This window comes from Brachyhypopomus gauderio, chromosome 9 (assembly GCF_052324685.1).
Source record: "Brachyhypopomus gauderio isolate BG-103 chromosome 9, BGAUD_0.2, whole genome shotgun sequence".
NCBI lineage: Eukaryota > Metazoa > Chordata > Actinopteri > Gymnotiformes > Hypopomidae > Brachyhypopomus > Brachyhypopomus gauderio.
Window position 1 is genome coordinate 13,767,440 of NC_135219.1, and position 71,645 is coordinate 13,839,084.

At 47.3% G+C, this 71,645-nt stretch overlaps 5 protein-coding genes across 13 annotated transcripts in view; 4 read left to right on the forward strand and 1 right to left on the reverse strand.

Moving 5' to 3' along the window:
- The window catches only part of slc25a27 (solute carrier family 25 member 27), a 3,700-nt gene extending 2,049 nt beyond the window's left edge, over positions 1-1,651 (forward strand). For 2 of the 3 annotated variants that reach the window (XM_077017351.1, XM_077017348.1), the window contains exons 2-8: positions 1-14; positions 98-182; positions 263-385; positions 486-598; positions 740-824; positions 907-999; positions 1,319-1,651. The exon at positions 1-14 is cut by the window's left edge and continues 178 nt beyond it. In XM_077017351.1, the coding sequence (XP_076873466.1) occupies positions 1-14; positions 98-182; positions 263-385; positions 486-598; positions 740-824; positions 907-999; positions 1,319-1,577 (772 nt within the window). In that variant the 3' untranslated portion in view covers positions 1,578-1,651. The remainder of the gene's footprint in view (positions 15-97; positions 183-262; positions 386-485; positions 599-739; positions 825-906; positions 1,000-1,318) is intronic. The other variant, XM_077017349.1, reaches the window with a different exon arrangement.
- Positions 1,652-1,856: 205 nt separating this feature from the next.
- On the forward strand, positions 1,857-2,855 carry ptrhd1 (peptidyl-tRNA hydrolase domain containing 1). Its single transcript, XM_077017353.1, has 2 exons — positions 1,857-2,110; positions 2,346-2,855. Exons 1-2 carry the CDS (start codon positions 1,898-1,900, stop codon positions 2,514-2,516), a joined length of 384 nt encoding a protein of 127 aa, XP_076873468.1. The 5' UTR covers positions 1,857-1,897; the 3' UTR covers positions 2,517-2,855.
- Positions 2,856-8,133: 5,278 nt separating this feature from the next.
- Positions 8,134-56,685, reverse strand: ncoa1 (nuclear receptor coactivator 1). Of its 2 annotated transcripts, XM_077017332.1 has the most exons (21): positions 56,119-56,685; positions 47,455-47,635; positions 31,232-31,338; positions 27,256-27,416; positions 21,567-21,673; positions 21,152-21,329; positions 19,775-19,954; positions 18,532-18,630; positions 17,572-17,712; positions 17,089-17,236; positions 15,908-16,865; positions 15,401-15,563; positions 14,940-15,113; positions 13,850-13,979; positions 13,143-13,311; positions 12,750-13,052; positions 12,486-12,584; positions 11,892-12,303; positions 9,724-9,898; positions 9,344-9,530; positions 8,134-9,214 (listed from the first exon to the last, which is right to left on the reverse strand). In XM_077017332.1, the coding sequence occupies exons 3-21, from the start codon at positions 31,318-31,320 to the stop codon at positions 9,050-9,052; spliced, it is 4,038 nt and encodes a 1,345-aa protein (XP_076873447.1). In that variant the 5' UTR covers positions 31,321-31,338; positions 47,455-47,635; positions 56,119-56,685; the 3' UTR covers positions 8,134-9,049. The 2 variants fall into 2 exon arrangements, with proteins under 2 accessions (XP_076873447.1, XP_076873448.1); XM_077017333.1 differs by lacking the exons at positions 47,455-47,635; positions 56,119-56,685 and adding an exon at positions 46,596-46,599.
- Positions 56,686-58,551: 1,866 nt separating this feature from the next.
- Positions 58,552-61,736, forward strand: rpl7l1 (ribosomal protein L7-like 1). Its single transcript, XM_077017352.1, has 6 exons — positions 58,552-58,667; positions 59,490-59,598; positions 59,678-59,841; positions 59,979-60,116; positions 60,247-60,356; positions 60,986-61,736. The coding sequence occupies exons 1-6, from the start codon at positions 58,654-58,656 to the stop codon at positions 61,192-61,194; spliced, it is 744 nt and encodes a 247-aa protein (XP_076873467.1). The 5' UTR covers positions 58,552-58,653; the 3' UTR covers positions 61,195-61,736.
- Positions 61,737-62,074: 338 nt separating this feature from the next.
- slc5a6a (solute carrier family 5 member 6a) overlaps positions 62,075-71,645 on the forward strand; it is a 16,757-nt gene continuing 7,186 nt past the window's right edge. For 2 of the 6 annotated variants that reach the window (XM_077017338.1, XM_077017343.1), the window contains exons 1-5: positions 62,075-62,157; positions 67,914-68,027; positions 68,724-69,101; positions 70,082-70,147; positions 70,575-70,626. In XM_077017338.1, the coding sequence (XP_076873453.1) occupies positions 68,754-69,101; positions 70,082-70,147; positions 70,575-70,626 (466 nt within the window). In that variant the 5' untranslated portion in view covers positions 62,075-62,157; positions 67,914-68,027; positions 68,724-68,753. Of the gene's footprint in view, positions 62,158-63,241; positions 63,265-67,468; positions 67,492-67,913; positions 68,028-68,692; positions 69,102-70,081; positions 70,148-70,574; positions 70,627-71,645 lie in introns of those variants that run through there. The other 4 variants (XM_077017342.1, XM_077017339.1, XM_077017341.1 and 1 more) reach the window with 4 other exon arrangements.

Here is a 71,645-nt window from a genome sequence, read left to right on the forward strand (position 1 = left end):
CTACAGGCATATAGGTATACAAGTTACTCTTTCATTTGTAAATTGGACATCGTGTAGGGGGAGTTCGGCACAGTGTCAGACGTCTTTCTGGATTCAGTGTATTCAGGGGGCAGGATGCTGGCCTACGAACAGCTCAGGGAGTCCGTCCTGGGAAGGTCGAAAGACGGCAGCTTTCCAGTTTGGTAAGGGCGTCCGTGTAATACCCTACTTCACATGACATAACACACACAGCCGTGAGCATCACAGCCTTTGGCGTGTGCAGGAAGGCGGTGGTTGGAGGGCTGCTGTCCGGGGCCCTGGGGCAGTTCCTGGCCAGTCCTGCCGACCTGGTTAAAGTGCAGATGCAGATGGAAGGAAGACGACAGCTGGAGGGCAAGTCACCACGGTGAGCCATTTACACACACACACACACACACACACACAGTCCCTCATTACGCATATCTTGACCACGTTGTTGTATATTGGGTGTTGTTTTGGGTGAACAGGGTGCGTGGGGTTCACCATGCCTTTGTGAAGATTGCCTCGGAGGGAGGGGTCCGTGCACTCTGGGCTGGTTGGGTGCCCAACGTCCAGAGAGCCGCTCTGGTCAATCTGGGAGGTACAGCAGGGTAGACGCCCGAGGAATTCAACAAACTAACTGAAGCCATTTTTGACAGTCACACGCTCCGTAAAGGCTGTCTGACTGTATTCACACCGTAAAGTTAGTTTGATTGTTTTTTTTCCCCCATTGACAACATAGACCTCACAACGTACGACAGTGTGAAACACTTTCTGTTGAGGAATACAATGTTAAAGGACAACTGCCTTTGTCACGGACTAGCAAGGTGAACCCTTCTGTCTGAACACAACTTTTAAGGACCCAGAGGAATGCGTTGTGTAACGGACGATTCAAAAACGTTTTTACAGCACTTGTTCTGGGTTGGTGGCAGCTACAATGGGAACACCAGCAGATGTGGTTAAAACGAGAATAATGAATCAGCCTCGGGATTCAAATGGGAGGTGAGGGTAGAAATCATTTTGTTTAGAATAATATTACAACTAAAAGCATAAGTCTGCTCACAATGTGTCCCACTTGCTTTCCCTAATAGGAATGTTGGTATGGCGAATCCTTTAAGAATTCAGAAAATATAGACTGTAATCTGTGTCTGACTGGACACTGACATTATCTGTTTTTGTTCTGAACACGCACAGTATTTGAAATAAATGACTGATTAGTTCAAGTGGAGATGGTTTAAATCATATGCATTTATGTTTTTACTGAGGGAACCACATAGGAATCACATCTCTTTTTCACAGTAAGTTCCCTCCTTTTTTTAAGGGGTCTCCTGTACAAGTCGTCTGTAGACTGCCTCATACAGACTGTCAAGGGAGAGGGATTTTTATCACTTTACAAAGGCTTCCTACCAACTTGGTTAAGAATGGTACAGTCCCGAGCCTCAGTCCTTTTAGTCCTTTTAAACTCCATGGCATTGTGTGTGCAGCTGTGTGTGTTTCTGCCTTTACAGGCTCCGTGGTCTATGACCTTCTGGCTGAGTTTTGAACAGATCAGACGGGCTGTGGGCATCAACACATTCTGAACATCTGAATCAAAGAAGTTCTGAGAATAAACTGTCCGCTGTGAAGTCTTTTAACTTGGTGTCTTATTCTTGTCCTCAATAAAGTATTAAACCCAATACAGGTCTACATTAGATCAACAGTAGAATAACTGCATTCATACAGTTATTACCTTGAATAAAAATAAATATATAAATTCAACACCAATACCTACAGATTTTAGCCTAAATGGCCCCTAGGGGGCTTATAACGTTGACGTGTAGGAAGTGGGACCCGGAACATAAACAATGGTATACGCTCCTCGTCAGATCCTGCTTTGAACTTTTGTAGCAGGCTAACCAAAATGGCAGCTCCGAGTGGCAGTGGTGTTTCTAGACGTCTGGTTCAGTATGTTGTCGTTCGGTCAGATCTGATACATTCGTTATCCTGGCCGTTAGGGGCGGTCATCACGCAAGCCTGTCACGCTGCCACGGCCGTCATTCATTTACACTACGCCGATCCCGACACTCAGGAGTATTTGGCGGAGCTGGACAGCATGCACAAAGTAGTTCTGCAGGTTAGCGGCTCGCGCCTGTCATAATGACGTGTCTGTCAAGGGGAACATGTCACCTGTGCGTTATAGCTTATAATATACGGGGTTAGTAAGATGATCTAGTCAGCACAGCGCTTGGTTGAGCATGATCGAAGCAATGGTCAGATGAGTAACTGCAGACCAGAGGTTGCATTTCATTTATTGAACACGACACCAGACATTCTGCAAGATTTTAACGGTCCTTTTTGTGTATTCCTAGGCTCCAGATGAAACGTGCCTCTCCGAATTATCCGCGACGCTTACAGAAAAAGGCATAGAGCACAAATTATGGGTGGAGCAGCCGGAGAACATGCCCACATGTCTGGCCCTGAAGCCATACCCAAAGGACGCCGTGCAGCCTTTCCTTAAGAAACTGAAGCTTTTCAAGTGATGTAGCGCTCCTCTAAGCGCGAGCGTGCCTCACAAAGCTCGCGCTTAGCTCGCCTGAATGGGCTCGATACGCGGTTGCCTTGGAGACCACTGCTGCTGCGTGACGTAGCGCGGCAGGGACGGACATCACGGTCTCTCCGACCATAGTTTATGGATTCATATATAATGTTCCGTTAAAGGGATTAAAATGGATGTTTACTGTTGATTAAAACCGGTTTGTACTTGTCTTTCCATGTGTGAATGTGTGTTAATGGGAAAAAATCCTCTTGTTTATATTGGTGTGCACCAACGCCTACTAGTTTGTACAGTGGTCCACTACAGCTGAGGATAAAGTGATGATCTATAAGCAGGACTGTAACATTCCACCACACAGGACTGCAGTATGTTCATTTAATACCATAAGGCTTAAAAACCTGCGTAGGCATGTGATGGCCAGAGATCAGTGTGACCACAGAGTAGAAAGCCACATTAAAGAACTAGAGAGAGCATGTGAAAGTGGGACAGACCAATTTTAGCTAACTTTGGACTAAATTCTGTTAGTGGGGATTGTTGATACACCACTACGGAAGTTAGACAGTAGGACCCAGCAGATGGAGGGAACCCCAGTATAGCTTACACCACCCCTGACGTAGCACAGCGACAGCACAGACCGGGCATGAGAGGTGCTTTTTACATGGTGCTTTTATTGCAATGTGTTGCATTCTCACATTCATGGATGTTATAGAGATTTGTTAGTCAAAGCATCACTTCCTTCAAGGTCTGCATCTTCACCTTGGACAAGCAACAGGAGGCCCATACGCACGAGGTGTGGATGTTGTGTGTTTCTGTATGTTTGTGTGTGCATGTATGTTTTATGCATACGTGTGTAAACTTGAACTATTTCAGTTTAAGCAGCCACATATTTCCATGAAATGGACAAGAGAAATAAGAGTGATTAAGAAGATGTGAGGAGTCTGGCACTCCAGACGTCTGCAGGTGCTGGACCCAGCATGGAACTGATTGTCTACAACGTCCTAAGAAAGGCAGGACTGTCCAGACACGCCTGGACACAGAGAACCAAAACAAAAGAAATCAACCAACCAGAAATAAAAACATGACGATAACATACGTCTCCCAGACACACCCGAATCCATAATGTCTCAAAACAGCTGCAACGATGCCTCTCAAGGGAAAGAGCGGTTCACAAGTTTCATACAAAACTGGACAAAATGAGTAAAATGTATATATTCATATATATTTATATTTATTTATATTAATTTTACAGGTGAAAAGTGGAACCTTGTTTTGAGTGACCAGTACCGTTTCAGTAGAGGCACAACATCTTGCCTCCTGCCACAACAACATCCATATTTATAAGGCAGCGCTTACAATACTCAAAACACATCTCAGGCAAACAGTAGCGCCTACATAGTGATACAGTAGAGTAGTGAAACCTGAATACGACGGAAGCATGTGGTACATCACTAGAAGCTTCTAGAAGATTCACTGCTATACCGAGCAGCGTTGCCAGAATACAAAGTCCACAAGGAACTGCAGACTTCATGGAATTTACGAAAATGGTTATGAGCGCTTGCCACCGCATGGGCAAACTACGTAACAGCACATTACGGGACAGTACAGGACACCGCAAGCAGAGTTAGATGAGGAATGTCTAACAGTGAAAGCCAGTGGATGGTATGAGCGTGAGCACACTGGCTGTCAACAAAGGGCTGGGGTAGCCCTGAAGACCACAGGCATAGTTTCAAAGCGACCCACTGCAGCAGGACGAGGTGCAGGACAGAAGCCCGGACTACCCTGCACTTACACGGCCGCAAAGCCCAGGGGGGGCTACTACCAAGTTCTTCCTGAAGAACCTGAGAAAGTTTGACATTTTCCATCAGAAAGCAGAAGGACATTTTACTCTGATACATTCAGGGGACATTTCTGTAGTTCTCTGACCTTTGTCATGATTCTGTGTGTGATGGCCTCTTTCCTTTTAATTGAGATATAAAGTGCAAAACTAGATTGTATTTCTTGCAAATTCCTGGAATATTTTGCTTTGAGTAAAAAATCCATGTAAAATACAGCAAACATCTTAGAAAGGTCATAAAATCTTCATTATCAAGAAAAATGTCTTCAAACAGGAGGAGCAGTCCTCTATGCAGAAAATATATACAAGAGGCACCTCAAATTTGGTATAAAGAATTCAGCTAAATAAAGTCAAATATCTAAGAATACTTGCATCAGTGTATATTTTAGCCTAAGTAGCTCAAAACTGTGTTCTGAACTACAAATCAGGTATTTCCTTGAGCTGAAAGAAAAACCTGTCCAGGTAAGACAGCACAGGTACACACACGCAAACAGCAGTCTGAGAGTCGTGATCAAATGCCAGCGCCTCGGTTATGACCCTGGAAACAGAAGCGAGGAGGTCGTGATTTAAGGTGCATAGCTAGCTGTAGTACACTTCCTGAAAATAACAACTATGCTTCCTGCCTGACAGACATTGGCACAGTGGTTCCTCCTTTGAGTAGCAACAGGGATTCAACATTTGGTAATGATAGAAGTGCTAAGCTACTTAATGTTAGGAAAAACCAGTCTTAAAAAAGGGGCCCGAAGAAACATATAAGCACAAACGTGCGCTAAAGAATGATAGTGTTCTCAATAAATGTCTCAAAGGTCTGAGACGGCGTTACTAAATATGCGGAGAGATGGGAACTCTAATCAGAAAGAAACTGCTACATTTATTCCATCCAATGAGCCTTGTATACAATGAGCTCTTTGTTAATAACTTGAAGCTTTGGTCATTATTTCCTGGAGACAGAGAGTGAGAGTGAAAGAGAGAGAGAGAGAGAGAGAGAGAGAGAGAGAGAGAGAGTGAAAGAGAGAGAGAGAGAGAAGGGGGGGAAGCAGGTGGCAGATTATGTCTGAAATACCCAAGCACTGCTTCTCTCAAACCAAGGTTCCACTTCTTCAGAGCTGTTTCATCTTTTGACAACAGAGAAATTAAATAATATGGCCTTTTTTTTAAATTAACCCGTACAAAAGCCAGTCCACGTTGCTCCTCCCTCAGTACAGTCACATTCAGCAGTCGCTAACACCCAGCCCCTCACATATAGAGCAATCTGAACACCCACAGGAAAGGCGCAGGTATTTTTAAAAAGAAAGAAAATCAAATCAGGACATGTTTCTATTTTAAAACACCAGATATACAGTATTAATCACACACACACACACACACACACACACACACACACACACACACACACACACACACACACACACACACACACACACACACACACACACACACACACACACACACACACACACACACACACACACACACACACACTTTCAGACAGCCATACACATACCCAAAACAAACAACCAAAAAAAAAAAAAAAACTAACTAAGAAAACAAACTGGAAGCAAGTAGTTATTACCACACACTTGGAGCACTGCGTATTGTTGATTCTGAACAGATACATATTCACATTTGTCTGTTATATACACCATAACTTGCTGAACCAGGATTCAAATGTCCATTGTACCATGTAGCAGAACTGAGCCGTTTATTAAAGAATACCTCACTGCCCCTAGGCGCTCTTTAGTAGCTGTATATTTGGCATAAACATATGTCAGAAATTGTATGAGGAGGGGTTTGTTAAAAGTGTAAAACAAACAAACAAACAAACAAACAAACAAACAAACAAAAAACACTAACACAAAAGTACCTGATGAACTGCTGTGTAAAATGTAACCTTCCTGTCCAAAGGGATGATGAGGTAAGGCCCTCACAGTACGGAGAACAGCGTCATGGCGAGTGGGGTGGGCGGTCCTCTCGCAGTTATAGTTTTAGGTCATTTTAAAGGTGCGCCTGTTTCAGAAGAAACTTCAGAACTGTAAACCCATTCATGTGTCATGTGTGTTTATATGAAAACGTTGCTCAGAAAACCCTTGGATATATACCAGCATGTAAACGGCACCTGCTCCAGGACTGCAGACGGGCTGAACATGTCTCCTCCTCTGCCCAGACGAACTGTGTGTGTGCAACATATTCAACACCGCACCACCGCACCTACACACAGTCTCCCTAATCCCAGAGTGATGCTGTGTGTGCGCACGAAGGTCTGGACAGTCACGCGTGTACACGGAGGTCTGGACAGTCACGCGTGCGCACGGAGGTCTGGACAGTCACGCGTGTGCATGGAGGTCTGGACAGTCACGCGTGCGCACGGAGGTCTGGACAGTCACGCGTGTACACGGAGGTCTGGACAGTCACATGTGCGCACGGAGGTCTGGACAGTCACGCGTGTGCATGGAGGTCTGGACAGTCACGCGTGTGCACGGAGGTCTGGACAGTCACGCGTGTGCACGGAGGTCTGGACAGTCACGCGTGTGCACGGAGGTCTGGACAGTCACGCATGCGCACGGAGGTCTGGACAGTCACGCGTGTGCACGGAGGTCTGGACAGTCACATGTGCGCACGGAGGTCTGGACAGTCACGCGTGTGCACGGACGTCTGGACAGTCACGCATGTACACGGACGTCTGGACAGTCACGCATGTACACGGAGGTCTGGACAGTCACGCGTGCACCATTTCTAACATCATCTCCAGTGCTCATTGCTCAAACTCGGGTCTCGTCACATCTGTCAAACACCTGTGTGTACGCACTGAGACAAACGGGGACCTTTACGTTTCTCAGGAAGCTTTTTTCACCGGCTAATCCACGCAGAACCCTCCCACACGCCTGCCTACGTCACACGCCTGCCTACGTCACACGCCAGCCTACGTCACACGCCTGCCTACGTCACACGCCTGCCTACGTCACACGCCTGCCTACGTCACACGCCTGCCTACGTCACACGCCAGCCTACGTCACACGCCTGCCTACGTCACACGCCTGCCTACGTCACACGCCTGCCTACGTCACACGCCTGCCTACGTCAGTGATCTCTCGTTTCTCTCCTTGACGCCAACGAGGATGCCCATCTTCACCTCAACAGGCCTGGGAAACGCAGAAATGGGCAAAGGGGCAGGGCCAGGAGGCGGGGCAAATTGGAGGGAACAAATGAGGAAGGGACAATGCTAATGAACAGTGTCTGACCAAGCAACAGTAGTCACATGAGCAGTCAAGAACTGGAGCATGCAGCCAATGGCGCGAGAGAGACGAGGCCCATGACCACGCCCACCCTTCCAAAGCTGGAGGAGAGTAACTTGTGATTTCTAGACTGGCTTCGAAGATGAAAACAAACAAACAAACAAACAAAATATGACAACAACAACAACAACACAAACCTCCACTGAATCATCAAAATCAGTTTAGATCATCTAAGCTTCATCATGTTATCATGTACTGTACAACAGATCTGGGGGACTGCCGAACAGTTACTATGGCGCCATATCAATATCAATCAGAATAACAAACACAAACCAACAAATGTGACCAGGGTCACCTCGTCATCACCTCTCTACACACCTCCCCAGGAAATATTCATCAATGTTACTTAGTACACACGATTTCTTGATTTTGAACATTATTCTTAAAAAAAAAAAAAAACATAATACATATTCTCAAAGCTATAAAAGAAAAGAACCAGTTTGAAACCCATGACGATGATGCGTTTAAAACGACAGTTGCCTGTACAGTAATGAAACCTTTCTGTTTTATCTTTGTTTTTTTTTTTGTTTGTTTTTTAAAAGAAAATAGAGTGTGTGATCTCATCCTGGTCCGTTTTTGTGCTGTACAGTAACAACAGCGCACCCAGAGCACTGATCACTCACACGCACCCGTTAGCCCTGCGTCACTCGCATTCACAGCTGCAGGACCGGGGACACACGGAGGACATCTTTAAAAGCCCTGCGGTTCGCAAGGCAGTTCTCAGTTCTCAGGGGCGTCTGTGGTAGCACGGCAGCGTTGAAGCGTTTTGCCCGTCCTGACGGCAACAGACGTTCAAAATCGAAAAACAAAAGCAAAGGGAAAGAAAAACAGGACAAAGTTGGGAGTTTCCCGCCATCCTCAGGCATGAGGAGAGCCTGTCAGTCACAGATCCAGCTGAAACTGAGCCGGTTCATGCAGAGGAAACATACCACATCCCCACGTTTCTGCCCAAGTTTCCAATCCGTCCAATCAGAGCTCAGCTGCTGCCCTCCACCCACCCAGAAGCCCTGCGACAGCAGCCTGGCAGGACGTTAGCCCACGAGAAGCAGCAGGTCCTGGCAGGACGTTAGACCACGAGACGCAGCAGGTCCTGGCAGGACGTTAGACCACGAGACGCAGCAGGTCCTGTTAGATGATGACTTCTTCAGTTTTTTTTTTGTTTTTAGGTTGGTTTTATTTTTACAGACTTGGCAAATAACTGGAACTTTTCTGCCTTCAGGAAGCGAATGCTGAGCAGCAGGTGACCAGGAATGAGCACATGAGAACACTGTCTAACAGGCTGCGAAACGCCTCCAGCCTGGACACACTGACCCCAGTCACGACACAGACAACTGGAGACAAACCAAAGGTGACAGGACTCTTGTGTTGGAGATGTTGGCGTGGGCACAAGCGTCACTCCGTCAGGAGTTGCTGCAGGAGACTCTTCTGCTGGGACTGAGGGGCCGTCACACTCTGAGCCTTCTGGGGCCCCATGGGGCCTGGCTGGTTGAGATACGAGTCACTCCCCACCAGGTTCACCGTGCACTGGACATCAGCAAACACCTGAACCTGCTGTACCTAGAAGACACGACAGGGCAATGCACAATGATCCTCTGGTCTCTGTTTAATTAAAATCCAACTATTATCAAAAAGCCTTCAGTCACAGACAATAAGGTTTTGCTCTGAAGTAAGAAATGCTGCGCTGACCTGATCGTTACACATAGAGGTCACGCTGCCGAGGTTACTGTTGCCCATGCCAACTGGTGGTCCGATCGGAGGTAGTGAACCCACAGCCCCAGAGCTGCCGGCCATGGAGACGGTGATGCTCATGTTGTTGTACACCCCCTGCTGGCCAAAACCCTGCGTGGCAGCTTGTCCCGCCTGGTTGTACAGACTAACACACACAACGCACACAGCGCTTGAATAGGATTGGAAACGCACAGAAACACTGCAGCTAGTGGAAGTGAGACAGGAAGTGAGACAGGAAGTGGCGGTGAATGCTGGGAGCGCGCGACCCTCGACGAGACAAGCAGGAGACTCTTCATCACCACCACCGGAGGTCTTCATCACGACCCCCACTGCCTCACCTGCTGTTGGCCAGGCCACTCTGCTGCCAGGGCTTCGTATCAGATGACTGGTAACCAGGCGGGGCCTGTGCCTGCTGGAGCAGAGCACTCTGGGAAGTGGAGTTCTGCGGTGAGAGCAAGGGACTGGTGGGACCGAGCTCGGGCGGGAAAGACGGCTCTCCTTGCTGGACCAGGCCTGGAGGAAAAATCCCACGGATGTTACAGCTTAGGAATGTAACTCTAAAGTCTAACTGTTTTTTAGAATAGTTCCACATAGGGATGTCCCGATCCAGCTTTTTGAACTTCCGATCCGATACCGATATTTATTTGCACTTCCGATCTGATACCGATACCGGCCTATCCGAGCATGTATTAAAGTTTAAAGTTATTTAGCCAACTTACTTTGTTGTCAAACTCATGTTGAAAAGCGTTTTACTCTTGATAACAAGTAGCTAGCTGAATTAGGTGTGTTTGAATAATACACAATGGTTGGTAAGGAGAAACTGACCTGTTTATTTAGCAATTAATAAACTCAGACAAAATATTAAATAACAAACAGAAATAGCATCATTAAACAAAGGATTAAAAAGCCACAAGTGCAAATAATATTGTATTTAGGTGTGTTTGAATAATACACAATGGTTGGTAAGGAGAAACTGACCTGTTTATTTAGCAATGAATAAACTCAGACAAAATATAAAATAACAAACAGAAATAGCATCATTAAACAAAGGATTAAAAAGCCACAAGTGCAAATAATATTGTAAATTATATTATAAAAGCAAAACTGTCACGTAGGGCTACGCCCCCTCTCCTAGCTGTCACTCTGGGTTCCCTCATGTCTGTGTTTCTTGCCTGTTCATCTCTATGATTTCCTATTGTCTGCCACGCCCCTGTCATCATTGTTATCACCTGGTCCTTGTCTAGTTCTGTGTATATTAGTCCCTGTATCTCCCAGGTCTAGTCATCGGTTGTTTTGTGCTTCATGTATTCTCTGTTCACGTTCGCTGGCTCTTGTGTGTGTATTCGCGTTTCCCCATTTGTTTCAGCCTGTTCCGTTTTCCCTGTCTGGTTTCTGTGAGTACTCCTTGTGTTACAATGTCGTTGCTTGTTCAATGTTCGGACTCCCTCAATGATTTGACCCGTGCTATCCTCTTCGACCCTGATTTTGGAATTTCCCTTAATAAATCTCGCTCTCCTCAGCGTTTGTGTCCGCCTCCCTGTTCTGCCTCGCGCAGAACATTACAAAAACACACAACCTGCGTGGAAAATAGTCCAGAGCCGGAGTGGCTAATCGGGAGATTCGGGAGGATTCCCGATGGGCCGGCTCATGTCAATCTCTAGTTTGGGCCGATTGGGAGGGGAAAATAATTTTGGGCCGGATTTTGGCATGAAACTCCCGGGCTGAAAAAGTGTCCCCACTCCGGCCCTGAAATAGTCTATTAACATTAACATCCATCAGTGCTCTTGAACAAGTGTAAACCAAAGCTTTAAAAAAATCCGTACACATCATAAACTAATTAAAACAAAATGCCTTCTACTCCACACTTTGCTGCTCCATCCCCATCTATACACCCCCTTCAATTCAAACGTTTCTGCTATTGTTAGTTGTGTAGGACCTTTCTTTTTGTCTTCGGTTTTCTTTAGAAACTCGTCATGTTGTTTATGGTGGTATTTTGCTAAATCCTTGATTAGATTGGTTGTATTAAAAGTTCTTACAGCTTTACCACCACACTTGACTTTACTGTGGCATATGTTGCACTCTACCTCTTCGTCTTTGTCATCCTTTAAGGTAAAATAATCCCACACAACTAACATTTTTACCGATAACTTCAAATTTACACGGCGGTCCTAACGGTTAGGAGATGCCGCGGAGCTAAATTGGGAAGACGCTATGCTCGTGTGCTGAAAGTGTGCTGGAAAATGCGGACCGGATTTTACTCTCACTGGCAAAACCACAGCAAAAACTGGAATGGATTATCTAAATGGGTGCGCTGGAAAACCCGGACTTAAAAAAAACTGGATCGGGAGTCTGGATCGGCATTTTCTCTGCCAATCCGATACCGATACGCATTTTTTGCTAATATCGGCGGCCGATCCGATCCAAATATCGGATCGGGACAACCCTAGTTCCACACGCAGCTTATGTCGGTAGGAGGAAGTCATATTGAACAATATCGGTTACTTACCTGAAGCCCCAAACTGCTGGAAGAGCCCCTGCTGAACGGAAGGGTTCATGGGCCCCCCAAACTGCCCCTGCAAGGCCCCCATCATGCCTTGGGGCGCTATGCCGCTCCTTGCGGGCAGCTTGGTGTCCAGAGGCGCCCCCATGGGGCTGAAGTGGCTAGGAGAGGTGGGGGTGTTTCCAGGGCCTGCGGGGTATCCGGCGGGGTAGCTGAACTGCTGGGGCGGAGTCTGCTGCACAGGGGGGGGCGGCTGGGTGTGTTGGGGCCCCGTGGGTATGTGCGGAGGGCCCAGGGGCCCCGTGACCATCCCCTGTCTCATCAGCAACACCTTCTGCTGGAGCAGCTGACGCTGACGGTGCTGGAAGCTGTAGAGCTCACGCTGCCTTTGGGCCAGCATCTGAGCGTTGAGAGGAGGCTGCGGGACACACACACACACACACACACACACACACACACACACACACACACACACACACACACCAGAGCAGTTAGAGGATGCTGGAGGATGACAAGGGAAGACAGACCCTGATGCTTACAGTGCTGCACACACACACACACACACACGTTGGGCTTGAGGGTCCCTCCACACACACTGACCTGCGAGGGCATCTGCGGCTGCTGTATTCCTGACCTCATCGCCATGGCAATGGGCGCCCCCTGCGGAAACTGGCCCATGGCTGCCAGCCTGTTCTGCAGCTGATGGAGAGAAGGAGAGAGGGAGGAGGGGAGGACAAGGAGAGAGGGGAGGAGAAGAGGGGGAGGAGAGGTGGAGGAGAGGGGGAGGAGAGAGGCGTGAGCAGGTTGCCACTGCGTGTCCAGCGTGGCCCATCTTAAGGACGCGGTGTGTATGGGGGTCACTACCTGCTGAGGGCCCTGCAGACGCTGCTGCAGCTGGAGTCGAAGCTGATTGGGTGGCACGCGCAGGGGGCTGGGCATACCCGGCACCCGGGTCAACGGCGGCCGCACGGGGCCCACCGCCACCCCCGGGAAGGGCCCGCGCGGCCCCACGAAGCCCAAACCCTGCGTGGTGCCCATCTCGGGCGGGAACTGTGGGGGGGAGGTGGAGAACTGAGGTGGGTAGCCGGGCAGCTTGGAGTCCAGAGCCACCGGGGTGGGAGACTGAGGCTGAGGGAACCGCTGGGTCATCTGGTCCAAGCATCCACTCTGGAGAAGAGAGGAGGAGTGGAGAGGAGGTGAGGGGAGGATCTCCGCTTGTGGGAGGCCGGTCGGGGAGGCGAGGGGGCGTGGCCTCACCTGGACAAGCTTGTCGATGCCCAGCGCGCGGTCCAGCTCGGCCAGCTCGCTCTCGTCGGTGCCGCTGAGGAAGGACACCAGCTGCTCGAGGAGCGCCTTCTCATCGCTGCGGCCCTCCGGCGTGGTGGGCGCACACAACATCTCGTCCAGCGGACACGCCACACACTGCCTGCTCGCAGTGGGGAAGGAAGACACGGTGAGCTGAGAGGACTGGACTGACATTAACTGGCATGCGGTCATCCGACTGGCGTGTGTGCGTAGGTGTGCGTGGTTGTAAGTGTGATAGGACAGTCATGGCCTGGTGGTTAGGGAACTGGACTTGTGACCGGAGGGTCGTGGGTTCGATTCCCAGACAGGCCATGACTGAGGTGTCCTTGAGCAAGGCACCTAACCCCAACTGCTCCCCGGGCGCCGGGCTAGGGCTGCCCACCGCTCTGGGCACGTGTGATCCACAGCCCCCTAGTAATCACTAGTGTGTGTGTGTGTTCTGACTGCACAGATGGGTTAAAAGCGGAGGACAAATTTCGATTGGGGTGTAAAAATCACAATTAACAAAATATGGCACATTTCATTTCAAAGGGTGCACGACTATATGTGTGTAGTCATAACGGCATACAAAACCCAGCATGCCGCAGGCTGGTGTGTGGAGTGTTTGCGTGTGAGAGGGGCCCAGCTGGGTGGTCGGAGGCGGAGCCACAAACACTCACTCCTGAGGTGACGGGAGAGGGCCGGCATTCATAGTGCCCTCGAAAGCCATTGGGTCACTCAGGGTCATGGGGTCACTCAGGGTCATGGATGGGAACTGCTGTGACTCTGGTAACTCCGGCTTGGTTAGTCCTACAGTGTGAGCACAGAGCCAAGTGGTTACAACCCCTCACCCCACACACAGAGAAACAAGCATACCTCACTACTACACACTCACCACTACACACCACTACATACTCACTACTACACACTCACACTACACGCTCACCACTACATACATATCACTACTACACACTCACCACTACATACTCACTACACCACACCACTACATACTCACTACTACACACTGACCACTACATACTCACCACTACACGCTGACCACTACATGCTCACCACTACACTCATATCACCACTACACACTCACCACTACATACATATCACTACTACACACTCACCACTACACGCTCACTACTACACGCTCACCACTACACGCTCACTACTACACGCTCACCACTACATACTCACAACTACATCCATATAACTACTACACACTCACCACTACACACTCACCACTATATACATATCACTACTACACACTCACCACTACTACACATATCACTACTACACACTCACCATTACTACATACATATCACTACTACATACACATCACTACTACATACACATCACTACTACACACTCACCACTACTACATACATATCACTACTACACACTCACCACTACACACTCACCACTACACACTCACCACTATATACATATCACTACTACACACTCACCACTACTACACATATCACTACTACACACACACCACTACTACATACATATCACTACTACATACACATCACTACTACATACACATCACTACTACACACTCACCACTACTACATACATATCACTACTACACACTCACCATTACTACATACATATCACTACTATACACTCACCACTACTACATACACATCACTACTACACACTCACCACTACTACATACACATCACTACTACACACTCACCACTACTACATACATATCACTACTACACACTCACTCATGCTAGAATGTGTATGCTGCTGTACCTGTGCTAGCACTGAAGTTGCCAGTGTGGGCGGAGTCAGAGAAAGGGCTGGCTCTCTCTTTGGGCGGCTGGAAGGGGTCAGCTGGCCCCGCCCCAGGGGGCTGGGCCTGTGTCGGGGTGGGTGGGCTGCAGAATTCAAATGGAGACTGGGTCTGTAGCCTGGGGTCAGGAAACACTGCACAGAGGGAGAGATCCATGTTACACATACAGAACAGCCATGGCAGTCCAACACCAGCAACAACAACAAAGATGGAAACATGTTTGAAAGGTTCAGGCAGTCTAACCAAATAACGCCAGCAGGGCGATGGACACACAGGAGTGATACTGGTCTGCATGATGCCATCATCTCGTCACTGCTGCTTACACTATTAACTCTTAAACTATCCCTAGTGTGGAATGCAGTCAGGCTGCAAGTGTTTTAATGGTGTGTGTGTGTGTGTGTGTTGTGGGACCGGCCCTCACGGCGGCTGGGAGTTCCGGGCGGTTCGTGCTTCACGCTCACTCCGACGGGAATGTTGTCGTGGGCTGGCGGGGGCAGGGCCACGTCCTCCACTGGAGTCCCACACACTGGAGCCCTCAGAACAGGCAGGAGCTGGCTCAGTGTGTCCAGATCAGCAGCAGAGAACTACACACACACACACACACACACACACACACACAGGGCGGGGGGAGTGGCAGAGCAAAGGTTAGCCATCGTCCGAGTTAATGTGGCAACTATGAGCACCAACGAGGCAAAGTACAGGATAGGCAGACGAACACAGAGGCTGTGGGGGGAGGAGACAGGGGAGCGTGCCGGTGTAGCCACCGACCTCCAACAGGGGGCGCTAGTCCTCGCTGAGGACATTTACATAATGATTTACGTAACGCTTCTGTGAGGCACGATTCAATCTCGGCCTTCAAGGAGACAAGCATGTACTGAAGCTCTGCTGAGCAGAATAAAAGGCTGTGTGTGTGTGTGTGTGTGTGTACCGGACTGGGTCTGTCCGCGCTGTTGGGCGACAGGGCGTGGCCGGGCAGCGGGGACGTGTCGGCGTCACACGGCCCGTCTCCGCTCTCCTTCTTGGCCAGTTTGACGCGGATGGTGTGCAAGCTGAGGGCGGCGGGCGGCAGGTCCTCCAGCTCGTTCTCGTCCGTGTCCAGCAGGAAGCGAAGCAGCTGGTGGTCCTGGGCCAGGACGGGGGAGGGGCTGTTGCTGGGGGCGGAGCCCGTCTGTAGGGCGTGGCCGGGGGCGGAGCCCGTCTGCGGCTCCTTCTTCACCTCGGCGTCCTTGACCGGGTCGACGGGGCTGCCGTCCTGGAGGAGCCGGTGCAGGATCTTGTGTCGCTCCGTCAGCGTGCTGTGGGAGGCGGGGCACTGGGGCGGGGGGCGGGGCTGCGAGGTGGGGGAGGGGTCCAGGTCCAGGTCAGCGCCGTCCAGAAGCTGGCTGAGTTTGGGGTTGGTCGCCGTGGCGTTCTTGGGCTCCTCCCCCGCCAGTTCTGCGGGTTTAGCGTGCGGTGGGCGTGCCGGTGAGCCGCAGGGCGTGGCCGGGGGGCGGGCCGGCACAGGGGAGGCGTGAGACAAGGCGGCGCTCTCGCTGCTGGACGACTGCTGCCGGACCAGGGCGGGAGAGTGGACGCCTGCAGACGGAGAGAAGGGGTGTCCGGCCGGGCTGGCCCGCGGAGGCCGGGCCGACATGAATGAGGTAGGGGTTGCTGTGAGGGGGCTGCCCAGTGGCGTGGGGCTGCCAGCCTGCTGGGATGGTGCCACCCGGCCGGACGGAGGGTAGCCCGGGGCGGGGGTGGGGCCAGGGGCGGGGCAGGCTGCACTGCCATTGTTGAGATGCAGACTGAGGTCAGCGCAGGGAAGGGCAGGAGATCGGATGGGCGGAGCTGTAGGGGACAGAAGACTTGGGGCGGGGTTTTCCTGAGAGCTAGCAGTGTTGTGTTCCCTGTAACACACACATTGGTAACATATCAGCAAAGATAGATCATCTTACTACTCTATGCTAGTTTGTAAACAGTGACAATCATTATGGAAGTAAAACTGGCTTCAAGCATTTTGTGTGTGTGCGCGTGCATTTATGTACGTGTACAAGGGTGTGATTTATGGGTACGGTGTGTGGTTTATGTACATGTATATGTGTGTGTGTGTGTGTGTGTGTGTGTGTGTACCTGTCGATAGTGTGGATGCCCATGATGAAGGGCTGCACGTCGGGGTTGGGGGGGCAGCAGAACTTGCAGCGTGTCTGAGCACTGAGGGGAGTCCCGTCATTCAGGGTGAAACGGTACAGAGGGCTGATGGCCGTGCCATTGGTCATCACTGTGTGAGCAGACGCACGCGCGCACACACACACACACACACACACACACACACACACACACACACACACACACACACACACACACATATTCACACACACACACACATACACACACACACAAACACACACACACACACACACACACACACACACACACACACACACACACACACACACACACACACACACACACACACATATACACACATACACACACACACACAAACACACAAACACACACACACATATACACACACACAAGATGAAATCAGCATTAAATCACACCGACTCCTCCTCACAGCGCCCCCTAGAGGAGACAGCGAGCCCAGCGTACCCTCCTGTAGCAGCCTCTTGGCGTGGGAGGCCTCTTTGCCCTGCGGTTGGAAGAAGGCGTAGATACACTTCCTCACCAGATCCTCCCAGCCCGGCCGCCCACTGGCTCGTAGTGCACTCGTCTCTATAGAGATGATTTTCCCTGCAGGCCACACACACGCACACACACACACGCACACACACACGATTTAGTGCTTTCTCATGTTTTATCTCACAATAAATAAATATTGTCTGAAGGCCTCATGGTAATTTAAGTGATGTTCCTTTTCAGACCTTTTGATAATAAGTGGCAAATAGAAACTCCCCTGATCCCCTGACCCTGTGACCCCCTGACCTTGTGACCCATACCATGCACATTTGGCTGGTTAAATTTGCTGTACAGGGGCTCTGTGGGACAACTGAGTACGCTGTTCAGAGGGTGTGTGATTCAGCCCTTGTTCATACACAACTGAAGCACACCTGCACAGGTGACAGGCCAGACTCAGCAGAGACACCTGTGTGGTCTACCTGTGGGCTCTGTGTGGTCTACCTGTGGGCTCTGTGTGGTCTACCTGTGGGCTCTGTGTCTGTGTGGTCTACCTGTGGGCTCTGTGTATGTGTGGTCTACCTGTGGGGTCTGTGTATTTGTGGTCTACCTGTGGGGTCTGTGTATGTGCGGTCTACCTGTGGGCTCTGTGTGGTCTACCTGTGGGGTCTGTGTGGTCTACCTGTGGGCTCTGTGTGGTCTACCTGTGGGCTCTGTGTGGTCTACCTGTGGGCTCTGTGTGGTCTACCTGTGGGCTCTGTGTGGTCTACCTGTGGGGTCTGTGTATGTGTGGTCTACCTGTGGGCTCTGTGTGGTCTACCTGTGGGCTCTGAGTCTGTGTGGTCTACCTGTGGGGTCTGTGTGGTCTACCTGTGGGGTCTGTGTGGTCTACCTGTGGGGTCTGTGTGGTCTACCTGTGGGGTCTGTGTGGTCTACCTGTGGGGTCTTGCTTGGTGATGAAGGATTCCGTGCTAACAGGGATCTGTGTGGGACGGGGCGCACGGCATGCGATGCAGATCAGGCAGCTCTGAAGGTCTGCACACACACACACACACACGCACACACACACAACGAGAGAGAGAGAGAGAGCGAGGGGTCAAAGGTTAGCCTGTAGCACTGCAATGATTCAAAAGTACCTTGGAATACGGTGCAGTATGAAGTTGTGTCCCTGGGCAAACGCGACACAGACGCTGTACTAATGTCATCGCCCATCTGAACAGGTGGGACCGCCGACATTCAAGCCCTGCTGTGACACCAAACGACGCACTCGAGGAGGAAAGTCTTCCTCTCCCACACACACGTGCTGCTACACGCTCTGGAGTGAGAGCTCAGTCCAGACCACAGGCGCAGAGATGGTGAGGGAAGAACAGGGAAGTGTGAACACGCTACCAACAGCACAAGAGGTGATGATGAGAGGCCAACCACCACGCAATGACGTCTCACGGCTCGTTCCACCAGCAGGTCTGGTTTCTGAATGCTCTCCGTAAGCTCTTAATTGGTGAAGAAAACAGAGAAAGAGAATCTTCCAGGGGCGGAGAAGAGAAGAGAAGCCCACAAGCACAGACCTGCAGGACCCACACACACACACACACACACACACACACACACACACACACACACACACACACACACACACACACACACACACACACACACACACACACACACACACACACACACACACACACACACACACACACACACACACACACACACGCTGCTCTCGCAAGGGCTGCAGGTCAGGACTCTGAACACTGGGGTGAGTGCTCATCCTCATCCTCATCTTCATCACAGGCCTTGAACTCTAACCTTGAACTCTAACCTTGAACTCTAACCTTGAACTCGCTGTCAGATGCAGATCAGCTACAACTGCTGTGATCTTACAGATAAGAGAAGTGTTCAGCGCCTTCTTAAAGGTTAAATATCTGATTACCATTACAAACGTGACCCTTCTAGTGCTGGTATACCTGAAGGGGAGCTGCGTGTCTGCTGAGCACGAGTTCATAGAGGCGGCTGTGCTCACACTGGACGCACCTGTGAGCAGAGAACGTGAGGGTTCCCAGCACGGTGATTTCACTACGAGAGTAGTGGACATGGGAGTGGAGGACATGTGTGTGTGTGTGTGTGTGTGTGTGTGTGTGTGTGTGTGTGTGTGTGTGTGTGTGTGTGTGTGTCTCACCCTCTCCCTCCTCCTGCAGGGTTCTGGGCTGGGACACAGGGAAACACTGCATGTGTTCGTACTGCTGCCGGGCCTCCTGGTTCTCTGTGTCCACCTCGTCTGGTGGCCTCTTCAACAGACGGCAGTTAAACGTGTTACTGCTTCGCCAGCCTTGTTCCTGAGGCCAGGGCACGCCGTTCACTGTACACACACACACACACACACACACACACACACCATTACATTTGCACATATTCTCTCTCTCACACACCCATCATTAGACACACACACACACACAGCACATCTCACAAACACCACACACACACACCTCACAACCACCACACCATATCAACACACACACACCCATCATGTCACATGCACACTCCAACTAAGACAGAGAGTGTACCTGTGTGTGTATGAGAGGAGGGGAGACGGAGAGGAAAAATTATGTGTTTAAGTGTGAAGTGTGAAGGTTTGTCAGTGTCTGCGTGTAATCAGACTTGGGTGGCTGTGAGTCAGTCTGGGTGTAATCAGATTTGGGTGGCTGTGAGTCAGTGTGGGTGTAATCAGATTTGAGTGGCTATGAGTCAGTCTGGGTGTAATCAGATTTGGGTGGCTGTGAGTCAGTCTGGGAGTAATCAGATTTGAGGGGCTGTATAAGTGACAGTGTGGGTGTAATCAGATTTGAGGGGTTGTGTAAGTGACAGTGTGGGTGTAATCAGATTTGAGGGACTGTGTAAGTGACAGTGTGGGTGTAATCAGATTTAAGGGGCTGTGTAAGTGACAGTGTGGGTGTAATCAGATTTGAGGGGCTGTGTAAGTGACAGTGTGGGTGTAATCAGATTTGAGGGGCTGTGTAAGTGACAGTGTGGGTGTAATCAGATTTGGGTGGCTGTGAGTCAGTGTGGGTGTAATCAGATTTGAGGGGCTGTGTAAGTGACAGTGTGGGTGTAATCAGATTTGAGGGGCTGTGTAAGTGACAATGTGGGTGTAATCAGATTTGAGGGGCTGTGTAAGTGACAATGTGGGTGTAATCAGATTTGAGGGGCTGTGTAAGTGACAATGTGGTTGTAATCAAAGGGCCCAGTGTTGATTGTTGCTGCTTCTCTGGGTGCCTCCAGTGTAAAAAGGGAAGGAGAGAGAGAGAGAGAGAGAGAGAGAGAGAGAGAGAGAGAGAGAGAGAGAGAGAGAAAGAGAAAGAGGGAGAAAGGGAGAGAGAGAGGGAAGAAGAGAGAGAGAGAGGGAGGAAGAGAGAGAAAGGGAGAGAGAGAAAGGGGGAGGGAGGGGGGAGAGGTGGGAGAGGGGAAGAGAGAGTGGAAGAGAGAGAGAGGGAGAGAGTGGAAGAGAGAGAGGTAGAGAGAGAGTGAGCAAGCGAGTGAGATAGTGACAGTGGCTCACCCAAGCTCTTGGGCAGCAAGTTGCGCACAAACTCGTTGTGGTCGCCCACGTGCAGGATGCTGTAGACACTGGAGGTGATCAGCTCCACCTGGGTGTAGCCCAGATAGCTGGTGACGTTCTCAGACACGAACACGATCCGACCCTCACGGTTCACCACAAAGAAGAATCCATCCAGGGCCTTGAGGGGGTTGGAGGGGGGGCAACAACAAGAAAAGGAGTGAAACTTCTTCCTCTGGAGAAAAAACAGCACAAAAGGCCCAGGACCCTCCCCCCTCCCCCTCCACCCCAGAAGGTGATGCCTGCTGACGGAGGAGCTCCACCCAGCGGCCCCTACGAGCTGCCCGAACCTCAAGCTGCCCAAACGGGAACATCATGTGTTTCTGCAACACAGAGAGAAGGCGGCGACGACACTGACCTCCAGGAGGAGAGCCCCCAGAACCTCCTTCTCCAGCAGGCCTTGACTGCTCGATGACACGTCGCTCTTCTGCACCTCGTTGTCGGGGGACATCAGAGACACTTTCTCTGTGGACACACATGCGCCGCGCCTGTCAAAGGGACAACTCCACGACACACGGATGGCTAGCATGGCTAGCAAAGGGGGCTAATGTCTCAGCTAGCATGATGCTCTGCTAACCAACACTACCACAACTGAGGCACAGCAGAAGTGAGCAGCCCCTTTAAATCCATTTTTAATGGTAATTATACATTCCCCTGTCACTTTATTTAAGAAATGCACCTACACTCAGTGACCAGCTGATCAAGCACGGCAACACTATAGGCACATTTTTCTGAGGACCACTGAAGAAAGGGTCGATGAACTTGTGCGAGACAGCTGCAGGGTTCAGCTCCGCCCCTGGAAGATGTTTCTAGAAGGTGAGGAGCCTGTAGAAGTGTGTGGAACCTTCAGCCTTCATTCTTGTTCTGCAAGTGAGTTTCCCTCTAGAGTGTGGTGTGTGCACGCAGACGCATCTCCTGAACCAGAGCAGATGCTTCACCAGAACCCCAGCCAGGAGAGCACCACACCACACCACACCACAGCCCTGGGGCCCCCTCCGCACGGGGGATATGAGCTCACACAATGCCACAGGTTCCTTCCCGGGACGTCCCGACCACGCCACCAGAAACCCACCCCACCTCCTCCAGATCAAAGTGCCGTGTGGATAAGAGCGTCCGTGGGAACCCTGTCTAGAACCTGAGTGGAGGAACCCTGTCTAGAACCTGAGTGGACAGCCTGGAGACGTATAGCCCTATTGTATAGGGGACTATCCAACAGTCAAATCAGGATGCAGAAGGGCTGTGTGCCCCACCCCCTACAAAAACAAACCCCATCACCATGACGACAGTGTTACTGTGGCATCGCAGCAGCAGGCGATACCTTATTTCATTGTGTAGTGGGTTCCAGGCAGAATGATGCAGACGGAGAGGAAAAAAAAGGTCTCTCTCTCTCTTTCTGCCTCTCTCTTTCTTTCTCTATCTCTCTCTCTCTTTGCCTCTCTCTCTCTCTCTCATACCTTCACACAGCTCCTTTGCTATCTCACTGACACACTCCTACAGAACTGGCATATAGATCACAGAATGGCCAAGACAGGTTGGTGTCAGGCTCATCCCATTTGTGCTGAACCACACTCTTACACCAGCATGTAGGTCAAAGGTCACTACGCCCCAGTCACTAAAGGAGGCGGATGGGACAGGACTACACTGCCACCTCTGTGGGTAAAGGTCACTGCCGTTCTGCCATGGTGCTGACCCAGTGTGTAAAGGTCACCATGATGCTGACCTAGGGTGTAAAGGTCTCCATGGTGCTGACCCAGTGTGTAACGGTCTCCATGGTGCTGACCCAGTATGTAAAGGTCTCCATGACGCTGACCTAGGGTGTAAAGGTCTCCATGGTGCTGACCCAGTGTGTAAAGGTCTCCATGGTGCTGACCCAGTATGCAAAGGTCACCATGGCGTAGAGCCAGTGTGTAAAGGTCACCATGGCGCTGAGCCAGAGTGTAAAGGTCACCATGGCGCTGAGCCAGTGTGTAAAGGTCACCATGGCACTGAGCCAGTATGTAAAAGTCACCAAGGCACTAAGCCAGTATGTAAAGGTCATCATGGCACTGAGCCAGTATGTAAAGGTCATCATGGCGCTGAGCCAGTATGTAAAGGTCCCCACGGAGCTGAGCTAGTAAAGTTTGCTAGGGTGCTGCCCCTTGGGTAAAGGGAGCTGGCCCACACCTGGTGTGAGCAGGAAGGCTGTCCAACCACGCTGACACCATCCTGGGTTACAGACCATTGGGGGGGGGGGGGTGTTTCTCTCTCTCCCACTCACTCAGAGGGCAGTGAAGCAACACCCACCAGAGGCCCCTCACACACGAGGTCAGGGGGCAGAGGAGCACAGCCATTGGTAGCTCCCTCACACACCCCTCACACCCCCTCACGCCCCCTCACACGCCCCCTCACGCCCCCTCACGCCCCCACCCACTCCTCCACCACAGGGTAAGAGCTCCCAACGAAAACAGGGAAGATCTGAATAACACGGCATGCAGCAGAAAGATGGCTTGAGAGACGATCACACAGATCTCGTGCACACTAAATCCAGGTTTGACTGCTAAATACGGTTCTGCTCTGCCAGGACATGACCCGACCTCAGTGACCTACAAGTGACAAGGAAACAAAAAGGACTGAAGACTGAAGATCTACAAACACACGATACACGCCGTTATTGTGAGACTACGATACACGCCGTTATTGTGAGACTACGATACACGCCGTTATTGTGAGACTACGATATGCGCTGTTATTGTGAGACTACGATACATGCTGTTATTGTGAGACTACGATACACGCTGTTATTGTGAGACTACGATACACGCCGTTATTGTGAGACTACGATACACGCCGTTATTGTGAGACTACGATACACGCCGTTATTGTGAGACTACGATACACGCCGTTATTGTGAGACTACGATACACGCCGTTATTGTGAGACTACGATACACGCCGTTATTGTGAGACTACGATACATGCTGTTATTGTGAGACTACGATACATGCTGTTATTGTGAGACTACGATACATGCCGTTATTGTGAGACTACGATATGCGCTGTTATTGTGAGACTACGATACACGCCGTTATTGTGAGACTACGATACATGCTGTTATTGTGAGACTACGATATGCGCTGTTATTGTGAGACTACGATACACGCCGTTATTGTGAGACTACGATACACGCCGTTATTGTGAGACTATGATACACGCCGTTATTGTGAGACTACGATACATGCCGTTATTGTGAGACTACGATATGCGCTGTTATTGTGAGACTACGATACACGCCGTTATTGTGAGACTATGATACACGCCGTTATTGTGAGACTACGATACATGCCGTTATTGTGAGACTACGATATGCGCTGTTATTGTGAGACTACGATACATGCTGTTATTGTGAGACTACAATACACGCTGTTATTGTGAGACTACGATACATGCTGTTATTGTGAGACTACGATACACGCCGTTATTGTGAGACTACGATACATGCTGTTATTGTGAGACTACAATACACACTGTACAGGGAGACTACGATGCACACAGTTCCAGGGCGACTACGATACACACTGTGAGACGACATGGAGACTATTGTGAGACTACATGGTGACTACTATGAGACTACGTGGAGACTATTGCCTATTGGAGACTAAGCTTCTAAACCAGAGAGAGCGCCAAGCTTCCAGCAACTATCCTAGCCACGCTGCCTCAGCCACAACTAAAAATCAATTACACAACAGGCATATTATAAGGACATTTATCACGGACAAATATTAGTGTGTGCATGAAGTGTGCAGCCTTTAAAGGACACGTTTATGTCACTGTTGTCTCATGCCTTAAAGGACATGTTTATGTCACTGTTGTCTCGTGCCTTGAAGGACACGTTTATGTCGTTTATTTCACAAAGAGGGAAGGTGTTTGATGTTCCTCAGCACACAAAGTTCCTTGAATGTTCACTAGCTTCTAAATACATATTAACTTCCTTTATGCTTTCTACATTACAGTGTTTAAAGAACACGGTGTTGTGATGGCAAAGCTGTGCTAACAGATCTTCTATTGCCTGGTTTTCCTCAGGCACAGTATTTAATTCAGGTTTTCATAACTCAGTTAAAAGACTCTCCAAGCTCCCGAGAAGGAAAGGTGTGTTTCCAACCATCTGGCAGCTATAACCATGTAACCTGTCCATACCTAGGGTCATCCAAATACTACTGAATCACACAGTGGAATGTGCACGAGTCAGTACCTCCCTACTGGAGTCAGTACCTCCCTACTGGAGTCAGTACCTCCCTATTGGAGTCAGTACCTCCATATTGGAGTCAGTACCTCCATATTGGAGTCAGTACCTCCCTACTGGAGTCAGTACCTCCCTATTGGAGTCAGTACCTCCCTACTGGAGTCAGTACCTCCCTATTGGAGTCTCCTCACCCGCCGCCCGCCATGTCCACCCCTCCCTGCGGAGAGGAGCACGCGTAGCACCGGGGTGTGGAGGGTGTGAGGACTAAAGCCACCAGGGGGACCACCCAGTCAGCGTCCGCCATGTCTCCAGTACAGGAGAGCACTCGTAGCGCCGCCTGAGTCAGTACCTCCCTATTGGAGTCAGTACCTCCCTATTGGAGTCAGTACCTCCCTACTGGAGTCAGTACCTCCCTATTGGAGTCACTACCTTGAAAATGGCCAATGCATGCCACCTGCTCACATCCTCCTGTTCACACCCCATAGAAATGCATGCTGTGAGCCATCATTACACATCATGAAACCCATGTGTTAATACAGAACACGCAATGCTTTTTCCTGCATGAGGTCACAGCCCGTGTTAATTAAGTGGCTCTTACAGGAGGGAACTACAACTATTATACAGTTCAGACTGTTTAGTGCAGATGAATCACTCCAACCTATTCACCAAGTTAAGATCCCTGCACCTCCTCACGTAGCCTAGACATTCATCACCGCGCCTCCTCGTGATTCTGACACATTCATATACGCCTCTGACATGAACAGAATGCATTATTAATCAGCCTAATGAATGAGTAATTACACCAGAAACATCCCTGCAAATTCACCTCCATCCACATCACTCCATAATGTCGCACGTCATATAGTGTCTCCACAAAAGGTCTTTAAAAAGTCTTTAAATAAACCAACACCACACCCCCGTGTGCAAAATACTAACTATAGATGAAACATGACTGACTATTAAAAGAACTGAGTGGCCAGTAATACTGTTGTCAACTGTCAGGTATGATGATGTAGCTATGGATATAGCCATGGTATAGCTATGGCGTTAGCACTGGCATGTAGCTGCGGTTATAATTGAGTGTAGCCACAGTGTGTTGCTGTGTTACGTATCTGTGGTTGTAGTTGTAGCTGTGATGTACAGCTGTGGTGTGACTAAAGACCTTCCACTGCAGTCAAAACACTGCACTTCAGAGGATTCCAGTTTCATCGTATGTTTGGTGAGGTTTCATGTATTATATGCAACGTCTGCTGCTAGGCTAATGTCTGCTGCTAGGCCAGGTATCACCAAATGGCGGACCGCGGTCCGGATCCGGACCCGAACGCCGTCCTGTCCGGACCCAATCACATTCCTGATTAACTGGATACGGACCCAAATGCCAAAAAAATTTTAACGGGAGACTATATTTTAAACCGGAGAATTTATTTTCAGACGAGTGTTACGTTCACCACCCATTTGAGTGTTACGTTCGCCCCCCGCCCCCGCTCAACAACTTTCGTTCGCCACCCCCCCCCCACCCCCCCCCGCTCAACAACTTTCTTTCGTTCGCCACCGCGGACCCGGACCTAAGGTCTGAGCTATCTGCCAAAAATGGACCGCGGAAAGATTTAATTGATTACCCCTGTGCTAGGCCAATGTCTGCTGCTAGGCCAATGTCTGCTGCTAGGCATAAGGTCTGTTGGTGGTACCGCTTCTCTAGTGTTACTGGACACCCTCCATAATCGAGACCCTCTGTCCATTCTGAAGTTGCCCCTGGTGTCCAGGTACAACACTCCTAATTGCCCCTGGTGGGTGAGGAAGGTTAGGGTAGCCGTGGTTTCTGCACTCACCCTGCTCTCGGCGTTTGAGCCGTTGGATCTGCTCCACCGTGCTCTTCAGGATGACACACTTGTCTGGCCTCACGCTCAGGACGGAGAGATCACCCACCGCCAGCAACTCGGCCAGCTCGTCAATGTAGCGCAATTCCAGCTCCCGTCGACGTTTCTCCACGCTGACACACACACACACACACACACACACACACACACACACACACACACACACACACACACACACACACACACACACACACACACACACACACACACACACAGAAATGTATGGGTTCAATTAAGATGAACAAGAATCGAGCCAAGAAACAAATATTTCTACCCATATGACACTCCGTCCAATGGGAGGGCCGCCATGATGGCCGCTGAACGGGGAAAGAACGAGTTCTGAGCTACCAACCCAAAAGGACCGCAGGAAAGACAACAAACTCAATATCAACCGACAAACCAGGAGTTTAACATCACACCATGCACAAACAGACACAATAACACACGACGTAACAGTAACCTGTTCACACCCAGAACAAGCCACTAACACACACTTTGAGTGTTGCCTCATTAAACAATGACAAACTGGGGAGGCTGCTAGATCAGTTACTGAAACTTTAAAACAGCACCCAGCACAGCCAGTGTCCTACATGTGAGGGACACAACGACTGGGACCACCCAGCACAGCCAGTGTCCTACATGTGAGGGACACAACGACTGGGACCACCCAGCACAGCCAGTGTCCTACATGTGAGGGACACAACGACTGGGGGGTGCATGGAAGTTCAGTAGTCTGTAGAATCTATGTGTTATCAGTGGAGCTCTACACAGCCTCTCTGACAGCTGCACAAAAAGAACAAAAATGAAAGCTCTGCATAGGAAAATGAAAAAGTTTTCAGAAACAGCGCAGTAGACACTAGATCAGGCACAGGAAATAAGAATGCCATACTGTAAATGTTTAGGAAAGACAGGGGGGACTGTACTGGGGTAGATGTATTAGGACAGACATTAGGGGGACTGTATTGGGGTAGATGTATTAGGACAGACATTAGGGGGACTGTACTGGGGTAGATGTATTAGGACAGACATTAGGGGGACTGTACTGGGGTAGATGTATTAGGACAGACATTAGGGGGACTGTATTGGGGTAGATGTATTAGGACAGACATTAGGGGGACTGTACTGGGGTAGATGTATTAGGACAGACATTAGGGGGACTGTATTGGAGTAGATGTATTAGGACAGACATTAGGGGGACTGTACTGGGGTAGATGTATTAGGATAGACATTAGGGGGACTGTATTGGGGTAGATATATTAGGACAGACATTAGGGGGACTGTATTGGGGTAGATGTATTAGGACAGACATTAGGGGGACTGTATTGGGGTAGATGTATTAGGACAGACATTAGGGGGACTGTATTGGGGTAGATGTATTAGGACAGACATTAGGGGGACTGTACTGGGGTAGATGTATTAGGACAGACATTAGGGGGACTGTACTGGGGTAGATGTATTAGGACAGACATTAGGGGGACTGTACTGGAGTAGATGCATTAGGACAGACATTAGGGGGACTGTATTGGGGTAGATATATTAGGACAGACATTAGGGGGACTGTATTGGGGTAGATGTATTAGGACAGACATTAGGGGGACTGTATTGGGGTAGATGTATTAGGACAGACATTAGGGGGACTGTACTGGGGTAGATGTATTAGGACAGACATTAGGGGGACTGTACTGGGGTAGATGTATTAGGACAGACATTAGGGGGACTGTATTGGGGTAGATGTATTAGGACAGACATTAGGGGGACTGTACTGGGGTAGATGTATTAGGACAGACATTAGGGGGACTGTATTGGAGTAGATGTATTAGGACAGACATTAGGGGGACTGTACTGGGGTAGATGTATTAGGACAGACATTAGGGGGACTGTATTGGAGTAGATGTATTAGGACAGACATTAGGGGGACTGTATTGGGGTAGATGTATTAGGACAGACATTAGGGGGACTGTATTGGGGTAGATGTATTAGGACAGACATTAGGGGGACTGTATTGGGGTAGATATATTAGGACAGACATTAGGGGGACTGTATTGGGGTAGATGTATTAGGACAGACATTAGGGGGACTGTATTGGGGTAGATGTATTAGGACAGACATTAGGGGGACTGTATTGGGGTAGATGTATTAGGACAGACATTAGGGGGACTGTATTGGGGTAGATGTATTAGGACAGACATTAGGGGGACTGTATTGGGGTAGATGTATTAGGACAGACATTAGGGGGACTGTACTGGGGTAGATGTATTAGGACAGACATTAGGGGGACTGTATTGGGGTAGATGTATTAGGACAGACATTAGGGGGACTGTATTGGGGTAGATGTATTAGGATAGACATTAGGGGGACTGTATTGGGGTGCACGTTCATGTGCTCGTGTGCTGTGTGGGCTTGTGTGTGTGTGTGTGTGTGTGTGTGTGTGTGTGCCCGTGCACTGTGTGTGTGTGTGTGTGTGTGTGTGTGTGTGTGTGTGTGTGTGTGTGTGTGTGTGTGTGTGTGTGTGCCCGTGCACTGTGTGTGTGTGTGTGTGTGTGTGTGTGTGTGTGTGTGTGTGTGTCTAGCAGCAGTGGAGAAAGTAGGTCAGCACACAGCCACTGTGTGTAGGCCGGCTTCTGTGTGTGGTTGCTGTAGAAACAGGCGGTTACATCAGCCGCCCTGAGGACCCACGTTAGTGGCACCATCACCTGAACACAGCAGTCCCAGTGCTGCTCACACAGCACACACGCACCAGTAGTACCAGCACACAGCACACACGCACCAGTAACACAGCCTTAGCACCCTTACGCAGGACCCTGGTGGAATCTCACAGACCAGCGGTGAGAGGCACCAACAGTGGACCGGCACTCATCAACAGTGGACCGGCACTCACCAACTGTGGACCGGCACTCACCAACAGTGGACCGGTTCATCTCCACAGTAGCCCGTGGAGCCCCAGCACGCACACACGTCCTCTTACGCACAACTCTGGCGACTCAGCCATGACACGTCAGCAGCTCTGATTATTAAGAACTTCATAAGACAGGACATTGGTCAACACATCCAGGTCCCTCCGAGCCGTCGCACAACGGCCCTCTGCGTCCACAGCTTCCCCAGAGTGACCAGACACGCGGACGGCACGCTCGGCTGTGCGTGTGAAACCGTCCAGGTCTCTCAAATGAGTCTACAGGAGCCCCGTGCTCCCCCGAGCGGCCGCAGCGTGTCAGATCGCGGTGGCCCGACCCGAGCACCTTCTTTACGATCTCTCACACGACTAAACACAGAAACGTGCCGCGCGTCTAAGCACTCCCCGCCTTCGTGACTTTTCCTCTACGCGAGACATTTCTCACCGTCCTCGGTGACGTAGTTTAACGTGGGGACGGCCGTGGGGGCTGCGTCAGTGCGCCGAGCATTCGACCACAACCTTCATCAACACACATGAGCAGACGGGCCGGCTGCTGTAGGCCACGCCGTCCAAACCACCAACAGCAACTCTAATGGCTCAATTACCATTACAACCAATGGGGCAATTACCATCATCATCATCATTATAACCAATTTGGTGAATTAGGCAAATATCATACAGTTGCCACTAGACTACCGGGACCACTGAGTCACCCCAAATGACCAAGAATCCCAACGACTCCCACACACTCAGCAGCCACACACACGCCTCTCGGTCTGCTCGAATTCATCCACGCGGCACACACGGGGAAAACCGAGGACACACGACTCCGGTGTCGCCTGCCAGCTGTTGGATGATGACGGGACGAGAAAAAAATCCATACGTTGATGCATCAGAGTAAACAGAGTAAACAGAATAACAGTAAACAGAGTAACAGGGAAAAAAAACAAGAGGCAACAGTGTAACAGCACAGACGCAGGTAGAGTAACAGGGCCGCGGGAGAGCGGGATGGGTGCGGGACTCAGACGAGACTCTTACCTCGGGCCAGAGGTGTCGCAGGGCAAGGCTTTCCTCTTCCGGGACTCCGGGGTGGTGGGCTCATGACCACTCTCTCCTACTGCACTCATTCTGGAGCTTATGCAAAGCTGCGGGACGAAAAAAAACCATCAGTCAGCCAATAGGATCGGATTCAAAGGAGGCACTCAGCCAATCGCATGAACGCTCGCAAATTGAACAGCAGCAGGCCAGTGGGGTTACGTGATCCAACCCAGAGGGAGGAAACTGATGCACACAAGTGGAGAGAAGCCAGCCAACAGCATCCACACTTACAAACCAAATCAGATCAAAACACTCTCTGGAGTGAATTAAATTAAACTCAATTGCAAGGAAGAGAAAATATATTCAATTAAGAGATCAAATCTGACAGACAAATCAATTATCGTCGCAAAACCAGGATGCAAGAAAGCAGGTCATGTGACTTTCTGATCGTAAACCAACCAATGGTCAAGCAGCAAGGCCTGAGCGGCAGACCCTGTCTCCACAAGGGCCTAGGGACACAGCTCCACCCCACAGATGTGAGGTCAATGAGGCGGAGCCGAGCTCAGTACGGGCACCGGTTACGCCGCCTACCGGTCACGCTGCCCGCTCAGCCTCCCACGGTCTGGGTTCTGCAAATCAGGACAAATCCTCCCAAACCACAGGTGGAATGAGCTTCCCCACCACCTCTTTGAATAAAGACTCCCGTAAGATGGAACGCCTTGTACGTCTTGTCAAATAAAGTCCCTGAATGTTCTGATGACAAGCCCTGCACGCTTTTCTCCACAAGCATCTGGTGTCCTCGCTGTAACCGTGGAAACAGGACGTATGCAAGCTCCCTGTACGGGAATCCTTTGGCACGCACAGCAAACTTAAAAAGATACTGACGCACGCGTGCCTTTACATAACAGACCGGCGCAGGCGAAAACAGACCCGCCTACCAAGAACCAGAACCTCAGACAACCTCCAGAGCCCACTGAGGTGTGCCACCACAGCGTAAGGGCCCAACGCCAACCACACACGCACCGCCGCACACACACACCGCAAGGCAGCTCTGATCTGGAGAGTTCCGGCCTCAGCAAACACATTCGGCATCACCACCATCAGAAACGGGTTTATTGGCCAAGAATGTGGAATATGGTTCCGGCTGCTTGTAACTCTCAAACAATATATACACAATTCACAATATGCAATACATACAGATTTAGCCTCTAACCCCGCCCACAGCCCTCGTTCGAGCCTGCAAGCCCCTAACCCCACCCACAGCCCTCGTTCGAGCCTGCAAGCCCCTAACCCCGCCCACAGCCCTCGTTCGAGCCTGCAAGCCTCTAACCCCGCCCACAGCCCTCGTTCGAGCCTGCAAGCCCCTAACCCCGCCCACAGCCCTCGTTCGAGCCTGCAAGCCTCTAACCCCGCCCACAGCCCTCGTTCGAGCCTGCAAGCCCCTAACCCCGCCCACAGCCCTTCACATCAACCCGGCACACTCACAATAGGCCAAGAAACCACGAAAATCAAGCAGCGCTTAAACGTTACAATATGAGAACGAGTTGGTTCAGAGTGAGCGAGGCTGAGGTGAGCAGCAGGCTGGAGTTGGGACACACCGCTCCGGGTCGACCTCATGCACCTTCCCACGGAGCACCGGATTAACTCCACTCTTCAGCCACTGGCCGGCAGAGCCAGAAACGGGTGCCCCGCTGAAGGAGACCCAGCTGCTATGGGCTGCTAGCTTTAAATGGATCTCATACTGTGGTGTCCATCAGCAACGTGGAATTTGATCATATTTGGAACTGGAGCATTTGAGTTGGGAATGGGAGGGGAGACGAGGGGCATCACCACATGTTTTGCTGACGTGCTGATTTTGAGTTACTATGAGGCCTAAAGGTTTGGCTCTGAGCAGCACAACGTCATCCGTTCCACTAAACAGCTTCCTTGCTATCCAACTTACAAACGACAATAAATACATACCAGACTCGCGAGCTAATGCACGGGACACAGAGAGCGGCTCATGCGTTTGGGTTCCTGGAAGAGAATATCCTTACGCCACACACACAGCAGCTTCATAAGAGGCCGTTCACCATCTCTGCACACTTACTGGACTACCGTAGAGTTCCAAACACTAGCGCACACGTCAAGATGGCAAACTACAGTGATCAAGGAGTGCTTTCGTTCCAATACAAACATTTATTCACAATGTATGTACCAAATTATATAAATCCTGTTTAGTGAGGGCATGATGGCGTGAGAAGAGACAGCTGTTGTGTTCTCCTGTCCATAGACCTGAGGAGGACAATTTGTGCCTTTGGAACAAGCAGTTAAGCAAACTGTTGAATTGTTTTTCTAGGTTAACAAACAATGAACGCTGGGTACATCAATCTGTCATGAGAAACCGTTTGATTCAGTGTGAGACTCAAACGTAGGGAACAGTGCAGTCAAAGCCCAGCCAGTAGAAGCGAACATGCACATTTGACCAAAGACTCTGTTCATATTCCGTCACATAACTTTTCATATAGCATCCCTACAAGAAAATACATTTGGCTGGCTTCAGTTATCTGCAATCCAACCATGATTTGCCAATAGTCATTTTATAGATCAACTAAAAAGGGTAGTGAAGGCAGTGGGTAGAGGTAGAGTTAAGGGTAGGGGTAGAGTTAGGGGTAGGGTAGGGGTAGAGTTAGGGGTAGGGTTAGAGTTACGAGTAGGGGTAAAGTTAGGGTTAGGGTAGGGGTAAAGTTAAGGTTAGGGTAGGGGTAGAGTTAGGGGTAGGGATAGCGTTAGGGTTAGGGGTAGGGGTAAAGTTAGGGGTAGAGTTAGGGGTAGGGGTAAAGTTTGGGGTAGAGTTAGGGGTAGGGATAGCGTTAGGGTTAGGGGTAGAGTTAGGGGTAGGGGTAAAGTTAGGGGTAGAGTTACGGGTAGGGGTAAAGTTAGGGGTAGAGTTAGGGGTAGGGTAGGGTCTGAGCTTCTTTTTATGGGTCTTTATGATCAGTCCATCGTCCCAGGGCACAAATCACCCTTAATTAAAGATCCTTAGCCACTTCCACTTCAGCTCCCAGACGTGCAGTGGCTCAACTTCTAGGCCAACGTCTGCAGCTAGGCCAACGTCTGCTAGTACATCACTACTGCTTCACATCACTACTGCTCACACTTGTCACGACTCTCAAGGTAAGGGAAACATCACAACACAATAGAGTACAAGAGTGACATCATCAGATAAAAATAACACATCTAATGATGATAATGATCAGACTTCAAGGACAAAAGCCAGAGATTAAAAACCAAACCTGTGCAGATTACAGATCTGACATGTTACAAAACAAACTGAGTATGTCGATGTACAGGAAAAGTCAAATGCCACTGCACCTGCCCCAGAGCTGGGCAGCAATGGAGAGACCCTGCCACAGTGACAGCTGGGTAGAGCGCCACAGTAATACGGATGGTCAGGGATGGAGGGATGGTGTGGAACCCATCACGGTGACAGAGCCGGTTAGCTGCCGTAGCGACTGTTGTCATGGTTATGCCAGAGTCAAAAGCAGTCCTAGCATGGTTCTCGCCTCAGCCGTTTCACTCACCGTGTTGCCACTTCGCCAAAAAGTTCCTTATCCACGCTGAGAAGCTGAGGTCTAGATGAGGGTAGATAAGGAGGATAAGGGTGCTTAAACTCTATCAGGGCAACAGCTTATGTGCAGGTCTGGAAACAATGGCCTCATCACAAAAGCACTTGACAACGTTGATGGGAAAAAGATTCGCATGTGGGTCAATGCATGTCACTGCCGTAACACCAAAATGGCCCCCACAGAGCCCTTCGTCACTGTTCTAGACATGCACTCCAGACCACTTCTGTTCCATTGTTCTAGATACATTATCTAGAACACTTTTGTTTCACTCTTCTAGTTACGGGCTGCAGACAGCCAGTGGCGTCATGTTGTACCAACAGTCCTCCTCCGATATTCCACATGATTCGCACCGTGAAGTAAAAGTAAAGTTTGCTTTTAACAAGTGCCTGAGAGCAGAGTCACACGTTCACGATAAGCTGCAAGTTGTCCAATTTGCACATTTTTCTTCTGAACAGTCAGGAATTCAGTGTGTTGGGACATTTTTTTTGTCTTCTTCTGCATGCTCTAAAGTCCCACAACCTGAATATCATAACAAAAAGTTTGGGGTATTTCTTCAAACTACAGTTCTTCATGTTTCATCAGTATTAGCTCAATAGATGCTAGTCTCCCCATTCAGACCAGACATGGGAGTGGCCATAAATAGCTGAACTGAGTGAACAATGTAAACTGAATATATGTGGAACAAATGCCACACTACACACTGTAAAACAGCATGATGATATACATTTAAAATTCCTTCTAAATCCATTTAAGAAACTGTAAAAGGTGCAACAGGATAATTAATATTTGACTGAGGGTAAAAATAGCCCAATACTGCATTATTGATTTCTGACCTGTATCATTCAGCCTGACCTGGAGCAGCCGGTTCACCTCATACACACGAGAACTCCACGCACCAGACACAGGATGAGCAACACACGTAAAACAACACACTGGCAACACAACACACTCGCAACACACGTAAAACAACACACTGGCAACACAACACACTCGCAACACACGTAAAACAACACACTGGCAACGCAACACACTCGCAACACACGTAAAACAACACACTGGCAACACAACACACTCGCAACACACGTAAAACAACACACTGGCAACACAACACACTCGCAACACACGTAAAACAACACACTGGCAACACAACACACTCGCAACACACGTAAAACAACACACTGGCAACGCAACACACTCGCAACACACGTAAAACAACACACTGGCAACACACAACACACAGGCAACACATGTAAAACAACACACTGGCAACGCAACACACTCGCAACACATGTAAAACAACACACTGGCAACACAACACACTCGCAACACACGTAAAACAACACACTGGCAACGCAACACACTCGCAACACACGTAAAACAACACACTGGCAACGCAACACACTCGCAACACACGTAAAACAACACACTGGCAACACAACACACTCGCAACACACGTAAAACAACACACTGGCAACACAACACACTCGCAACACACGTAAAACAACACACTGGCAACGCAACACACTCGCAACACACGTAAAACAACACACTGGCAACACACAACACACAGGCAACACATGTAAAACAACACACTGGCAACGCAACACACTGGCAACACACGTAAAACAACACACTGGCAACAAACAACACACTGGCAACACACGTAAAACAACACACTGGCAACACAACACACTGGCAACACACGTAAAACAACACACTGGCAACAAACAACACACTGGCAACACACGTAAAACAACACACTCGCAACACAACACACTGGCAACACAACACACTCGCAACACATGTAAAACAACACACTGGCAACACAACACACAGGCAACACATGTAAAACAACACACTGGCAACACAACACACTCGCAACACATGTAAAACAACACACTGGCAACACACGACATACTGGCAACACACGTAAAACAACACACTGGCAACACACAACACACTGGCAACACACGTAAAACAATACACTGGCAACAAACAACACACTGGCAACACACGTAAAACAACACACAACACACTGGCAACACACGTAAAACAACACACTGGCAACACACAACACACTCGCAATACACATAAAACAACACACTGGCAACACACAACACACTGGCAACACACAACACACTGGGAACACACGTAAAACAACACACTGGCAACACACAACACACTCGCAACACACGTAAAACAACACACTGGCAACAAACTCGCAAAACAACACATACAGACAACACATGCAAAACAACAAACAACATATAGCACTCACAGACAACACATGCAAAACAACACACTCACAACATACAACACACACAGACAACACACGTAAAACACACTGGCAACACACAACACACATGCCAAACATCACAAAGTACACACAAACAACACAAAACAAACTCAAAACACACAACACACTCACATAGGAGCAAAGCACCAAGCTGTCTTCCCACACATAGCAACATTCTCAGGACTGACATTCCTGCATATGTTTAACCCCCTCTGTACCCCCTCGTTTGCTTATACAGTAACTATACAAGCTGCTTCAAATGTCTAAAATTGAAATGCAAAGATCCTATATAATGGAGTACTGACAAATGACTTTGGCCAGGAAGTGTCAAATGGTGGATGTCACTAGACATCAAGACAAAACACACCTCAGCTGAACCAAGAAACTACAAAGTAGATGAAAGAAAAACACCCATTAAGACTTTTACAGAGTAAGAACATGCTTTATACCAACAAGGACGGCTTAACGTGCCCCCTCTTTAACGGCCTTTGTGCATGTTTGGGATAGATGTTTTACATTTTTAAGAACAATGACCAATATGTTAAATGAAGAATGCATACTTAGTGTGACAAAGGAAACAACACCTTGGGAAAAAAATTCCAACGTGATAAAGAGAAATACACTGGTACACTTCAACGTGCCATTCTGGGAACACAACAAACCAGTCCTCTGCTTTGCTGGGTTCGGCTTCCTCCATACCACAACAGCATTTAAAATACACAACATGAGCCAGTCGCCTTCTGTTCTGGGCTGGAGTGCACTCACTCTGGGCTGCAGTGCACTCACTCTGGGCTGGAGTGCACTCAGTTCAGACTGTGCAGAACATGTGTGAGTCCTCAGGGGCAGCCAGGGTGTGAGGATTAGCTCACTTTTAAAGCCATGGGAGGCCTTCCAGCACATGCAAGTGTCGCCCAGGCTAAGAACCTTTATTTTAAGGTTAGTGCTCATTGTCCTAACATGCCGCCATGAAAATATACAACCTATCTTTATTGTATCATGCGTAACAGTGGTATTGTAGTTGGATGGTGCTATCAGCCCCCCTCCAATCCTGTTGGTCCACTGTGGCCAACAAGTCCCTCAAAAGTTGACCCCTAAGCAGAGCGACGACACAACCGTTCAACATTTCTTACACTTTTAAAAGAGATTCAAGAGGAAGATGCTGTATCATCAGGTGCTGTAAACTGACTGCTACTGGAGTAAAGCTGCAGTGAGCCGTAAACCAACTACTACTGCAGCAACGCTACACTACGGGAGACGCTAAAGCAGCTACTCGTGAAAACGTTTACCTGAAAAAGGAGATTGATGAGTTTCCCAGCTATCGTGAGTTGACACTAGGCTATGGTCTCCCAACTATCGGCATCCCGTCCATCTAATAACTGAGATGACGTCATTTATTCAGTGAAAGCAGCACAAACTGAGGACAGTACTCCCTTCAGATCCTTTAGCAAGCGAGGGACGTACAACACCACCTCCAAACGATGATGGTTAGGTACAAACAGACCTATTCTCAGGCAGGAAAAGGAAGAAGGAGTAAATAAGTACATGCAAAACTCAGACATCGCTCACCGAGAGACATTCTTCTGTTATCGATGTGGGGAAGATGGCCATGTAGCTAGAAGGTACAAAGCCCCAGAAGACTACCAAAGGTCGTGTCAAATTTGATCAGTTCATTGAAGAAACACAAACATAGTGAGCCTACACCAAATAAAGTTGAGTCCACTGAGACAGCGGTGCTGCGAGTGCCCCACAAATCCCCCGTCTTCCAGAACGGTTCTGAATGCTGAACGGTGCTGCTGTAAAGCACTGATGGACAGTGGTTCTACAGTACCCATAATCTGAGCAGTAGTTCAACAAGCACCTGAGACGTACTGCACACCCCCATTTCCGGTCTGTCCATCTGGTTGCTAGGAGACTCAAGCTATCCTTATAAAGGATATGTGGCTGTCACGGTACAGTTCTCCGAAGATGGGGACCGGCAGCAGGACAAGTCCATACCGGCTCTTGTGTGCCCAAATCCACTGGGTCCGATCAAGCTAGTCCTGACTAATGCCAGGTATTTTCAGAGTAGGCCTAGCGCAGATATGAACAGTGAAGGCTCTACAAAAAGAACACTAGAGGGTGCTATCCTGAGGCTCCACTGTGGATGAATGCACAGGGCATGCTAAATGGATGGGCCCAGGGCTACTGACCATCCCGGCTGGGGAATCCCGACAGACTCTTTGCCAAGTTACCGTCAACAAACTGGATAGACCCAGAGCCCAAATCATGGATGCCTTCGTTAGCAGATGGTGTGGCACAGTATCAGTATGGATGAAAAATGAAACCCTCAAAGCGAGAGCTATCACAACAGGCTGAATTATTGCACACATCTACCGAGCTAATGTAGTGGTTGAACTCAAGACAGAGGCAGGCTCTAGAGTCCAACTTGACCTCAATCTGTTCTGCTTTGACGGCTCGCTCATTCTCTCTTCCTAGAAGGAAGCAGCTAGCTGTTAGCCAGAAGATCCAAAGTGTTTTCTGTGAGTGAGTGGGACGTGGGGTTTGATGGCATCAGACGACACCTTCCAAACTTGTTGGCAGCTGGAATTATTAAAGCAATTATTTTCTTCTATTGTCATAGCCAGGACGAAAAGTGGCAAGATCAGAACATGCATCAGAATGGTGAATGCTCATGCCATTCCTGACCAGTTCACCATGCCTAGAGTGGATGATGCGTTTGACTGTCCATTGGGAAGCCAGAGGTTTTCTGTCCGTGATCTCAGAAGAGGGTATTACCAGATCGCCATGTATGACCAGGATAAACTGGAAGGCCCCATTCATCTGCCCTTTAGGTTTTCACCAGTTTGAGCAGATGCCGCATGGAATCACTGGTGCCCTCCGCTACATGATGGAGCAGCCGGTTGGGGACATGCACCTGTTACAGTGTTTAGTGTATTTAGATGATCTTGATAGTGTTTAGCAGAACACTGGAAGAGAATGAAGAACAGGTGTTTAAAGTCTTGGATTGCGGACTCAAGGTTTCTACTGACAGGCGTCAGTCCTGCCAGACTCAAGCAAAGACAAGATCAATGCTGTAGCACAGTGGAGGACATTTCCTTCCTGGGGGTCCTTGCAGGAGTTTTGTGGGTACTACTGGCAGATAGTCGCTAACTATTCTGCCACTGTACGTCCACTGACAGACCTAGAGGTTACCCCCAACTCAGAAAGAGAAAGGTCCCCAAAGGAACCCCAACACTTACAGTTGTGATCAAATTTATTCAACCCCCAATGCTGCGAAGGGTTTTATGGAATTCAGTGCACATTTGTAATTGTGTTCATAATGAAATCTTACAAGGACTTGTTAAAGAACTAAATGCAACTAAGATAGCATCAATTTTTTTTGTCATAAAGTATTAAATGGCCTTTTTGTGATTTCTTCATTGACACAATTATTCAACCCCTTTACGACTACCACTCCTAAGAACAGAGGTTCATTCCAGTGTTTTCCATCAGGTATTGAAAACATCTGTGGATGTCAACGAGCAGCAATCAAGCATGATAAGCACCAATTAGGCAGATTTAAAAGGACTGTGATACTCAGCTCCTTCTAGACATCTACTGGTGTGTTTCCAAGCATGGTGAAGGCAAGAGAATGGTCCCAGAAGACAAGAGAAGAGGTTATTGCTCTTCACAAGAATGGCAATGGATATAAAAAGATTGCGAAGTTGTTAAATATTCCAAGAGACACTATCGGAAGTATCATTCGCAAGTTCAAGTTAAAGGGCACAGTGGAAACGTTACCTGGTCGTGGCAGAAAGAAGATCCTGACCGCGACTGCTGTGCGCTACCTGAAGCGTAATGTGGAGAAAAATCCCTGCATGACTGCTAAGGAACTGAAAAAAGACCTGTCAGATGTGGGCACTGAAGTTTCAGCTCAGACAATAAGGCGCGCACTGCATAACGAAGACCTCCATGCCAGAACGCCCAGACGCACCCCCTTGCTGACTCCAAAGAACAAGAAAAGTCGACTGCAGTATGCCAAAAGTCATGTGGACAAGCCACAAAGGTTTTGGGACAGTGTACTGTGGTCAGATGAAACTAAATTAGAACTGTTTGGGACAATGGACCAGCGCTATGTTTGGAGAAGGAAGAACCAGGCTTATGAACAAAAGAACACCTTGCCTACTGTGAAGCATCGCGGGGGGTCAATTATGCTTTGGGGCTGTTTTGCTTCTAATGGTACAGGAAAGCTTCAACGTGTGCAGGGTACCATGAATTCCCTTCAGTACCAGGAGATCTTGGAGGAAAATGTGATGGAGTCAGTCACAAACCTGCGGCTTGGGAGACGTTGGACCTTCCAACAGGACAATGATCCGAAGCACACATCCAAGTCCACTAGAGCATGGTTGAACATGAAAGGCTGGAACATTCTAGAGTGGCCATCGCAATCACCAGACTTAAATCCAATTGAGAACCTCTGGTGGGACCTAAAGAAGGCAGTTGCAGTGCGCAAGCCTAAGAATGTGACTGAACTGGAGGCTTTTGCCCATGAAGAATGGGCTAAGATACCCATAGGTCGCTGCAAGACACTTGTGTCAAGCTATGCTTCACGCTTGAAAGCTGTCATAACTGGAAAAGGATGTTGTACTAAGTACTAAAAAATAATGTCACTAGGGGGTTGAATAAAACTGATAATGATGTGAGCACAGTAAAGACATTTGTGGTTATTCCATCATAAATATTATGTTATGTTTGTCTAATTTATAAGTGCCTCTTTGATATAATTGTAAATAAGATGACTGAAATGATCAAAATCAATGTCAAACTGGCCAAAACACTTTATTTCAGTGGGGGTTGAATAAATTTGATCACAACTGTACCTTCAAAGATCCAAGCCCTTCAATGAGAGGTGGACGCCTCAGTGTGACAAAGCTTTAAAAAAAGATCAAGCATTGTCTCACCCATGTTCCTGTGCTATCTTTCGCAGATCCCCACAAGATCCCAACTCCATATAGATGACCGTTTTGATGGGTTCGGCGCTACCTTGAGCCAGTAGAATCTAGAGGATTTACGCCATATTGCCAAGAACACACAGGGGCCACCATGAGGCTGCACAAGACTATTTTTATTGTATCATGCATAAAGGTGGTGCCGAGATTAGCTGTCGGGTGCTAGTGTAGCGTTTACCTGCTAGCCGCTAGTCACAATAAGTTGAAGTCCACACATGCACATCTTTTTTTCTACGCTAACTTACGTTCATCGGAATCACTCGAGGTTAGCCATGTTAGCCATCAGGAGAGGAACATAAACCCCTGTGAAAGTGATTCACCTGGATCGAGTGACATTCTTGGACAAAACAGACATAACTGTGAATCACTACCTGTGTGTATCCTCAAAAGAAGAGGATTAATCAGAACTAAGAAGAGGACTAATCAATATCAATAATAGGACTGCAACTTTTGTTAATTTTGGTTGTTTGCTGGCTTTTGTTGTTTTGTGAGTGACCAGTCAACTCAAGAGTGTTTAAGGAATGTAAACTGTAAATAAGGGGAGAATTAGTAGGAAATTATATCCTGTAAAGGGATTTTGTTCATTGCACTGAGAGGGTATTTCATGTGCGTATGTATTCCGTTATTATTTTTAGGACTTCTGAATATTTCTGCTATTATTACAATACAGAATAGATTTCAATATTTGTGGTTCTGTCCCCACTCACTGAGCACTTTACACACATACAAGCAGGGGTTAGTAGACATTAGGAAAATTAAATGTAAGTGTGACCACGAACTCCGGCTAACTAACGCCCCCTGGAGTGAAAAGAGGGCTACACGAGCGCACACACGCTAAAGCTAAACAACACAATGCAAGGACAGCGAGAGGGGGAGGAGAGAGGCAGGCAAGAGGGGAGTCACACACATCCACACACACACACACCTGAGGTCAGGGTCCTGGTGCTTGGCTTATAGAGGTAAGCAGCTCCGTGGTGGAGCACAGAAGCGGCTGGCGTGGTTGCAGGGCGGGCGGCGGGGGCGGTGCAGAACTCTCGGCTGGTACTTGCCCAGATCCCGGGGATCTCCATTCCACAGGCTACTAGTGCTCCCTCCTCTCCACCCGAGTTGGCCCTAATCACGTCACGCGCGGGAAGAACAGCGTATGTCGCCGAGGGAGAGGGATGGACCACCGTAAGCCAAGGGAGAGGGGAGGGGGAGCATTGTTTACACAGTCCTCTCTGAGACCACGCCGAGAGAAAGGAGAAGTCTGGAATAACAGAGCCAGAACAGGATATCTGAAAGGGGAAGAGGCCCTTGTAGAACAGCCCAGGGTGGGAAAGTATAACGGGGATGCAGCATGGGAGTGACCGAGCTTCAAAACAGACAACCCCCATGCTCAGCTGCACACAGCTCCCCCCCCCCCTGCCCTTGCAAGAATGGTTTGTTCCAGGAGAAGTCGCGCAGCACCACGGAGTGCCTCCCTCAGCCACATGGGAGAAATGCATACGGCACTTGCAAAAAGCGCAAGTTCTGCATGACAACAGAGGCTGCAGGACAGCAGTCGTGCTCTTCACTGACACGGCCGCAAGCACTGCACAGGTATTCCCCATCATACCCCTCACACCTTAATCCAAGCAGAATCCAGCAATCAAAACAAAATAATTTGTAAGTACAATTACTTCACACTGTACTTTCCTTGATGTTTCTCAGTATAAGCACTGCTGTGCAATCTCCACCATCTACACAGTCTCTCTCTCTCTCTCTCTCTATCTATCTCAGCAGTTAGTTCCTACTTCGTACTGTGACAGCACCCCAGAACTCAAATTGCCATCCTGACACGAGGTCTTCACTTCATCACCACCCATGTTCATTAGACAAGTGAGGCCTCCCTTAAACACCTTCACCGTCAGCCATTCTCCTGCAGTCTTTCTTTAGAAACAAGGCTTTGCGCAGGACACATAAGACTGGCCTAATCTGACCCTCACTGCACTCTCCTATAAATTACATGTCCAAATCTGCACCGAGTGAAAAGAGAGAAAACAGACAGGCTGTGATTTCACTCTTCAAATTTCAGAATGGTCGGAAGTCATACTTGAAGACATCAAACCATGTTTACTGTTAAAAGACTCAAAAGGATGACATTTAATAGACAAGAAAAAGTACTGGATGAAATTTTCCCAAATAGACAATACAGACAATTCTTGAAGTCAGACCTAATAATGATAAAACCAGCTTACAATAGCTTACAAAAGCAATTTGGGGAATGTTTAATATAGTAAGTCTAATTGCTTTGTTGTGTAATCACATTTTGCAAACTCATGATGGACAAAGATTACAACTGAGCTCTTGAGACATTTCAAACAAATTGAGAATAAATTTAAACACACACAATACAATACAATGAACAACTTATTGGTTTCTGTTTAAGAACAATCATTTTTATTGTTTAAATTGAATATAACTAAACCTAACTTAGTATATTTAAGTGCCATATTACATTCTGGGTTAAATAAAACATTTCCTGAAACGCAAAACTAACAAAAGAAATGTGTGTAACATCAATTTGTGGACAGAAGTGTCATTAAACAATATTTTGATGAAGCTGGCGTAGTCATAAGCGACTGCTGTTCACTCCTTATAATAATGGCAAACACAACATTTGTTTTACTTACATGAAAAACACAGACCAGGTAAAACAGTGATTTGCCATTAATCAGCTCGCCATAACTGAGTTAGTGAACAAAACTAGCCTCCCAGACAGCGTTCCATAAAACAGCAGGTTTTCTGACTGATGGATGTTTTGCACAAGGCATCATGGGGAAATGGAATATTGTGGATAGGACTAAATATGGAATATAAGAAATCTTTATTAAAAAATTGATTATTTTTAGTAATCAATTTCCTGAAGGAACCGTTTCAGGTCTACTAAATACTGTACTATACTCTACTATAGACTGTACTGTGTAGCATCACCATGGCAGTGCGGTCTGGGGGAGTGCTATACTACACTACGGGACACTGCCCTGCCCATACTACACTACAGGACACTGCCCTGCCCATACTACACTACAGGACACTGCCCTATTCCTGCACTACTCTAGGAAGGTCACAGACCTCTTCACCCTACACGGTAGGCGTCCGAATCTCAGCACGCCTGTTAATGTTCCTGCCTTTCAGTGCTTCATTCTTTTGCCCTCATGGGAACACAGAAACACACACACACACACACACACACACACACACACACACACACACACACACACACACACACACACACACAGTACACACAGTACACACCACTGAACCACCAGCAGGACTCTACTGGGAAATCATGTGCACTGCTTCATCAATACGTGGCCTACTATTGGGTCATCTTACATGTGTAGGAGGTGCTGAGAAATCAGGCCTCTTCAGTACACATGAAAGGTTCCTGGGAGACAGGGACAGCAGCAAATACACTGGGGCCTATTGAAACCCAACAGATACACTGGGGCCTATTGAAACCCAACAGATACACTGGGGCCTATTGAAACCCAACAGGAAGGAGACACTGTTGGGAATGGACGGAGCACCAATATCGGCAGGGACGAAGACGGCAAAGGACGAGAGACGTCTGGAGGAAACCGGAGGACTGTCTCAGCTTCATCAGCACAACAGCCCGAGGACGAAGCCCACATCCACCGGTGGAACCATCACATGGGCTAAACTAATTGGCTTTCTTTCAGACTGGATTGAGAGTCCATTAGAGATTTGATCAATCTGTGGAGGATGGAAACGATCCACCTGAACGTACAGGAGCCGAGCGGGGGAGGGGAGATGCGGCCCTGGCGGTTTCCTAGCGACTCAGACATGCTGTGATGTGTTAAGTAGGAATGTAAATGTGTATCCAAGTAACTGGATACTCGCTTAAAATGTGGTACCCGAACAGTGTGAGCGTTTGAACTATCCTCTAATGATGTGATTGAACCCCCCCTTGAACCGGCCTCATGGCAGTGATTTTATTTAGAAAACGCAGAGACATCACATTGCGTTCATATCAGACAAAACACTGCTACACACACTGCTCAAAATCAACCATCCAGATCACTATTACAGAGTAATAGAAGAACCACCCAACACACCAAAAGGTGACGTGAACTGAAAGCACCATCAGAATAATGAAATCACACAGTCACTGTTTCCTGCTCTTCAAGGAAGCTCAGGGTTGTGTTTACAGCTGTAGCTGTGATCTACACAGGCACAGGCAATACTGCTGTCTGTCTGATTAGGCTGTCAACAACTGCTACCGAATCACAATCTTTTGAACGTAAAAGAAATCATGGTCATTTTTAAGCCAATAACTCACACCCATGTACATTTCAACACGATCATCATCAGATATGCCTGCATGAGACAAAACTTCACGTCTGAATAAAACACACTCGTGCTTTTGCGGTAGACCGGTGAAGGTGTTTACTCCGGATTCTGATGATCAAATGAAGTGAAGGTTTTTGAGGAGACCCAGCAGTGATGTTCAGGTTCTCCTCACCCTCCGTACATCTCCCAGTGCCTCCTCAATTCTGACTACTCCAACTATTGTCAGCTGGCACACTGTAAAACGCACGTGTGTGTGAAATCAGTTTTCCATGTTGCTGTGCTGTCAATGGCTACGAGCAGGAGTTCAACACTACTGCCAGTGCGTAGTCAAAACAGAACTCGCATGTCTAACAGCTTGGGTTTCATTTAGAAAACGTCTGTTCAAACAGAGCAATAAAGGTTGACTCCACACTCGTATGTCTGAAGGAAACGATTCTGCATCGCTTAGCCCGCTCAAACATCTCTGAACATTCTCCTTCCATCGGTTATGTCCTTAAACGTAGATCAGTGGGAACAAACGCACAGGGTTAAACCAAAAAATTAAACAATCAAACCAAAGTGGAACATTGTCCTGGATGTATTGTTGCGTGTTTCACAACCATCTCTCAAAGTCACGTAGTGCATGTGCCCTTCCAGAAGGCTTGTGTGTTTAATCTAAACCAAACGTCACGTGGGGTGGCGGGGTCATTAGTAAACACCCACATAGGCTCCACTGCCACCTCTGACCCCCGCCGCCGTGCTGAACATCAGTATCATGATGTACATGGAACTTGTAGTGGTAGAACAAACACGGTCTTGGTTAGCTGGGCGGACTCAGAACAGCACGGGGTCGCGGGGGTCTCTGACAGCAGGAACCCGGCCAGGAGAGGGCAGCCTCGAGCGTTCGAGTGACGCCCAGCCATGGGCACCCTGCTTCCAAATCAGCTAGTGCACACCCCACACTCATAGCTTTGCCCCGAGCCAGGGGGCAACTGGGTGTCATGGAGGACTCACTTGAGGAGACTGTGCAGGGATGTGTGTTCATGGAGAGGAGCACAGCGGTGGTGTCGGGTCCGCCGTGCGGGGCTGGTGGGCGGGGCCGGTGGGCGGGGCAGAGGGGCTACGGGACCGAGCCCTCCCCGTCACGCTGCACCATCCCGCTCTGAGAAGCAGGACACTGGGCGCTGAACACGACCTGCCAACAAAACAAAGACTCTGTTACACAGCCTGACACGACAGATGGCGACAGACATGACAAACACGACAGACATGACAAACACGACAGACATGACAAACACGACAGACAGCAAGGTGACAACTGGTGATATTTTACATGCCTTTACCTACAGCAGTATCTGTATCATTTCAGCTTATTTGTGACGTCTTAGCTACTGAACAAGGCTGAAACCCTTTCATTCACAAACCAAAGGTCAAACTGAAAATGTCCAATAAAATAAAAGTCCAAGAACGTTTATTAAAGTTAATTTAACAAGTCAGTAGAGAGTTGGCTAACAGCTCCACGTCAACAGGAGAAGGTAAACGTCTGGGTGCTCAGTCCAGTGATGAATGGATTCAATCACAGAGGGAATTCAAAGCTCGGCAGAAACAAAGTTAATGAAAAGCACAGAGCAAGGGAGAGGCAGAATCCTCATCAGAGAATTAATTAGAGAGTTAGAGAACTGCCTGCGATCAAGAGAGCTTCTCCATTCAGACCCAGCAATGGTCACGTACTGTTAGACAACCCGGTAAGAGATGGCACAGAGACAAGAAGTCCGAAAGCCTTTGAGATGTGAAGTGCTGAGTGAGGAGTAGGTGTGTGTGTGTGTGTGTGTGTGTGTATGTGCTCCTACGAATGCCCAGTGTCCTGCACCAATCCCAGTGTCCTGCGCCAATCCCAGTGTCCTGCGCCAATCTCAGCATCCTGCGCCAATCCCACACTCACTCACTCACATTTAAGATAATTCACAAGGGGGGCACAAGGGGGGTCTGTTACCACTGAAACAGCTTTGGTGTTCATCATCGATGTCAACCGTCACTGTTAAAGTTTTAAATTCAAATCACAGGTGAGAATTCATTGCATCACCAATGCTTACACTGTCAAACACAGAAAAATCTCAAACACATATCCACTCTGAAGAAGATCATTCATTAACATCCCACTTCAAATACATCAGTCAGGCTTCAAATACAAAAACATGTTATAGAAGTCAGAGAAGCTTTAAACTCAAGAGTACAGTTTCATATCAGTATCACTTACTATAAACTGTACACAAGAAATAACTTTGTTCTTCTTCCTTACTACAATCTTTCATATAAGGTGTGTCTGAAAATTTAAGTAATCAAGCTGATAAGGTTCATTGACCACCAATGGACCACCAGCTAATTTATAACATATAATGGCTAGAATGGGATGGATTTGCACATTCGATTGAATTGTTATTGTTATATTATTATAATGTTATTATTGACATTATTGCCTTTCCCCGATTATGAACCGTCTCTGTCACTTTGAAGGAATCTGAGCACTTCACATAGTATCTTTTTCTGGGACAAAAAACTTAGACCCCTCCACGGCTGACATCTGTGCAGGCTCAAAATGAACCATAATAAACACCCCAGGGCACAGCCAGGGGGCATCAGAGCACAGCCAGGGGGCATCAGGGCACAGCCAGGGGGCATCCCAGAAAAAAGCAGTCTGATTTCCACTGTCTCAGGCTGGATATTGAGAGGGAAGATCATTTTATGAACTGGACCTTTTGACTAAATACCACTGCTGGTAAATAGAGGACATCCAGTAGGCTGCTTGGTTGTAAACAGAACAGTCATTCCCTCTTCTTCAACCAGTTCTACATTTAGCATTCAACTGCAATCTCTGAGGCAACTCATAAAGAGCTTGAAAACAGAGTGACAACACTTTTCCAGTTACCAAAATAAATGCACTAGATATCATTAAACATTAAAAATGACAACCTGATCTCCTGTCATTAGAAACGTTGTAACCATGAAAATAACAGGAACTCAACCCCTTGTGTGTACTGCTCTACTTAAGTGTACTTCTGATGTGTACTACTCTAGTTCTGTGTGCTTCTCATGTGTACTACTCTAATTGTGTGTACTTCTCATGTGTACTACTGTAGTTGTGTGTACTTCTCATGTGTACTACTGTAGTTGTGTGTACTTCTCATGTGTACTACTCTAGTTGTGTGTACTACTCTAGTTGTGTGTACTTCTCATGTGTACTAATCTAGTTGTGTGTACTAATCTACTTGGTATTTAAATTCTTGACAACAAAAATGCTGTGAAGATGCAGAAATTGCATAGCCTACATTGAGATGCAGCTTCATTTTTACATCAATTGCAACACTAACGGCCCACAATTAACCTGAAGATGTAAGACGAGATTCCTGATATTAATACCACCATTTAAGGAAAGGAAAATGCACAAATACTTAACTAGGCACAATTACTACAATATAACACACAAGTTTCAATCCCAAGTTAATTTAGAAAAGAACAAAACAATATCCAAGAAATCCACAAGAAGACCTGAAATGATGCAAAGTAGCTGTGGATACATCAGTGAAATAAAAACACAGAGTAGCTCTGGGTATGTCAGTGAAATAAAAACACAGAGTAGCTCTGGGTATGTCAGTGAGATAAAAACACAGAGTAGCTCTGGGTATGTCAGTGAGATAAAAACACAGAGTAGCTCTGGGTATGTCAGTGAGATAAAAACACAGAGTAGCTCTGGGTATGTCAGTGAGATAAAACACAAAGTATCTCTGGGTATGTCAGTGAGATAAAAACACAGAGTAGCTCTGGGTATGTCAGTGAGATAAAAACACAGAGTGGCTCTGGGTATGTCAGTGAGATAAAAACACAGAGTGGCTCTGGGTATGTCAGTGAGAAAAAAACAGAGTAGCTCTGGGTATGTCAGTGAGATATAACACAGAGTAGCTCTGGGTATGTCAGTGAGATAAAAACACAGAGTAGCTCTGGATATGTCAGTGAGATAAAAACACAGAGTGGCTCTGGGTATGTCAGTGAGATAAAAACACAGAGTGGCTCTGGATATGTCAGTGAGATAAAACACAGAGTATCTCAGGGTATGTCAGTGAGATAAAAACACAGAGTATCTCTGGGTATGTCAGTGAGATAAAACACAGAGTATCTCTGGGTATGTCAGTGAGATAAAACACAGAGTATCTCTGGGTATGTCAGTGAGATAAAACACAGAGTATCTCTGGGTATGTCAGTGAGATAAAACACAGAGTATCCCTGGGTATGTCAGTGAGATAAAAACACAGAGTGGCTCTGGGTATGTCAGTGAGATAAAACACAGAGTGGCTCTGGGTATGTCAGTGAGATAAAAACACAGAGTGGCTCTGGATATGTCAGTGAGATAAAACACAGAGTATCTCTGGATATATCAGTGAGATAAAACAGAGTATCTCTGGGTATGTCAGTGAGATAAAACACAGAGTATCTCTGGGTATGTCAGTGAGATAAAACACAGAGTATCTCTGGGTATGTCAGTGAGATAAAACACAGAGTATCTCTGGGTACGTCAGTGAGATAAAACACAGAGTATCTCTGGGTATGTCAGTGAGATAAAACACAGAGTATCTCTGGGTATGTCAGTGAGATAAAACACAGAGTATCTCTGGGTATGTCAGTGAGATAAAACACAGAGTATCTCTGGGTATGTCAGTGAGATAAAACACAGAGTATCTCTGGGTATGTCAGTGAGAGAGCTGCTTTGTTTGGTTTTCCTACTGGCATTCTGATGTAACCAAGTACGGTCAGTGTAATAGAACAAAGGTCCCTAACAAAGGGGTTTAGCCTAAGTATAGAAATCTCTTTATGTATAGAAATCTCTTTACGTATAGGCCCCTCGGGAACAGATTCCAGCAAAATGTTCAAAGCTCAACAACAAAGAGTCTTAATTTAACTCGCACTATAAGGTGAGGAGACGCATGGCTTTGTTCTCATGCTATACTCTTCCCAACACCCTGGAGTACGTTGCAACACAAGTGGGAGGTGCACTGCTTTGGTGGCTACAGTGTAACACACTGACGATCCTCTGTAGTTCAGCTCACAAAGGCACTCGGTGGCTTGCATTCGCTGCCCACCTAACCAGTGCATTTTAACAGTGGACCCAGGTGTGATCAGTAAGCAAACACTCTTGGCCTATTGGTTTGTCAGACAGCAGCAGGTTGTTAGCTAGCCAATGTACAAGTGACGTTGTGGACTTGGTGTGAGAGAGGCCTCAATAACCAACATTTCAACACCCAACCACATGGAGATACAAGATATTCACTGGAACAAGTAGTTAATGTTAAAAATGTTCACACTAGCCCACATGCTAAGAGCTGTCAACAATCAAAAAATCCAGTTCTTCATACCTTCATCCATATGGAGCCAGAGATAAATTATTTTCTGATAAAATGTCACGGCTGTTCCAAGTAACAGAAAGTCAACAGGGGTGATAAAATCACCGGTTATCAACAGCGATGTGTAGCAGGTGTAGTAAGAGGAAGCGATGCTGCTACACGATCCTGTATGTCTGAACTTTGGCGTGAGACTTTACCTCCTGCCTCTTCAATCTGTAAATAGGAGTCCTGAAGCAGAGGAGGCAGCAGGTGCTACATCGGTGGAGTCTGTCGCCTCTTCCCCTGACTACACAGAGATGTAGGAACAGTCCTGGACTTCTGCCGCGGTGGTTTGGAGACTGGCTCCATATTTCTCTCCCGGTTCTGCATGGTCCGGAAAGAAGGAAAGGAAACCAAGCGGTGGGTCTCTCCTCTGTCTCCACTGGGGAAGTGTATCCAAGGACTGGCCCGAGTAGGCTTGCTATCCCCGCCCCCCCACCTCTCTTTCTCTCTCTCCCTCCCCCTCTCTCTCTCTCTCTCTCACTCCCTCCCTCAGTCTCTCTCTCTCTCCCTCCCTATATCTCTCTCTCCCCCTCCCTCCCTCTCTCTCTTCCTCTGCTAGTCCTCTCCCTTGTGCGCTCTCAGCCCCCACACATTCTCACAGTCTGCTGCACAAGCCTTTTTTTCCAGGGAGATGAGAATGTAGGTCAGCTCTGACGGCTGGAAAGGCCTGGCTGAGCGACGCTCTCCAGACCACCACGGTGATCCGCTCACACCAGCACAGAGGGCGACGGGACGCGGCTCCACGCCGCGCCATCACAGCGCTGCCCACCCAGACTACATGCGCTCGGTCTTTGGTAACACCGGCCTCCAGACAAACACGTGAACGTCAGCAAACAGTAAACCCACCGTAGCCTTCCATAGCACAAAACCATCCGGAAAGAGCAAAATCCAGAAGTTCAGTAAGTAGAATTTCAATTGATAAAGGAATTCAAAAAGGCTTTATGAAGGAATTCTATAGTGGTTAGGTTTAATCACAGATGTATTGTAAATATTTAGAACAGAAACTGTATCCATCTTGGGAAATGATACACATACTGAGGAATAGTACCAAGCTACAAGCATCATGAAACGTACATTTGTCTTCTAGAGGTTTGATTTTGAAATAACCAATCAGGACTAAGTGTTAAGGATCAGGTGTTAAGTGTTTAGGTTATGGTCTGAATGTTTAGGTGATTCTCTTTTAATTTTGGTCCCTTCAGCCTTTTTTTAACCTTTCTGTATTGTTTCACCCATGGACATCTTCAGTTTGTGCAGCAACAGGTTTAAAATAAAATAATACATTTTTTTAATGAATATTATGATGTTACACATCGCAGATCTAAATATTATGTCCATGTGAATGCCATACATATATGTATGTTTACATATTAAATCAAATCAAATATATTTTATATACCAAGCCCTATATTTACACTATGAATGTGTTTACATATACTAGGCCCTATATATACACTATGAATGTTTACATATACTAAGCCCTATATATACACACACTATAAATGTTTACATATACTAGGTCCAATATATACACTATGAATGTGTTTACATATACTAAGCCCTAAATATACACTATGAATGTTTACATATACTAAGCCCTAAATATACACTATGAATGTTTACATATACTAAGCCCTATATATACACACACACTATAAATGTTTACATATACTAGGTCCAATATATACACTATGAATGTGTTTACATATACTAAGCCCTAAATATACACTATGAATGTTTACTAGTGCTGTCAATTCCAGGTGCCGCGATTAAAAGTCCTCACCAGGATTTTGCTCAAGCTTGCTAGATTTTCTAATTAGCAATCCAGGTAAAATGAGTGGAATCAACACAATCCAGGAAGCCTGAGCAAAATCCTGGTGAGGACTTTTAATCGCGGCACCTGGAATTGACAGCACTAATGTTTATATATACTAAGCCCTAAATATACACTATGAATGTTTACATATACTAAGCCCTATATATACACTATAAATATGTTTACACATACTAGGCCCTATATATACTCTATCTACATGTTTGAAAGCCATTGTATTTTCTGTTGTGTATATATATGTAATTACACTGCCCTCTGTGTTTAATAACAAAGAACGCAAAATAAGATTTTTCTGCATTCTGTAAAAATGCAAGATTAATATTAAGCATTTACTAGTGTTATTTTATTGTATTTTTGGACATATGTATTTTATTATTTTGGAACTAAAGCAGGACTCATTATGTATTGTGGCACTGGCCAGTCCAAACTTCTCAGTGCAAATTTAAATCAGTTCAAAGTACTTGTGATGGCTTTGACTGCTTTAGCACTGTACTGTCTGGACATTGTCTTCACACTGAGAGACACACTACTCACTACAACCGGGACATTCCGTCAGTAGAACGATAGAGAAGATGAACAACACTACCAAGTGGCTTTATATCCTGTTTGTTTTCACAGTTTTACACCTCTGGGGGCACAGAAAGTGAAAGAATACCAGTAGGATTCATCATTAAGTCCAGTATGATGATCAATCATTCACCATTAAACCCATTATGCTCATCAATCATTCAAGTATAAATGTTGTTACAACCTGTTTCTTTATTTTTAACTAGCAGGTATGTTTGTGCATGGTGATGTACACTCCACACATAACCAATCCATTCCCTGATTGGCTGAGCAGGTGCTAATTAATCATTGTTTATGCACTCTGGCCTATCCTGTTGTAAACACTGAATCTTTTCGACGGCAATACTTATGTTACAAATAAAACCAAGTTTTTATTCATGTCTTGTAACTCTTCCTGACATTATCTCTGTTTTGAAAGACTGGTACTGTACAAAATGCCACAAAGAACTTTTGCCCAAAAACCAAATCTTTATTCTGAGAACGGGGACAGCCATTCAATCTGTGCCCACAATGAAGTTACACCAGCCACACTTCTGTTTGGTCACCAATTCAAGACAGAAAAAAACAGAATTTGCGAGTGCAAAGGTCAGCACGGGGGCTCTGCCGAGGCACATGGAGTATGTGAGCGCATGTCCTCATCATCCAGCCATTCCCCCTGCTCAAGCACCTGTCTGTGCTCAGAAAACACTACACACTTTTAACTCTGCCATACAACCAGGCCACACAGGTACTGCTGGGAAAGTACTCCTGTTATAAGCATATATCTACACTGCTAACCATTACTTTACTCTGTATGACCTTGGGCATACAGCCAAAGAATTTTGTCAGAAGTCCACAACAAACGTTTTGATGGGCCCCCTATTTGAACTACCTTAAAACTGTGAATGGCTCCAGTCGAAACGTTCTCTAAAATGTTCGCAATACGCCTGAGCTCAAATTAATGTGCTACAGCGTCGAAATGTATTGGTACCGATAAATGTGAAATCTGGCTTCACTCAAATCCAAACTAAGGTTATAAGTAGAAGGCGTTCAGGAAGTTTTACCCTTCATACCTCCAAGGTGCAAGAAAACAACGCCACGGAATAAAGACAGGACTCATTACGAGAGGACGTAACCTCCCATGACAGATTTATTGCCACGCAGCGTGAGACAGGTCCTGGTTTCTGTGAGACAGGTCCTGGTATCAGTGAGACAGGTCCTGGTGTCAGTGAGACAGGCCCTGGTTTCAGTGAGACAGGTCCTGGTTTCAGTGAGACAGGTCCTGGTAATTTCCCAAAGTGTGTAAACGTGATGATGCGCTCAACTGCTCGGATACACGAATAAACAGTAATAAATGCGTCAAAACAACACGCAAACAGGTTCATGCACCTTATCGTTTCGATTCATATTTCGATTGGTTTTAAGTGTCATTAATGCAACACTATTAAATATGGTATCCCAACTATCTGTACATGTCGATCAGCCGAAAGAGCGAGGTGACATATACTGGTTTGACTGGTACGGCTGGTTAACCATTTTGGCTCCGTGTGAAAACATCACAATGTCAGCTAAGCTAACCTGCGACCGCCAACAACACTCCACACAGTACTGACCACAAGTGTTTATTAACTTCAACCGTAAAAGAAACCAAGTTGGCCCGCTAACAATTCCTGAGTAACATTATGAGAAAAAATAAACGTGTTAAGCAAAACAAATGGTGATTTGCAGTAAGCAAACTACATTGTTTGCTACTTGGCTAACTGGCTAGCTGCCGTTAGCTTAGCTCGTCCTGGCTAGCGCGAGCGGCGTCGTAGCCAGCGCGCGAGCGGAGTCACGGCACACGAACAATATCTGCGCTCCCGTTACCTGTTCGGTCTCTCCTCCGTCGTGGTCAACGATCCCCGAACTTCCCAGACGTTGGACGGTCGTGTGTGTTTGCTAATCTCGGCTAATCCCAGCCAGCGGGTTCTGCCAGATGGAGCGATTCGTTATGCTCAGACGCAAATGTTTTGACAAGACGACAGACGTCCAGAAGCGATCCCGATTTCCATAAAGTATTTACGAACGCGCGATCGATCCGACACCCCGCGCTTCCGCGTCGGTGATTCCTCGGCTGGCACGACAGCGCTCGGGTCCGTGGCGTTTCTCGGGCTAACCCAAACAAGGCTGTCGCGGTTCCGTCGAGCTAACGAGGCTAGCTGGCTAACTCCAAGAGCTATTTTAAAAATCCAGGACGTTGTTTTGTTTTCAGTTGCACGTCGGATATCCTCCGCTGAAGCCACGGACAACGACGCGTTTAACGTCGAAACACTTCTATGTCTGTTGACAGAGTTCTGCTGGAGCTGTCATCCACACCAAATCGTTATTTGCGTCTTTAATTCTCGCGTTGGTCTCTCCCCACCGCCATTTTCAACCTCAAGCTACACAAACAAACAGGGAACCCGTTCACGTCACCCAGACGCTGCGCCGAGTGCGGGATCTATATATCATAGCCTGGCGTAATAGTCAGTTCGTATAGTTTAGGAATCTGGCGACTTCCGCAGATCTGCGCAAAGTGCGCGCTTATCGACAGATTCCAGTTTGCGTGCACGGTGCCCATCAAAGCGGGGTCGGAAGCGCGTTCACGAGCGAGGGGCCACTGGGGCATCATGATGAACTTTCCCAAAGCACTCGCGAAATGGTGGCGATATCCGAAAACGGTCCGCCTAAAAGTTTTAATTTGCTTGAATGTAGCGACCCAAATCCCTCTGCTTTTTATTTAAACCAAAAAAACTGATCTCAGTAAAACATGTCACGAATATTTTTTTACTGAAACCTCTTCTATCCATGTAACCATCCACCAATCCAATGCAACAATGCAACTCATAATGCACGTCATGTTTCTGCACTGCAGCAGCATTTTACAGTTTACATGCAGCACAAAAGGCCAAGCAAGACGTCAAGCGACTACTGTGTATTCGGGCAATGATCACCTGTAGGACGCGAATTAGGCTCGAGGCAACATGGAGTGTTCTAAGCAGTAGGTCTGCATGGGTCTGTCTCTGTCTCGCGCTAAGGAGTATTCTGTCTTTACAGCAGACCCATTAGGGTTCCCTGTTGTCACTTGGTTTTTATTATAACGAGAGTCATAAAGAATTCATGGTGTGACACTAGACCAAGCAACTCCAATAACATAGTATTAATTTAAAAAAAAATTCTAAATTTCTGAAAAAAGAAATCAAATACTGTTGAGTCTTTTTATGGACATTTCATTACACACTCCGGCAATTTAGGTATCCAATTACTCCAATTAGGTATCCAATTATTTTCATTTGAAATGTATTAAATGTTTTCAGTTTCAGCATATACTCCGAAATTGATAGGAATAATGTAATAATATTAGTATTGGTGAACAGGTGTGGGCTTTTGTTTTATTTACTCTTTTAGCATCTACAGAAAGTGATTTATTTCACTCTAATTCTGCTCTCGGAGGGACATAGACAGCATCATATATTTACTCATAGTCTCCAAATCAGGACATAAGCCATGCAGAAATGAGAGACAGAAGCCACTATATGTGCTGGAGTCACCTGCACTAATCATAGTATGTTTGGGACTGTTGGGTGCCTTTTAGAGTTTGAGTATATAGGCCAGGGGTGGCCAACCCGCGGCTCGCGAGCCGCATGCGGCTCTTTGCCTGGTTTCATGCGGCTCCCCAGCCGGTCCGCGGGCTCACCTGCACTAACGGGGCGACACACTGCTAAATTTTCGTGGTGCGCGGTTAGTTTACAAGCCTAGCGAGCCGCTAATACTTTTAAAACCGGCGTAGTGGAAAACACGCATTTGACTGTCTTCACAGCTAATAATTTACACTCGCCGCCACCCCCCCCCCCCCCCCCCCCCCCCCGCTCAACAGATTACACTCGCCCATGTACGATGTGGCTCTTTGCCGTAACACAGTAAGAAAAGTGGCTCTTGACGGGTTGGCCACCCCTGATATAGGCTATAAGACAAGCATAGCATTAACAAACATTGACAATTGGATAAAAATCTTACACATATAACAGCAGTTATGAATCACTGTGCAAATACAAAGAGTCTCTCGGTTACCATTCATACACTGTGAACAGGACAGCTGGTTTTGTTATTTTAGTGGATTCATTCAAGTTCTGAATAAAAATTCTGAAAATGTATTATTTAATATCTTCTTCTGACATTAACGAACATTGTATTAAATATTTATCCTCAAACAGTCTAAAATGACTGTTACAGCTACTATAAGCCTAACACTACCCTTTATGAACGAAACAGGCGGCGACAGCAGGAAACAGCTCCGCGCCGGAGAGCGGCAGTAGTGCGCAGACGCGTCAAAACTAGACACACGTCATCCGTGTGCGACACGATATTGTTGTCGACGAAGCGATGGCAGAACCTGAGTATGTATCCGCCTTATTCTGATTTTTATCCGAATTAATCCATGTCAATATGTAAACAAACAATCTATGCTTTTTATCACGTCATGTATTGATTGTAAATGATTAACTGGAATACGTATTTTACAAATTTGAAAAATATGAACTAAAGTAAAAATCGAATGGATTTTCAATCACACATGGGTCAGGTAGAAGCTAGATCCCTGTGGCTATTGACGAATGTTTTTATTATTAAAAATCGACACGTCTTTCATATCAGTCAATCGAGACTGTTTTTCATACCCGATCATTAACAGCATTGCATTAGGTAGCTATGCAGCTAGTTAACTCTCGCTAGCTAGCAAAGCTGACTAGTCGTTATGTTTGAATAAAATTTTTAAAAGGTTTTCATATAGTAACAGCACAGAGTCGTTTTCTTTAGAGAATCCACGCACAAAAATGAGAGTTTATTTCCAACGTGTTACCCTACCTAGCTAAAGCGTGTAGAATTGAAAGAATAACATCCCTGAACATAGTTGTGTGATACAAAAACTACACCAACCTTCCTGCTCTGGTCAAATTGTTTGCTTCAAATCAATTAGACTGAGTATTCAGAATGACTCTAGAAGACATTGGTATTAAACATTGTAGACATTGCAGGATGTGGTTGCTTACATGAGCATGATACATTTTGTATTGTTAAGGCTCAAATATATAATTTATCTGTTAAATGGTTTATTGACAGTATTTCAAAGCTTTATGCTGTACTGAAACATTTAGCTGTAAATATATAAACTGGAAAAGGGATTTAACATGCTTTTTTATGACAAGGTCTCTCTCTTTCAGTGCTCCGAAAGTTATTAAGTTGGTTCCTGAGAACCTCCTTAAAAAGAGGAAAGTGTACCAAGCTGTGAAAGCAACTCAAGCCAAGCTAGCTTTACTTCAGAAGAGAAAGGTAACCACCTACACTTTACTAGACGCTCACTACACAAGCTGAGAATTGAGCTAAGAACAGATCCATATTTTTCCGACAGGTAAAGTCAGGAAGACCCTTAAAGTTCAAAAGGCTGGAAGAGTTTTGTAAAGAGAGCAAACGGAAACACCGAGATGACACCCGAATTAAGAGAAACCAGCGGAGGCCTCCGCCCCCCCTGCCGCCCGCCAAGAACAGACTGGCGTTCGCTGTTCGGATCAGAGAGTGAGCTCTGCGTGCAGCCTGCTGATCTGTTTATGCACGATACTCAGTACCTCTGCAGTTTGCACCTAATGCTGTAATCGCTCCATCTGAAGTCTTTCCTGAGGGTAACAGACATCTATGCTGGTGTGTTTCTAAAGGATCAGAGGTGTGAGTCCTCGAGTTAAGACGGTCATTCAGATGTTGAGGCTGCGGAAAATCTTCAGCGGCGTATTTCTCAAAGTCAGCAAGACGTCCATAAATATGCTGAAAACTGTTGAACCTTACGTTGCCTGGGGGTGAGTTCCTTCTTTTGATGTCCCTTGTATATGCTGAACTGCTATAACCGATTGATCAAGTATGAAGCTGCACAGATGTTCTAGTGTTGGTCTTATTCTCCCCCTTTTTTACTGATTTACTTTTGAACAGATTTCCTAATCTCAAGTCGGTGAGAGAGCTCATCTTAAAGAGAGGTCAGATGAAGATTGAGAAGAGAAGGATTCCTCTTACAGACAACACAGTCATCGAGGAGCATCTAGGTAAGCCCTGTAACACTGCCACCTGCAGGTTAAGTTTATGGTGCTCACCTGGACAAATGGTGCTATGATGACACACACATATGCAGTGTATGAGTAATAACCAGTAGGAGTGATTCCCAAAGAGTGTTGCTTGTAGCCCCAGTAGGTGAAAACACTCATGTGTTTCACTCCTGTAAGCAGTCAACTTTATACTGGAGGTGGTGGGAGGCTTTTTCCAAATTTCACCAAGTGTTGTCCTGGTAATGCCGTGTGGTGATAGGACGGGAGTGAACGGGCCACTCTTATTGGTGCAGGACATGTTGGCCTGCATGTTCTTTCTTCCTGTTAACGGTTGATTTGCCTGTGCTGTGAATTGTCTAAATTTCCATTCAAACATGCTTAAAGTAGTTTTCAGCAAATGTTGAAAAATTCTGTACATTCAGTAGTCCATAAGATTCGTTTCTAAGTTCAGTAGTCCCTAAGCAGTTTGGTTAGGGACTAACTGTTCAGAATTCTGTACTCTTTTTGTAATGTTATATGTTGTAATAGTGAGGAACAAGTCTATGAAGGGTTTCTCCTCGCCACTGTGCCACCACATTATTCTGTCTTTACCAGTGCTGCTCTTAACCCTGAGCACATCTTCACCACAGGGCACTGTGGGATCATTTGTCTGGAGGACCTGATCCATGAAATCTACTCTGCTGGAAAGAACTTCAGAATGGTGAACAGGTCCCTGTGGCCATTTGCTCTGTCTGTCCCGAGACACTCCGCCAGAGATAAAGCCGGTCTTCTGAAGGACATGGGTCAGCCCGGCCCGAGAGCTGAGGACATCAACAGAATCATCAGGAAATTCAACTGAGTGCCGAGCCTCCTGGAACTGCCCCCTGGTGCTGAAGTGCCCCGTGGTTTTGCCCTCCCTTTGCCTTTCCTTCTCAGCAGAACAACAGCGTGTTCTGCAGGCTCACACTGGCATGTCGTGGCTCTCCAAGGGTTGACACGCACTCCCACTGTTAACCACAGGAAAGAATCATCAGAACATAATAATGGTTGAACAGTTGAATGGTTTGAAAACTATTGAATGGTTTGAAAACTGTTTGTGTGTCGCGTGCAGGGTTGGTGCTGTTTCGTTCTTTGTAATGAACATTATTTCTCCTGACAGACAGCAGGGACCATCTTGTGGGTGCATTACCCTCTCTAAACAAATGTGTGTTTTGTTACATGTGCAAGTCCTCCTATTTCTGCCAATCCCCTACATCCAGTATCGATTCAGGTGGAGCCGTTGAGATCTATAAGGGACGTGTTTTGTTGGCACTTGTGTTTAGTAGATGCGCCACAGCTGACCTGTGTTTTTTATCCACCACATCAGTCCTGCAAATTAAAGTCATTACGTGTTTTGGAATAGTTTACTCTATTTTGTATGCTGTCAAACTTTCTTTAACTGATGCTAAATTAGTCTATGGGAAGACCCATGTCGGTAACATTGTCGATCTGGGATCAAGTCAATGCATTTGAAATTGCATCATCCATCAGGCAAAGGTTCAAAAAAGCGAAAAATGTCAAAACGGCTATTTTTTTTTTTTAAAATAAATCGTAACCCTTGATAACTCTGTATGAGAGTAAAAACTGCAACGTGGATGACCGTGTGCGTTAATATATTTATCCGTGATGTTCATCTTGGGCGACGGAAGGAGCACGTGTTCGCGGCTGCAGTGAGTCGTGCGTGATGTCAAGGAGAGTGGGCGGTCTCGCGACGGTGCGCGCGGTGCACGGTGTAAATGAGGGTACACGCCGTGCGGGGGTCACATGAATTTCGGTGGGTCAGGTAAGAATTTTCCCCTCGTTTCGCACTTATTGCGGCAGTAGGTGTCGATTCGTGTACTACAAGAACGGGAGGCGTAACCTTGAACATCTGGAGAGGGTTTTTAATCGGGGCACACTCGTGGAAACGTACTAAACACGTTTCATTTTGTGTGTGTGTGTGTGTGTATGTATGTATGTATATATATGTGTGTATATATATATATAAATTTGTATGTAAGTAACTAGAACACGAGGAATTGCGGAGATTCTCTACACTGCGTTATTGCCTTTAATAGCGCCAGTAGTAAATGTGTGCGGCTGTGGGTTAAGCGGGTAAAACTGAACATTTGAACCATGTCATCCCTGATTTAGGCAGTAGGTCTAAGGGAGCATCTCAGTTGTAGATGTACAAAATAGCAATATGGTGGCCAGCGAGATGTGAAAATGTGACATGAGGTCGAACGATTTGCATCTAGACGTGGGTGTCTCATCGCTTCTTCTGTCCTTAAATTGGCTGAATGAACTAGCTTCCGAATATGTGTATAGTCTCTTAAAATGAGTGAACTTTGCCCGATATTGTTTCTTTTTATCGCCACTGAACTGAACCTGCATAGGAATAAAATGGGATCAGATGTCACAGTTTCTCACGCACGTGGTCCACGCAGCAGCGGAGACGTGATGAAGAGCAGTGACGTGAGCGCAGCTGGTGCCGCACCGGTGGACCGACACGTTTAGGCGTCGTGCTGTGCAGGACTACATGTTTATGAGGACACGAGCACCAAACACTAGGATTAAACTATAAAATGTGCTGTTCAGTGCGCGTCGTGCTTAATCTAGGTGATTTCACCGTGCGCATCTGTTTTATGGACGTTGTTAAACGGGTTTGCTGGTGTCAGAATGACCTGATGATGATTTTGTGTGTCGGCGTACAATTATATGAGGTTATGGTTCTCAACCCAGTGGAGCTCACGTGCTGGTCCACATTTGTAGTTTTACTCATGAATACCCGTGTTATTAACACCTGAGACAGGTGTACTAGGAACTGGCTTGGAGGTCACATGGACTGTCTTGTGGACCCAGAGGACTAACTGTCCATTCGACCCCTTGAATACTACTCAAATATTTCTCGGTAAGGACTGAAGCCGTTTGCAGGGGTGAGAATGGAGATGCCGGCCAGGACCGCTTAAGTCGTTCATACTGGCATGAAGCCAAAGGGGGCGGAGGGGAAGAATGGTCATGACACAAAATGTTTACAGGTACATGTTCTTTGTGGGTGGCAGTTGGTACAATGCAACCTGTCTGTGTGCTGTTTGGCATTACAATATACAGTCTGGTTTACCAAAAACACTGTCCTCACTGATTCTGTCAGACTTGATTGACGGGTCGGTCAGCGTGAGCGGCTGAAGGTTATTGTTCCCTGACTGCTTCTTCATGGTCCCAGACTAGAGATGGTGTGACACCATGAGGGATAAATTGATGTAAAATGCAGGCTTAATTCTGGATTTCTAAACAATTACTACAGTTCCATCACGTCCATTTGTTCAGTTGCTGTAGTGTAAAAGGGTGATTCACCCAAAGCCATTATTTACACATCATGTTCTTACATGAGCTCTCTGATCTCCCAAGAGTAACGCGGGGGTCTCACTTTTCTAAAGAGAGGAAGCAGTGAGTTACTGTGGCCCTCAGCTGTGGAGCTCCCTGCTTACTGAGCCGGAGACTTTAGGCCTGTTTAGAGGAAGAGTGAGACCGTCTGTCTGTTTAGAGGAGAGGTGAGACCCGTCTGTGTTTAGGAGAGAGGTCAGACCCGTCTGTGTTTAGGAGAGAGGTCAGACCCGTCTGTGTTTAGGAGAGAGGTCAGACCCGTCTGTGTTTAGGAGAGAGGTGAGACCCGTCTGTGTTTAGGAGAGAGGTGAGACCCGTCTGTGTTTAGAAGAGAGGTTAGACCTGTCTGTCTGTTTAGAGGAAGAGTGAGACCTTTCTGTCTGTTTGGGGAATGAGTAGAACCTGTCTGTTTAGAGCAGGGATGAGACCTGTCTGTGTTCACATGGAACTAAAGCACTTTGATTTCTGTTCTGTTTTATTCTTTCTCTATTTTTCTTTTGTCTTATCCCATATCAGCACATTACTATTCTATAAAACACCTTCTAAATCATTTTTTTATTCATATAAAATAAATATTATTAAGTGTAGGTCTCTTCTGCTACCAATTACTGTCTAACTATTTAACACTTCATCTTCATTGTATGGCAAACACTCTTATCCAGAGTGACTTGCATAATGTTGGACTGATAAAAATGTTCCCTGGGAATCAAACTAGGGTGGCCGCTGTAATAACCCCTAAAAGGAGGACAGACCTTGGTGGTACTAGCACTCTGCTGTACCGTGTGAGCTACAGGAACAGAACGTGAAATATTAAATTACAGAGCAGCTTAAACACACCTGATAGACAGTTAACTATTGTCTCTGTGACCAAGCAGAGCTGCAGTGGGTCTCTCTTGAGACAGGAAGAGAGGAGCATGTTCTTCCTGTCCGGCCTGCTGAACTAGGGACCTGCTGATGACACATGCTCATGTACCTGAAACTGTGCTTCCCTGAGCTAGAAGAGAGCCAGCTGAGGTCACTGAACTATATGTGAACTATCTGAGCCAACATGGCTGATGGCTGAGAGTCCCATCTTCTGAATTGTAACTGCACGTGTAGTGTCCCTTGGCCTTGACGGCTCATGTCTCCTTCTGACATCCTCGGTTTGGAATCTCAGCGCAGGACGGTTTACTGTTACTGAATTTACTAATGGAGAACACGATAGGTCTATATTGAGATAGGTCTATAATACACGATAGGTCTATAATACGTCTACAAGCGTAGACGCAGTCATGGTCTGAGTTCGGTGAAAATACGGGTTAGGTTATGTTAGGTTAGGGTTAGGTTTCATGTAAAATACCCCTCGCAGGGAGGTGTGGCGAGTCTATTGTCTTCCCCGGTGGTTTTCTGACTGTTTTACGCTGTGTCATTGCGGTCTTTGTTCATGAACTTGGCCTTGAGACAGTTTGCGTCTCCTCTTGGTTGTCGTCAGCTCATAACAGTACACAACTGATAAGAAAGGTTGCATTTGTTACTTTTGCAGTTAAGCAGAATTGTTAGTTGCATGGAAGGCTTTCTCGTTTTACTTTAATTACTTTAATGACCTCATCGTCTTTGGAAAGGATGGAAAAACTTCTAAACACATTGTTAATTTTCAGTGGAGTCTGCAGTAAACATGGAATCATCTGTTCAAGTACACACATGCTCAATGCTAGCAAGGTCTGAGAGCAGTTCTGTAGATGGACTTATCTGGTCTGAGAGCAGTTCTGTAGATGGACTTATCTGGTCTGAGAACAGTTCTGTAGATGGACTTATCTGGTCTGAGAACAGTTCTGTAGATGGACTTATCTGGTCTGAGAACAGTTCTGTAGATGGACTTATCTGGTCTGAGAACAGTTCTGTAGATGGACTTATCCGGGCTGAGAGCAGCTCTGTAGATGGACTTATCTGGTCTGAGAGCCTTCATCATGATTGAAGTGCTAACAGAGTTCAGCTGACTAGACCTTGCGGTTCCTAGAGGAACAGACGTTGGCTTTGTGATGCCTTCACCAGGGCGGTGGAGTGCTGGGGTGGAGAGCCCCAGATCCTGGGGAAGATGCGTAGGCTGAACAGCTGAGATTACGTCTGCTGCAAGGGTTCATCACAGAGGTGTAGGAAAATCAAACAGACGCAACACTGCAGGTCCTCGCCTTGGGCAGCTGAAACTGTGTGTGTGTGTGTGTGTGTGTGTGTGTGTGTGTGTGTGTGTGTGTGTGTGTGTGTGTGTGACCGCTTGTACTGAAGGGATTGCTACTGTGTTCAGACCTTGCGTCTTGTGTGTAGGCATGGTGCTTTATTGTGTTATATGGTATTTTTAGTGTTATATGGTTATAGTATTTGATAAATTACAACATGCTGTCTTTGTTCTTTTAAACCATACCTAATTACAGGCCATTACTTTAGTTGCACAAACATCATACAGCACTTTGATACTACAAGACCTCGTATGAAGAAATAAATGTGATCATAGCGGTGCCAAGACTCAGTGACATGTCAGTTTCCAAACCCTGTAACCAGACTGTAAAAGATTAATCCTTGTTCTTTTAACTGATACTTTGTTTATATACTGTAAATAACTTCCATTGAGATGAAATGGTCTTTATTGTTTCTGTTCACTCCTCCTGCTGCTAATGTTTCGTATGTACCTCTGGAGGAACAGAGTATCCTCACGACCCAGGAGTAACATAACAGAGTATCCTCACGACCCAGGAGTAACATAACAGAGTATCCTGACAACCCAGGAGTAACATAAGAGAGTATACTCACAACCCAGGAGTAACATAAGAGAGTATCCTCACAACCCAGGAGTAACATAACAGAGTATCCTCACAACCCAGGAGTAACATAATAGAGCATCCTCACAACCCAACCAATGCCTTGGCAAGGTGAGGGTCAGGTACTCGGGTCAGGGTCAGGGACTGGTGTAGGGTCAAGGTCAGAAACAATACTGTAACAGCAAAGCACATCTTTGGTGTTTGGTATAGCTCAGTGGAGCTGTACAACACATTTGATCTACGATTTGTCTTTTCAAGTTTGGGCCTTTACTGTTTTTTACTTTTTTAATTGATGGACTTTTCCTTGTTTTTGAGTGTGTGTGTGTGTGTTAACTGTTAATTGTTCTTCACAAACACTGGCCTTCTACCAACAAACAGCAACAAAACAAAAGTCTCTGACAACCTAAACTGTCAGCTGACTTTTCTACAACTCCCCTTGTTTTGTCAATGTAAAATCTTATTGCACAAGCAGCAGAGCAGTTTGAAGATCACACGTTCAAAGTTCACGTTCGCTAGTGCAGTGTTACCCAGGGCTGTGCTAGGACTCTCTCTTATTGATGATGCGTTGTAATGCAGAGGTGAGTTTGTGAAGCGCTCCTCTAGAATAATGTTTCTAAGTCTTATGAGCAGGTACTGCATCTGTTGGTGTGACACTGAGTGACGATCCTGACCCAGTCTTGTGAGCCTGGTTCCAGCCTTAGTTTAGATTTCTAGGGGAAATGTGTATTAAAGCACTGGGTCACTGGGAGGGCACGTGTGTTCACGTTTGGGCTATTGCAGTCAGGGACTAGTGCTTGTGTCTCGTGCACACGCAGTCACGTGGTCTGCAGCTTAATGAGATGCGTTAGGTCTCACACGGCCAGCACACATTCCTGTTCTGACCTTCTCTGCTGAAGCTGGTAGACCATTGTCTGTGAACTGCATCCTCGTGTCCTGGAGGAGAGTCAATGGACACATAGTTGGTGTGTTAAGTTCTTTGTGAGTTAAGTTAGCTGCTAATAGGCACAATATCTTACATTTGTACATGTTTATGTTCTGTGTTTTGTTGTTCTTAATCAGGTGCTGTAGTCTAAAAGAGTGGTTCACCCAAAACTGTTTCTCAGGTTAAATAATGTAGGTTTTAGCAACAGTGTTAGCAACAGAAAGCCAGGGCAGCTACCGCTTTGATCCTGGTCTGGTCTACTGGTCTGGTCTGCTGGTCTGGTCTGCTGGTCTAGTCTGGTCTACTGGTCTGGTTCAGCGTTTACACAGGAATTACCCAGTTGCGTCATAATCTCTTAACAGTTATGTGTGAGATGTCAAGGCTCTTGGATTGAAAGGGTATTGGACAGATTACTGCTTTCTGCCAAAACTGCTCTGATTGGTGTCTTCTGTTGTCCTTCAGGTGCTGTAGTTGGTTGTGGTTGGTGAGCCACGCCCATGTCCCGCCCCCAGTAACCACCCCCAGAGTGTGAGGCAGACAGCAGCCCCTCCACACCGCAGAGTTCAGCCCCACACGGTAGGTGATCCTCAGCCTCTGTCTTCTCTTTCATTTCATGTTGCCTCAGTGACTCACAGTGCATATTTTAAATGTGTTGTGTGTGTGTGTATAGTTGTGTGTGTGTGTTTGTGTTTGTGAATAGTTATTGTTTTGTATGTGGTTATTGCTGTTTTGTGTGTGTGTGTGTGTGTGTGTGTGCATATGTGTGTGTAATTGTTGTTTTATACATGTGTGTATAGGTATTGTTGTGTTGTATGTAGTTATTGTTGTGTTGTATGTAGTTGTATTGTTGTGTATGTGTGTATAGTTATTGTTGTGCGTGTGTATAGTTTTTGTTGTGTGTGTGTGGTTATGGTTGTGTATATGTGTGTAGTTATTGTTGTGTATGTATAGTTATTGTTGTGTGTGTGTGTATAGTTATTGTTGTGTATGCGTGCGTAGGTATTATTGTGTGTGTGTATAGTTATTGTTGTGTGTGTGTATAGTTATTGTGTATGTATGTATAGTTATTGTTGTATATGCATGTGTAGTTATTGTTGTGTGTTTGTGTGTGTGTAGTTATTGTTGTGTATGCGCGTGTAGTTATTGTTGTGCTGTAATATCACAGTGCATCAAACCTCCTCAATATTAATGTTCTTATGAGTCCTGCTGAATTCTTTTTTGACCACTTTGCTCTGAATCAGTGAATCAGTTGATCACATCATCCCTCTCCAGCTGCCCCTCCCTGCCTCGCCGCACAGGATCATGGGGGATGTGGTCCAGATGCACTTCTCCACGTTGGATTACGTGATCTTCGCCATGCTGCTGGTGGCCTCTGCCGGTATCGGGTTGTTCTACGCTCTCTCGGGGGGCCGTCAGAAGACCACGCAGGAGTTCCTGCTGGCTGACCGTAGCATGAGCTGTCTGCCCGTGTCACTCTCGCTGCTGGCTACCTTCCAGTCGGCCGTGGCCATCCTGGGCGCGCCCTCCGAGATCTACGCCCATGGCACGCAGTACTGGTTCCTGGGTTGCTCCTACTTCCTGGGTCTGCTCATCCCTGCACACATCTTCATCCCGGTGTTCTACCGCCTCCGCCTCGCCAGTGCCTACCAGGTGAGGGACAGAGATGAGAGGGGGAGATCTGAGATAGACAGGGGAGATCTGAGATAGACAGGGGAGATCTGAGATAGACAGGGGAGATCTGAGATAGACAGGGGAGATCTGAGATAGACAGGGGGAGATCTGAGATAGACAGGGGAGATCTGAGATAGACAAGGGAGATCTGAGATAGACAGGGGGAGATCTGAGATAGACAGGGGAGATCTGAGATAGACAAGGGAGATCTGAGATAGACAGGGGGAGATCTGAGATAGACAGGGGAGATCTGAGATAGACAGGGGGAGATCTGAGATAGACAGGGGAGATCTGAGATAGACAAGGGAGATCTGAGATAGACAGGGGGAGATCTGAGATAGACAGGGGAGATCTGAGATAGACAAGGGAGATCTGAGATAGACAAGGGAGATCTGAGATAGACAGGGGGAGATCTGAGATAGACAGGGGAGATCTGAGATAGACAGGGGGAGATCTGAGATAGACAGGGGGAGATCTGAGATAGACAGGGGAGATCTGAGATAGACAGGGGAGATCTGAGATAGACAGGGGGAGATCTGAGATAGACAGGGGGAGATCTGAGATAGACAGGGGGAGATCTGAGATAGACAGGGGGAGATCTGAGATAGACAGGGGAGATCTGAGATGGACAGGGGGAGATCTGAGATGGACAGGGGGAGATCTGAGATGGACAGGGGGAGATCTGAGATAGACAGGGGGAGATCTGAGATAGACAGGGGGAGATCTGATATGGACAGGGGAGATCTGAGATAGACAGGGGGAGATCTGAGATGGACAGGGGGAGATCTGAGATGGACAGGGGGAGATCTGAGATGGACAGGGGGAGATCTGAGATGGACAGGGGGAGACAGAGCTTGTGTATCCCATGGAGTGCAGAGTGTGATGTTCTGTGAGCAGATCGCATGCCGTCCGATCCTCATGTCTAATCTGTTGTCTTTTCCCGTCTTGGCGCTGGTCAGTACCTGGAGCTCCGCTTTAACAAAACGGTGCGAATATGTGGCACCGTCACCTTCATCTTCCAGATGGTGAGTTCAGCCAATCAGCTGGGGAGTCTGGATGGCCTCTGGGTCTCTTTCCCACAAGGATGTGTAATGCTGCGTTATCTGAATCTGCAAGAGTCAACATAGATGGCAGCTCAGGTTCTGAGTAGATATTTTCCTTTTCTCAAATTTAGTTTTGTCTGTGTAAGTCTTATAACCAACTGGAAAATATTTTTGTATCTCTGCACTCTGCACTCAGAACAACAATATTTGTGTTAATGGTGTAGTATTAAGGGTGTTGTCATGGCACTGAAGGATTCATGTCTCTGATGTTTAATCTTTAACACTCTTGTTTTTGTTGGAATAACGTGGACATTTGAGCCCTTGCTGTGTTGTGTGGTGTGTGTGTGTGCTGTTGTGTGGTGTGTGTGTGCTGTCCTGTGTTGTGTGGTGTGTGTCTTTACTGTTGTAGGTGATCTATATGGGTGTGGTGCTGTATGCTCCCGCACTGGCACTGAACGCAGGTGAATATGCACATATGGCCAGAGCACCTCCACCCTCTTACACCTTCAACCTCCTACGCCTCAACCCTCCTACACCTCCGTCCTCCTACACCTCCACCCTCCTACACCATCACCCTCCTACACCATCACCCTCCTACACCATCACTCTCCTACACCTCCACCCTCCTACACCTCCACCCTCCTACACCTTCAACCTCCTACACCTCCACCCTCCTACACCATCACCCTCCTACACCTCTGTCCTCCTACACCTCCACCCTCCTACACCATCACCCTCCTACACCTCCGTCCTCCTACACCATCACCCTCCTACGCCATCACCCTCCTACGCCATCACCCTCCTACACCTCTGTCCTCCTACACCTCCACCCTCCTACACCATCACCCTCCTACACCTCCGTCCTCCTACACCATCACCCTCCTACACCATCACCCTCCTACACCATCACCCTCCTACACCATCACCCTCCTACACCTCCACCCTCCTACACCATCACCCTCCTACACCTCTATCCTCCTACACCTCCGTCCTCCTACACCTCCGTCCTCCTACACCATCACCCTCCTACACCATCACCCTCCTACACCTCCGTCCTCCTACACCTCCGTCCTCCTACACCTCCACCCTCCTACACCATCACCCTCCTACATCTCCATCCTCCTACACCTCCACCCTCCTACACCTCCGTCCTCCTACACCTCCATTCTCCTACACCTCCACCCTCCTACACCTCCACCCTCCTACACCTCCACCCTCCTACACCATCACCCTCCTACACCTCCGTCCTCCTACACCTCCATCCTCCTACACCATCACCCTCCTACACCATCACCCTCCTACACCTCCATCCTCCTACACCATCACCCTGCTACACCTCCGTCCTCCTACACCTCCGTCCTCCTACACCATCACCCTCCTACACCATCACCCTCCTACACCATCACCCTTCTACACCTCCACCCTCTTACACCTCCTGCCTTCGTTATTAATAATTTTTACTGTGTGTGTGTGTGTGTGT

Coding starts and splice junctions, on each gene's coding strand:
- ptrhd1 (XM_077017353.1), top strand. CDS start 1,898: ATGGCAGCTCCGAGTGGCAGTGGTGTTTCTAGACGTCTGGTTCAGTAT. Junction 2,111..2,345: donor TGCACAAAGTAGTTCTGCAG/GTTAGCGGCTCG, acceptor GTGTATTCCTAG/GCTCCAGATGAAACGTGCCT.
- ncoa1 (XM_077017332.1), bottom strand. CDS start 31,320: ATGAGTGCAGTAGGAGAGAGTGGTCATGAGCCCACCACCCCGGAGTCC. Junction 17,713..18,531: donor CACCAAGCAAGACCCCACAG/GTAGACCACACA, acceptor TGTGGCCTGCAG/GGAAAATCATCTCTATAGAG. Junction 16,866..17,088: donor GGCATCCACACTATCGACAG/GTACACACACAC, acceptor TGTGTGTTACAG/GGAACACAACACTGCTAGCT.
- rpl7l1 (XM_077017352.1), top strand. Junction 59,842..59,978: donor TTCGCTGTTCGGATCAGAGA/GTGAGCTCTGCG, acceptor GTGTTTCTAAAG/GATCAGAGGTGTGAGTCCTC. Junction 60,117..60,246: donor GAACCTTACGTTGCCTGGGG/GTGAGTTCCTTC, acceptor ACTTTTGAACAG/ATTTCCTAATCTCAAGTCGG.